Raw genomic sequence first — 72089 nt, 5'->3', positions numbered from 1 at the left:
GAAGATAGAGAGAGAATGAAAGTCATTCCCTATGCCTCAGCCATAGGTTCTATAAAGTATGCCATGTTGTGTACCAGACTTGTAGTGTGCCTTGCCATGAGTTTGGCAAGGGGGTACAATAGTGATCCAAGAGTGGATCACTGGACAACGGTCAAAATTATCCTTAGGTACCTAAAGAGGACTAAGGAAATGTTTCTCGGTTATGGAGGTGATAAAGGGTTCAACGTAAAGGGTTACGTCGATACAAGCTTTAACACTGACCCAGATGAATCTGAGTCTCAATCCGGATACATATTGAACGTGGGAATAGTTAGCTAGAGTAGCTATATGCAGAGCATTGTAGACATAGACATTTGCAAAGTACACACAGATATGAATGTTGCAGACCCGTTGACTAAAACCTCTCTCACACAAAAAACATGATCACACTCTAGTAAAATCTTTGGGTATTAATCACATGGCGATGTGAACTAGATTATTGACTCTAGTAAACTCTTTGGGTGTTAATCACATGGTGATGTGAACTATGGGTGTTAATCACATGACGATGTGAACTAGATTATTGACGCAAGAGGGATACTGGTGGAAATATGCCCTAGAGTCAATAATAAAATGGTTATTATTATATTTCCTTAATCATGATAAAGGTTTATTATTAATGCTAGAATTGTATTGGTCGGAAACATAAATACATGTGTGGATACATAAACAAATATTGTGTCCCTAGTGAGCCTCTACTAGATTAGCTCGTTGATCAAAAGATGGTTAGGGTTTCCTAACCATAGATATGAGTTGTCACTTGATAACGGGATCACATCATTAGGAGAATGATGTGATGGATAAGACCCATCCGTTAGCTTAGCATATGATCGTTCAGTTTATTGCTAATGCTTTCTTGAATGTCAAATACATGTTCCTTCGACCATGAGACCATGCAACTCCCGGATACCGGAGGAATACCTTGTGTGCTATCAAACGTCACAACGTAACTGGGTGATCATAAACATGCTCTACAGGTATCTCCGAGGTTGTTTGTTGAGTTGGCATGGATCAAGATTGGGATTTGTCACTCCGAGTATCGAAGAGGTATCTCTGGGCCCTCTCGGTAATACACATCAAAAGAATCTTGGAAGTAAACTGACTAAGGAGTTAGTTACGAGATGATGTATTACGGAACGAGTAAAGAGATTTGCCAGTAACGAGATTGAACTAGGTATGAAGGTACCGACGATCGAATCTCGGGCAAGTAACATACTGACAAACAAAGGGAATTACGTATGTTGTCATTACGGTTCGACCGATAAAGATCTTTGTAGAATATGTAGGAACCAATATAGGCATCCAGGTTCCGCTATGGTTATTGAACGAAGAGGTGTCTCGGTCATGTCTACATAGTTCTCGAACCCGTAGGGTCCGTACGCTTAACGTTCGTTGACGATATAGTGTTATAGGAGTTATATGATTTGGTGACTGAATGTTGTTTGGAGTCCCGGATGAGATCACAGACATGGCGAGGAGCTCTGGAATGGTACGAAGGTAAATATTGATATATAGGACTATGATATTCGGACACTGGAAGAGTTTCGGAGTGCACCGGGTAGTCATCGAGTCACCGGAAGGGGTTCCGGACACCCCTGGGAGGCCTATGGGCCTAATGGACCAAGGCGAGAGACACACCAGCCCACAAGGGGGCTGGCACGCCCCTCTCCCTGGCTGCCGGCCCTAGGGAAGGAAAGGTGGAGGGATAGCCCCTCCTGCCTTCCCCTCCACATGGGAGAAAGGAAAGGGGGGCGCCACCCTCCCTTGCCTTTCCCCGCGCGCCTAGAAAGGCAAGGGGGCGCGGCAAAGGGGCAGGACCCCAAGTGGGATTCGTCCCCACTTGGGGCGCCTCCTTGGCTGCTCCTCCCTCCCCCCACCTATATATATGTGGGAGGGGACGCCACACAAGGCCACGACAATCTGTTAGCCATGTGCGGCACCCCTATCCACAGTTTCGTCCCTCGGTCATATTTTCGTAGTGCTTAGGCGAAGCCCTATGGAGATAGCATCACCATCACTGTCACCATGCCGTCGTGCTGCCGGAACTCATCCACTACCTTGCGGTCTTGCTGGATCAAGAAGGCGTGGACGTCACGGAGCTGAACGTGTGCTGAACGCGGAGGTGCCGAACGTTCGATACTTGTAACGCCCACGATGCGGCTATATCTCCCACGTGTCGAGGCACGACTTAGAGGCATAACCGCATTGTGGTTTAGTCGCAAGAAGAGTCATCTTCACACAATCCCATGTAATGAACAAAAATGGGATAAAGAGTTGGCTTACAATCGCCACTTCACACAATACATAAATAAAACATACATCAATCAGAGTACACACATAGGTCCGACTACGGAACCAAAATAAAAGAAGACAACCCCAAATACTAGATCCCTGATCGTCCCAACTGGGCTCCACTACTAATCTTCAGGAAACGAAACAACACAACGAACAAGATCTTCATCGAGCTCCCACTTGAGCTCAGTTGCGTCACCTTCACTGGTATCGTCGGCACCTGCAACTATTTGGAAGAATCTGTGAGTCACGAGGACTCAGCAATCTCACACCCGTGAGATCAAGACTATTCAAGCTAATAGGAAGGATGGGGTAATGGGGTGGAGCTGCAGCAAGCACTAAGCATATATGGTGGCTAACATACGCAAATAAGAGCGAGAAGGGAAAGCAACGGAACGGTCGTCAACTAGTAATGATCAAGAAGTGATCCTGAACTCCTACTTACGTCAAACATAACCCAAAAGCCGTGTTCACTTCCCGGACTCCGCCGAAAAGAGACCATCACGGCTACACACGCGGTTGATGTGTTTTAATTACGGTCAAGTGTCAAGTTCTCTACAACCGGATATTAACAAATTCCCATCTGCCACATAACCGCGGGCACGGCTTTCGAAAGATAATACCCTGCAGGGGTGTCCCAACTTAGCCCATTATAAGCTCTCACGGTCAACGAAGGATATTCCTTCTCCCGGGAAGACCCGATCAGTCTCGGAATCCCGGTTTACAAGACATTTCGACAATGGTAAATCATGACCAGCACAGCCGCCCGATGTGCCGACAAATCCCGATAGGAGCTGCACATATCTCGTTCTCAGGGCACATCGGATGAGCAAGCCGTCGGGTTGGCATAGACCCTGGTTGCCCAGGGGGCGCCGGACATCGCTCGGTTTGGACCAGCACTCGAAGGAGAACTGGCCGGGGGGGTAAATCAAGATGACCCTTGAGTCTGCAGAACCCAAGGGAAAAAGGCTTAGGTAGGCAAATGGTAAAACCAAGGTTGGGCCTTGCTGGAGGAGTTTTATTCAAAGCGAACTGTCAAGGGGGTCCCATAAATCACCCGACCGCGTAAGGAACGCAAAATCAAGGAACATAACACCGGTATGACGGAAACTAGGGAGGCAAGATTGGAACAAAACACCAGGCATAAGGCCGAGCCTTCCACCCTTTACCAAGTATATAGATGCATTAATTAAATAAGAGATATTGTGATATCCCAACATATGCATGTTCCAACAAGGAACAACCTTCACCTGCAACTAGCAACGCTATACGAGGGGCTGAGCAAAAGCGGTAACATAGCCAAACAATGGTTTGCTGGGAAAGGTGGGTTAGAGGCTTGACATGGCAATATGGGAGGCATGATATAGCAAGTGGTAGGTAGCGTGGCATAGCAATAGAGCGAACAACTAGCAAGCAAAGATAGAAGTGATTTCGAGGGTAGGGTCATCTTGCCTAAAATCCCGCTAGGAAGAAGAACGAGTCCATGAAGAAGACAAACGGACGAAGTCGAACAAATCCTCACAACTCCGGAACGAAACCGAAGCTAACGAGAGAAGCAAACCGGAAAGAAGCAAACAACATAGTAAACAACCACCGCATACACATGGCATGATGCGCAAACAAGTATGATTCATGTCCGGTTTAAAGAGGCATGGCATGGCAAAGTGCAAGAAACAACACTACAAATTAAGTGGAGCTCAATATGCAACGAGTTGCATATTGACGAAACACCACATCAGTTATTTAGTTCTCTCTCGGTTATGAACCCAACAATATTAAATGTTGATTAACATGGCAAGAGGTGAAGCCTAAGTAAACTATCTATTTAGGCAAGTTTAAATGAGGCCGGAAATAACATACAACAATTCCGAAAAATCCCCATATGCATATTTTAGATTTGGTACAGTTCTGCCATAAACATAATTTTAATGTTGTTAAACAGCAAAATAAACTGCACCAAGTTAATCTATGCATTTTTCCACCCCATTTGCATATGAAGTTTATTTAAATCCGAGCTACGGTTATTTAGTTAAGAAATAAGTCATTTTAGCATGTTATTTATGCAAAATTAAACAAACAGCAAGTTTAAACATATTAAACATGGAGGAGAGCAGCATATTGTGAAACTAGATGAAATTCTGAGCATTTTTTATATATAAAGTTTTAACATATGATGCACTGTTAAAGAGTTATTATATGCATGATGTTTGAGGGTTTTTCTGTAAAACAGGTAAATCACTGGATAATAGACAAATTCGTCCCGAGCAGGAAAAAACCATATCGGGCCGAAACTGAGGGAACTGGGCTGCTCACCATGGGCTGAGGCCCAGGTCAGCGGAGAGGGAGGCCGGCAGGGGGATCTAGCAGCGGGTGGCTGGGCCGTGGCGCGGCCCATGAGCGCGTGGGAGGCTGGCCAGTTGCACGACGAGGAGGAGCGCGGTCAACGCGCACGGTCGCGCGGGGCTCGAGCAGTTTGAGCTAGCGGCGGCACGAAGCAGAGGAGTCCATGGCGCGGCTGTGGACTTGCGGCAAGCGTCAGATCCGGACAAGGAGAGGCATGGGGACGCGGATCCGCATGGGGCGACGAGGCAGGTTGGGGCGCCGGTGTCCCGTGGCGGCGATGAAGCGGCGGAACGGCGCCATGGCGCGGCGAAGGGAGCTCATGTTCCTCCTGTACAAGGAGAGGCACTAGACTGAGAGAGAGAGGAGGAGAAATCGAGAGGAAGGAGGGGACCAAGGCAAGGGTCAGCGGAGCACGGGCCTGGGCTGCCGTAGTCGACCTCCGGCGAGGCAGGAGGCCTGCTGGTTCTTCCGACGAGCGGCGCGGGGACGAGGCCGGCTGGATCGAGGGCTCGAGGAGCTCCTCTCCTTTGCTGCCGGACACGCACGGGAGCCGGGAGGGGAGGCGGCTGCGAGCAGTGGGGAGCGGCTGGTGCTGCTCCGGTAGGGAGGTGGAGGTGCACGGGAGGCTCGGGGTCGAGCCTTTGCTCTCCCGAGCAAGGAGGCGGCGGGATCGAGGGGAAACTGCGGGATGGATGGATTGGATCGATGGGGAAAACAAGGAAGGTGGCGGCGGCATGGAGATTGATGGATGGGACAGCTCCCCTAGATTTTACGATTAGGCTAGATTAGGTATGGGGTTGTTGTTTAAATAGGCAGGGCAGAAAACAGAGGGGGGTTTAGGGGCGTCCGATTATAATCGGGCGGTCGAGAATAAGTAGGCTAGAGCGTCCAATTAAGAAAACGGAGATGTTTTGTAGATGTTTGGGGATGATCCGAATGCAACGGTAACAACAAACCGGGTCGGGTACGGGACAACTTTCGGACGCGCGGGAGGGGATCGCGGGCTGACGAGAGAGGTTAGTTGGTTTGACAAGAGGGAACCGAAAACACGGTTGGTCTTGGAACGGTCAACGAACGCAACGGAGGGAAGCGAGGAGCGGCAACTACGAGCGGATGCAAGCTTTAAAAAAATGACGGCAACGAGGTGCCGATGCAATGCGGATGATGCCATGATGAAATGCAACCAACAAATAAATACACACAACGATCACAAAGAACATGGAAGGCATCTGCAGCGTCGGTCTTGGGGCGTTACAACACTCCACCACTACAAGAGGATCTCGTCCCGAGATCTAGGATTGCACCGGAGAGAAAACGAATAGGGCAGAGGTAAAACAAAGTTGCTTCTTTGACAAACAAGTGAAACCAAAGAACCTTGAGAGGTTGAAAACTTGAAAGAAGAATACGACAGAGTTGAACAAAATTGAGAAGACTCCGGTAGAAAAGAGAAACAAGGAACACCATGTGAACTTTGGAGTTTGCAAAGCTATGAATGACGAGAACAATGGACGAGAAGTACATGCAAGCACTCCGGTTGAAACGAGATGTACAAGGAACGATAATGATCAATTACGATAACGCTCCGGTTGGAAAATGGAAGGGGTAGAATATGGACTTGGCAAAATGAAAGCACTTGGATTAGACTCCGGTTAAAACTAGATAGAGAAGGAATCAGATTGATATAATTTGGACATCACTCCGACTGTAAATGGAAGGAATTGAACATGATCTTGACAAGATGAGAGGATACTCGATGAAATTAACAACACATTGCCTCCGGAACTAATGAAAGAATGGCACAAGGGGTAAGAAAGATTTCAGACAGCACTCCGGTTGAGAAGGGAGGCAAAACTTGACAGAATGGGAAGAACTTGAAAAGAGGGCACGACACTCCGGCTAAATGGATAAGAAAGGAAAAATTACATGATCTTGACAAAACAAGATGATTGGTTGAAGAGAGCGATATCACAATGCCTCCGGGACGAACGAATAGAAGATAGATCGTCGGAATAAAGAATGGAGAAGAAAATGCCAACTTCTTCCACCAATGATCTTGGAAAGCACCCTTCCAAGAAGGTTAGAACAGAGTTGTTGGAAAAAAACCAACAACGAAACGAATAAGCTTGTAGTGGGCTTATAGAAAACTTCTCAAGATAGAGGTGAAATTCTGCCACTACGGAAACAGTTGATTGGATTGAGATCAACAAGGAGAAGAAAACTTCTTCACCAAGATGAGAAGGAGAAAATTTGATCATTGATAAACACCACAAATAGCTACATTCCTTAGGGAAGGCTATAGGTGAAATATAACCCAATATAACTCCAACAAAAAGATTGATTGGTTGAAAAGATCTCTTGAACGAAGATAAAATGATGGATTTAAATATGTCACTCTTGAAAACTTTGTGAATCATGAACCCGAAGGGAAATTATCCAGAATGACATAGCACCACCTCAAAAGATAAGGTAGAAAGAATTGCACTTCGGAATGCGAGATGAAGAATGCTTGTACTCCACAAAACAAAACATGTGTTGAGCACCATGTTTATTTTGGAGTAAGCTTGACGGATCATAACTTCGAGAGAAATCTTGAAGAACAATTGAAGAACGAAAAAAAATCCTTGATGAACCACCATGTAGAGCCTCCATGAAGAACTCCGGTAATAAAAGAATGATCAAACGAAAGGGAAAGTTGAAAAGAACTCCGGGAGAAGCCTTGCAATGATTAGTTGAAGCTTTGAAATGATATAACCAAGAAAAACTTGGAACTCCAGAAAGAAAAATGAACAAATGAGATCAAGAATTTTGATGAATCTCCAGAATAAGGAATTAATCACTTGGATGAAACAAGAATAAGAATTACATTATGCTTAGCCTTCACCAATTTAGATTGATGACAAGCAACGGATTTTGCATACTACTTATTCTCGTAGAAAGGATTAAGATAGATATTGCTCAAACTTGAGAAAAGTCTTCAACAAACCACTGGTAGGATTGAAACAACGGATAAATTTATATGATAACCAAGGAAGAGAACTCTTGAACGAACCACCGTAAGAATTGGAAATGAAAGTAGCAAAGGCGCAATTCATCGGGAAGAATTAGAAAACGAATAAAGATACTTGACAAAATTTAGACACATGAGAACGAAAAGATCATGAACTGATTAGAGGATATTTGAACGATGCACCGGAAGAATATGGAGATGAACGAAGAGACATCAATTTAGAATAATTGGAGAACAAGGCTGAAAACTTAGAACGAAGAAATCTTCTGAAATGATGGCCTTCGGAGAATCAAACTGAAAAGACTCCTGAAATGCTCCGGATGGGTGAAAAGAATTCTCACAATCAAAAACAATTATGAGAGGATGGCATCAAGCTAGAACCATGAATCTTGAAGAGAATGGAGCAAGATTTAAGAGAAACTCTTCTTCGGTCTTCAAATGTTGAGAATGACGATGAGAAACACCACCATGAATTATTGAGACACTCCGGAACAATGGATAATAGAAATGATGAACCAACGATGAAAGAATTTGAAAGATCTTGGAGAAAGACATATGACTGATGAAAATTCATTCTTACGTCAAACTTTTAAATAAATTTGAGAATAGCTCCGGGAAAAGTTAGAAGAGTCAGGTAAGATCCTGGGAAAAGACCTGTGGGTTAGGGCCCACTCAAAAGATACACCGTTGAATGATTAAAAGAAAGATTGCGCCGGTTGAATTAAATGGCTCAAAAGAGATAACAACCTCGAGATAGCTTGAACGGATTGGGAATGGAATGCGAATCTTCTGAGATATCTTCAGCACTCCAGATAACATGAATAGCAAGAGGTGGATGATTAAGTGATGCACCGACATGAGAAAGCATTTGAAATGAGGAAAAGAAAAAGATCAACACTGAAAGCTTGACTTGAGTCCACCGGAGAAGAAAAAGAACGAAGAATAATAAACTTGAAACTCCGTTAGTATCTTCATGGGAAATCACCGGATAAGAACATTGATGGAAAAGAATGGAGAAACTTCACCTCCATAAGATGGATACATGAATAAGAAATCTGAGTCCTTGAAGAAAGAGGGTGGGAGGGTGGGAAAACAAAGGCAACTTGGGTCGGATGAAATGAACACCGTTGAGAAAAAGCTTAGAACTGATCTTGCGAATGTTGGAATGACTGGATGCACTTGAAGAGAAACACGCCGGTTGGAAAGAATTGGGATGACAATCTCGATGATCGAAAGGATTAGTATTCACATAGAAATATGAGAACACCGTTTAGGAAAGGTATGGAATCAACACTTGTCATTGAAGCAACTCGAATACCACAAAACAAAACAAAAAACAAAGGATTTGGCTTGCAAAATAAGCCGGAACAAACATATGATAGAGATTTCGTCCGAAGTTTTTGTGGTGGGGCCCACACGGGCTCAATCGTACAGCACCATCATGTACAAGGCAGTGCACATGACATACGAAGCGTCCCCGAGTCGGCATAGCCAAGGACTCTTTAAGACACTACGAGACCACTGTAAAACCAACCGTGGAAAGGCGGACCACTAGACGTCGAACCCCAATCTCATATCATGCATCTGTCGGAAAGATATCCTAGGAGCTACTTGAATTCCCACTTATAAACTCCCGAAACTTTCTGGTTATGCAATCAGGTGTTGGGGATACAGGGGACACAAAATATATCACCCAAACTAACAATACCTAGATCCAGCTGTATCCATCCTTCAACACATAACCAAGAAACCTTCGGAAATCATTTACCTCAACCTTCGAAAAGCATCCGTTATAAGAGTTATGGCAATACTCCCGAACTCCCGCCCCATTACTGGGTGGCGTCGAGGTGATCTCACCAACAACTGCATAAAAGAGATTTTCGATGTCGGCGAAACTCAGGTATTCCAGAACTGCAACGATAAAATTGTGATGACAACACCTCGGAGCTCAACTCCCCGGGACACTGCCACAACCCCTAAATGTCAGGAGGCACCAAGAACAATGTTCTCATCAAAAAACCATCGGAACGATTCCAAGATACCCGCGTGATCCTAAAATTTTTTTTTGTGAAATTTGAGGAGAGAAGAATCAAAACTTCTACGTCAGGAGTCCTCACCAGAGCGACGAAGGGACTGAGGAGTAAAAAGAATCCTACTCTCCGATATATATAATCCTAAGACTCAAAACATTTTTGTTCTAGACTCAACAACGTCAGCGATTCGATCAAGCAGGGGGCTCCTAAGTCGGGGATGGCTCTGATTACCAACTTGTAACGCCCACGATGCGGCTATATCTCCCACGTGTCGAGGCACGACTTAGAGGCATAACCGCATTATGGTTTAGTCACAAGAAGAGTCATCTTCACACAATCCCATGTAATGAACAAGAATGGTATAAAGAGTTGGCTTACAATCGCCACTTCACACAATACATAAATAAAACATACATCAATCAGAGTACACACATAGGTCCGACTACGGAACCAAAATAAAAGAAGACAACCCCAAATGCTAGATCCCTGATCGTCCCAACTGGGCTCCACTACTGATCTTCAGGAAACGAAACAACACAACGAACAAGATCTTCATCAAGCTCCCACTTGAGCTCAGTTTCGAACCAACTGTTTGGAAGAATCTTTGAGTCACGAGGACTCAGCAATCTCACACCCGCGAGATCAAGACTATTCAAGCTAATAGGAAGGATGGGGTAATGGGGTGGAGCTGCAGCAAGCACTAAGCATATATGGTGGCTAACATACGCAAATAAGAGCGAGAAGAGAAAGCAACGGAATGGTCGTCAACTAGTAATGATCAAGAAGTGATCCTGAACTCCTACTTACGTCAAACATAACCCAAAAGCCGTGTTCACTTCCCTGACTCCGCCGAAAAGAGACCATCACGGCTACACACGCGGTTGATGCATTTTAATTATGGTCAAGTGTCAAGTTCTCTACAACCGGATATTAACAAATTCCCATTTGCCACATAACCGCGGGCACGGCTTTCGAAAGATAATACCCTGCAGGGGTGTCCCAAATTATCCCATTATAAGCTCTCACGGTCAACGAAGGATATTCCTTCTCCCGGGAAGACCCAATCAGTCTCGGAATCCCGGTTTACAAGACATTTCGACAATGGTAAAACAAGACCAGCAAAGCTGCCCGATGTGCCGACAAATCCCGATAGGAGCTGCACATATCTCGTTCTCAGGGCACACCGGATGAGCAAGACGTCGGGTTGGCACAGACCCTGGTTGCCCAGGGGGCGCCGGACATCGCTCGGTTTGGACCAGCACTCGAAGGAGAACTGGCCGGGGGGGATAAATCAAGATGACCCTTGAGTCTGCAGAACCCAAGGGAAAAAGGCTTAGGTAGGCAAATGGTAAAACCAAGGTTGGGCCTTGCTGGAGGAGTTTTATTCAAAGCGAACTGTCAAGGGGGTCCCATAAATCACCCGACCGCATAAGGAACGCAAAATCAAGGAACATAACACCGGTATGACGGAAACTAGGGAGGCAAGAGTGGAACAAAACACCAGGCATAAGGCCGAGCCTTCCACCCTTTACCAAGTATATAGATGCATTAATTAAATAAGAGATATTGTGATATCCCAACATATCCATGTTCCAACAAGGAACAACCTTCATCTGCAACTAGCAACGCTATACGAGGGGCTGAGCAAAAGCGGTAACATAGCCAAACAACGGTTTGCTGGGAAAGGTGGGTTAGAGGCTTGACATGGCAATATGGGAGGCATGATATAGCAAGTGGTAGGTAGCGCGGCATAGCAATAGAGCGAACAAATAGCAAACAAAGATAGAAGTGATTTCGAGGGTAGGGTCATCTTGCCTGAAATCCCGCTAGGAAGAAGAACGAGTCCATGAAGAAGACAAAAGGACAAAGTCGAACAAATCCTCACAACTCCGGAACGAAACCGAAGCTAACGAGAGAAGCAAACCGTAAAGAAGCAAACAACATAGTAAACAACCACCGCATACACATGGCATGATGCGCAAACAAGTATGATGCATGTCCGGTTTAAAGAGGCATGGCATGGCAAAGTGCAACAAACAACACTACAAATTAAGTGGAGCTCAATATGCAACGAGTTGCATATTGACGAAACACCACATCAATTATTTAGTTCTCTCTCGGTTATGAACCCGACAATATTAAATGTTGATTAACATGGCAAGAGGTGAAGCATAAGTAAACTATCTATTTAGGCAAGTTTAAATGAGGCCGGAAATAACATACAACAATTCCGAAAAATCCCCATATGCATATTTTAGATTTGCTACTGTGCTGCCATAAACACAATTTTAATCTTGTTAAACAGCAAAATAAAATGCACCAAGTTAATCTATGCATTTTTCCACCCCATTTGTATATGAAGTTTATTTAAATCCGAGCTACGGTTATTTAGTTAAGAAATAAATCATTTTAGCATGTTATTTATGCAAAATTAAACAAACAGCAAGTTTAAACATTTTAAACATGGATGAGAGCAGCATATTGTGAAACTAGATGAAATTCTGAGCATTTTTCATATATAAAGTTTTAACATATGATGCACTGTTAAAGAGTTATTATATGCATGATGTTTGAGGGTTTTTCTGTAAAACAGGTAAATCACTAGATAATAGACAAATTCGTCCCGAGCAGGGAAAAAAACATATCGGGCCGAAACTGAGGGAACTGGGCTGCTCACCACGGGCTGAGGCCCAGGTCGGCGGAGAGGGAGGCCGGCAGGGGGATCTAGCAGCGGGTGGCTGGGCCGTGGCGCGGCCCATGAGTGCGTGGGAGGCTGGCCAGTTGCACGACGAGGAGGAGCGCGGTCAACGCGCACGGCCGCGCGGGGCTCGAGCAGTTTGACCAGGCGGCGGTGCGAAGCAGAGGAGTCCATGGCGCGGCTGTGGACTTGCGGCAAGCGTCAGATCCGGACAAGGAGAGGCATGGGGACGCAGATCCGCATGGGGCGACGAGGCAGGTTGGGGCGCCGGTGTCCCGTGGCGGCGATGAAGCGGCGGAACGGCGCCGTGGCGCGACGAAGGGAGCTCATGTTCCTCCTGTACAAGGAGAGGCACTAGACTGAGAGAGAGAGGAGGAGAAATTGAGAGGAAGGAGGGGACTAAGGCAAGGGTCAGCGGAGCACGGGCCTGGGCGGCCGTAGTCGACCTCCGGCGAGGCAGGAGGCCTGCTGGTTCTTCCGACGAGCGGCACAGGGACGAGGCCAGCTGGATCGAGGGCTCGAGGAGCTCCTCTCCTTTGGAGCCGGGAGGGGAGGCGGCTGCGAGCAGTGGGGAGCGGCGGGTGCTGCTCCGGCAGGGAGGTGGAGGCGCACGGGAGGCTCGGGGTCGAGCCTTTGCTCTCCCGAGCAAGGAGGCAGCGGGATCGAGGGGAAACTGCGGGATGGATGGATTGGATCGATGGGGAAAACGAGGAAGGTGGCGGCGGCATGGAGATTGATGGATGGGACAGCTCCCCTAGGTTTTAGGATTAGGCTAGATTAGGTATGGGGTTGTTGTTTAAATAGGCAGGGCAGAAAACAGAGGGGGGTTTAGGGGCGTCCGATTATAATCGGGCGGTCGAGAATAAGTAGGCTAGAGCGTCCAATTAAGAAAACGGAGATGTTTTGTAGATGTTTGGGGATGATCCGAATCCAACGGTAACAACAAACCGGGTCAGGTACGGGACAACTTTCGGACGCGCGGGAGGGGATCGCGGGCTGACGAGAGAGGTTAGTTGGTTTGACAAGAGGGAACCGAAAACACGGTTGGTCTCGGAACGGTCAACGAACGCAACGGAGGGAAGCGAGGAGCGGCAACTACGAGCGGATGCAAGCTTTAAAAACAATGACGGCAACGAGGTGCCGATGCAATGCGGATGATGCCATGATGAAATGCAACCAACAAATAAATACACACAACGATCACAAAGAACATGGAAGGCGTCTGGAGCGTTGGTCTTGGGGCGTTACAGTACTTGATCGGTTGGATCGCGAAGAAGTTCGACTACATCAACCGCATTACTAAAAGCTTCCGCTTACGGTCTACGAGTGTACGTAGACACACTCTCCCCCTCGTTGCTATGCATCTCCATGGATAGATCTTGCGTGTGCGTAATTTTTTTTGTTTTCCATGCCATGCTTCCCAACACAGTGACTGGCGGGACGTCCGGTAACTATTGGTTGTCTAGTGAACTAGAGACAAAACAGAACAAGCCCTAGGAGAAAAATGACAGTATGGTGGAGAGTCTAGGGCAGTATTGTGTGTGTAAGAGCGGAGTATCTGTGGGTTTTGAGCAAGTCATTCACGAGTACCGATGATGTCCTCTTAATAGTGCGGGATCCCTATACTCAAGAGCAAATAGGAAAAATCCTAAGCTATTTGTCTTGTATCTTCGTTCTTGAGCAATACACACTTGGTAGTCATGATCCACACATCATTCCTTGAGGAATAAAACGTGAGATATACTTGACAAACGTGATTAGTCCCCTATATGTATATTATCATCAACATTCAAATATAATTAAGGGCATGATTGCACTTTCATCACCTACCCTCTGGTTTATATAGATATAGGGGAGGTCTATCATTACAGTAAGGTCGGCTACATATAAGGTAACTGTGTTATAGACGACATCTAAGTCTTGGAGTATGCGCCAAGTCTTCAAAAATATTATTTCTATGCGCCATAGGCTGCCTTGATGTGGCCCACTAGTGAACCGTCATGGGGTCCTAGGCCTGGCCCACCTGGCCGGGAGACGGCTTGGTGAGTTACCCCTAATCTGGGACACCATCGGTAGCCCCTAAACCAGTCTTCAAGTTGGAGACGCTCCTTGGATCTTCCGCATTGTTCTTTGTCTTGGGTCGTCGTTCTTGAAAGCTGGTTCAACGAATCCGTGACAGCCTGACTTATTAGGGATGATAGACTACTCATATCAATAAGGAATTCCTTCTTTTCCGAGAACTCATTCAAAAAGAACTCTCAAGTTAAGCATGCTTGGCTTGGAGTAATTCTACGATGGGTGACTGTCACGTCCCTAGCCTTGCTATGCACTTGGACTAGCTTGGTTGCTGCATCATGTCTAAATTTCATTTAAAGTTGAATTGGGGATTGTTAAACCCTAGCACCAAATGAATTCAACTAGGTTCAAAATAAAAATATTTTCAATGAACCCAAAATGCCTTTCAAAAATGTTCATTATTTATGGAAAAAGGTTAAAACCTTTACCAGAGGTCATGCACATTTTTCCAAGCCATTTATGGTCTTTGAATTAATCCATATTGTATTTGAATTGGGGCATTTAAATACTATCAATATTTTCTAATGCTCCAACAATTCTGAAAATAGTTAAGGGCCTCTGTAATAATTCATTTAAATGCCCACAATTATTTTCAGGATTTATTAAAATGATTTGGGCTATAAACTAAATCAAAACAAAATAACAGAAATAGAAAACAGAAACAAATGAGAGAAAAGAGAGAGAAAGGAGTCTTACCTGGCCTGGCCCAGCACGGCCCAGCCCACTGGCCTGGTGCCAGTCATCGCCTACCTCTGCCAGTAGGCAGAGGAGGGACACCGCGACGCCGCCGCGCGCGCCACGGCGTCACCTGCTTGCCGCCCGCGCCTCTGGAGGATCCGGACGACGCCCACGTCGCCCGCTCGACCCCCTCGCTCTCTCCCTGGACCCCCTCCCCCTCCTCTGCTCCCTCTCGCGCGCACTCACCCGAGCACAGCCGCAGCCGCCGCTCGCCGTAGCCATGGCCACCGGCCACCCCTCGCCCTGCCGATGAGTCCACAAGCTCTGCCTCGATGCCTTGAAGTTCCCCCTCAACGCGAGCATCGCCGGACGCCCTGTCGCCTCTCCATCGACTCGTCGTCCCCGCGCACGGCCGTGCATCCCCGCCGTCAAATTCCGACGCCGTCAAGCCTCCCCCGAGCACGCTGAGATCACCGTCGACCCCGCCGTGAGCTCCTCTACCGAACCCCTCTCTCCCCGCCGTCGATTCCCTGCTCTAGCCCCGCTAACCATCAGAGCCGTCAGCTCCTCGCCGCCGGCCATGTCGCCACCGCGGCTACGGCCCTGCAAGCACGCGTTCAAGCTTACCACTGAACTCACTGCACCCCCACGGGTCTAACGCGCCCACCCGCGGCTCTTGCCATGCCCTGCACCGTCGATTCGTTCGACGCCCGAACGCCGGCCGCCACGCTTGCCATCGCCGCCGTCGTTCTGGGCCATCTCCGGCGAAGCTGAGAGCACCACTCGACGCACGCGAGCTCCAGCTACTCGTAGATGGGCTCCGCCGTTGATTTGGTCGCCGGAGGAAGATTTTCGAGCCTCGCCGCCGTGTCTGGCCTCGCCGGCGTCGAGTCGCCGGCGAGTTTGACCTGTTCGACCCGGGGTTTGACCTCCCCTAGCTCACTAACATGCGGGCCCAGCCCGCCTAATTAACCCAGGTTAGCTTAAGCTAAATGCTAATTAACGCAGCTAGTTAGGTTAGTCACTGACACGCGGGGCCCACAGGTCAGTTTGACCTGGGTCGCCCGTTGACCTGCTGACGTCATGCTGACGCAGTAAACTCTTTTCTGGAATTAGTTTAGTTCTAAAATAGCCAGGAAATTCCAGAAAATGCCCAAAACTTCTAAAATTCATAGAAATTCAACCGTAGCTCCAAATCAAATAATTTATATATGAAAAATTATCAGAAAAATCCAATCTATCCATTTATGCTACTTTCATGCATGAAAAACCAACTTATACCTGCTGTATAAGTGAAAACATTCAAATGGCATTTTAAATGCTCAAACTAGAGTTTGCATTTGAACCTTTGGTTCAAATGGACTCCTTTGCACTTGTTGCTAGCTGCATTAGCTCAATTCACAGCATATTGCCATGTCACATTCATGCATCATATTGTTGCATTGCATTGATTGGTTTTCCTTGTTTGCCGGTAATTGTCCCCTCTCGGTCGACGCTGCTCCGACGCTGTGATCGTTGACACTAATGAAGACTCAATGTTATCTTCAGAAGTGCCAGGCAAGCAAAACCCCCCTTGTTCATTCCGATACAATCCCACTCTCTCGCTCCTGCTCTCTTTTACTGCATTAGGAATACAACGTTTCAACTGTTACATGCTGCGGTAGCTGAACCCCTTTATCCTCTGCATGACCTGTCATTGCCACAGTAAATAGATGAAACCCACTAGCATGAGTAGGAGTTGTTTGAGCCCTGATGTGCCTACTCATTCATGCTTGTTTGTCATGCCTGCTATTGCTTAGAGTTGTGTCAGGTCTGATTCATCGGGAATGAATTGGAAAGTTGTGAACATGTCCTACTGTGTGAGAGCTAAGTGTGTGAAACGGATTTGGTAAAGGTTGCGGTGAGAGGCCATGTAGGAGTACATGGTGGGTTGTCTCATTGAAACCGTCCTCGGGAACTGAGTTCTGTGTTTGTGATCCATGAACAGTTACTACCACACATTGGGCTCCGGGCGCTCCAAGCTCTCTCGACTTATTAATCAACCTGATCTCTGTCCAGGAGTTGCAACTAGTTTCTGGTGTTTGTAGGTAGTGTTAGTAGTCTACCAAGTGGCACCCGGTACAGGTGGGCTTGGGACAGACTAGGCACACGTGGCCTGGTGTACCGAGTGGCACCCGTATGGTGGGCTCGGGAACCCTGCACACATCGTTTGGGGCCGTGAGCGACACCCCGGCTGGATCTCCTTGCGGATGGAACCCGAATAGGCGATAAACCTGGACTAGAGACTTGTGTGGTTAGTCAGGTCGTGGTCGACTCCCTCGCCAGGCTTCCGCTTGAAGGTTGCCGAGGTACATGACGTGTACATGGTGGTATGTGGCGAGAGCGTGTGTGACGAAGTACACCCCTGCAGGGTTAATATGATCTATTCGAATAGCCGTGTCTGCGGTAAAGGACTTCTGGGTTGCCTATAACAGTTCATAGACAAGTGAAAGTGGATACTCTAAAATGCGCAAGATAAGCGTGAGTGCTATGGATGGCGTCCTCGTAGGGAGACGGGAGCGGATCCATAGTGGTGTATTGATATGGTGAATATGTGGACTCGTGTGCGCCACCTCAAAAGAGTTGCTTGCAGTCGTAGTTCAGGTTAGCCACTGAGTCAAAGCTGGCTTGCTGCAGTTAAACTCCACCACCCCTTTTGTTGATACCGATGCATATGTAGATAGTTCTGATGTAAGTCTTGCTGGGTACATTTGTACTCACGTTTGCTTATTTTATGTTTTGCAGAGAGACGTCAGTCTCGCTAGTAGTCCCGTGTGGACTTCGACGGATACCTTAGCTACGATCTTGTGCCCTCGGCAGGATCTAGTAAATAGTCAGGCTTCTCAGCCTTTTTCATTTGTAGATGTCTGTACTCAGACATTTTAAGCTTCCGCATGTGCTTTGACTTGTATGCTCTGAATGTTGGGTCATGAGACCCATGCTTGTAATATCTGGCTCTTCGGAGCCTAATGAATAAATACTCTGAGTCGTAGAGTCTTGTTGTGATGCCATGTTGTATTTGCACATATCGAGCATATTGTGTGTATGATTGAAATGCTTGGTATGTGTGGGATCCGACAATCTAGTTGTCTATCCTTAGCAGCCTCTCTTATGGGGAAATGTAGTCTAGTGCCTCCTTGAGCCATAGTAGTCCGCTACAGCCCGGATCACCGGAGTCCTGCTAGCCCAGCACTACTGCTCTGGACACTTGACTGGCCGGCATGTGTTTCATATCGTTCCTGTGTCTGTCCCTTCGGGGAAATGTCACGCGGTGACATCCGGAGTCCTGCCTAGCCTGCTACAGCCCGGGTTCCCGGAGTCCTGTTAGCCCAGTGCTACAGCCCGGATTCGCACGCTGCTGACCGACACGTTCGACGTTGATTCATGTATGCCTGTCCCCATACGTTAGTGCCGCTTTGGGTTCACGACTAGCCATGTCGGCCCGGGTTCTCTGTCATATGGATGCTAGCGACATTGTCATATACGCGAGCCAAAAGGCGCAAACGGTCCCGGGCCATGGTAAGGCGACACCCGTGGGAGTACCGTGCATGAGGCCGCAAAGTGATATGAGGTGTTACAGGCTAGATCGGTGTGACTTGGAATCGGGGTCCCGACAGCTTTGGTATCAGAACCTGACTGCCTGTAGGTTTACGAAGCCAAACTGGTCGAAGTTGAGTCTAGAAATGCTTTAGTTATATAAGGGAATTGATTGTGGATGGGAACGTAAGGCTCTTTTTACTCCTTTACCTTATAGCCTTCTGATCTGAGTCACCCTCTTCTCTTCTACGGGGATTAAGAACTAGGATCCTTGTCTTTCTATCAGGATCACGTGTTACTAATCCGTAGAATCTTAGGATTGATGGATTCAAGCCCCAGTTCAGTTTCTACTACTTCCATGTGTAGACCGTTGATCTCGGAACCTTGATATTGTGATTCTGAGTGGTTATGCCACCATTTTGCAGGATGTCTCAAACCCTTTTTGAGCATTTACAGCCGTTATGTTGTTCGAGTCATCCCAGGTTCCTAAATAGTCTGATGCATTTGCAAATCCTTTCCGTCCGTTCTCGATGTTCCTTTGGGCCAGATTAACCACACTAATCGGTCTGTTGAGGTACTCCATTGCCTCGACATATATGTTGGAGCTATTATTATGACCCTAGGTGTCCTAGAGGATCACCTAGTAATCTAGCCATGTTTTGTGTTCCCGGTGTGATGATTCTGGCCACCATTCTCGAAAGCATCTCGTGGTGCTATTTAGTAGTAGGCATTCTATTTCTGGGTTCTTGAGCCCAAGATTCACTCCACTTACCTCCTGTTGATAGTGTTTGCTCTTTCCTTTAGGTTATTAGTAACCTTTGCGATAGTCCTCGAGGTCCGTGGTATATCCTTCTTCCAAATACCATGAACTGCTTACGGCAGAAGTTCTTGAACCAAAAGATCACAATAAGAGTGCTCTTGATGAGTCCTCCATTCTGAATTGTGAATCTGCCAGTCCTACCTTTCTGCATGGATTATCCGAAAGAAATATGTTGAACTTGTTGACATACTAAATCTATGCATCCGCAACTCAGAAAACCATATGTCCCTTTGAGTTGTCTCTCTTTAGTTGTATTCTGACCTCTGTCTATCAATTGATAGTCAAGACTAGTTGTACATCCGTGTTATCGATGTGTACTACCCTTGTGGTCCGTCAAGCCGTTCTATTCCAGAATGACTCGGAGAAACAAACTCCGGTACCTTGTCCATATCTAGGATTGGGTGAAAGCAATTGTATTCCGCAGACCAAAATGCCAATCCAGCTTTTGCTCTACTCTACCTTGGAGCGTTACCATCCTTATGTCAAGAGTGTCATGAGAATTGCACCACCTCTTATGGATTCTTGATTTAGTGATACTCCTCGCCATCATCGTTCATTCCTCGGTCCCCGTGTTATTACAACCGGAATACCAACAAGTGAACCGTGATGTGTGAAATCAATACTCTGAGCAACTCGTTGGTTGGTAGTTAATGGCAATACTCTCATTCTTAGCGTGCTGGTTATTGAATCATCATTCTAAGGTTGATCGTGCTACCTAGTCCTTATTCCCGGTGCACCTTTCGATCAATGAGTTAGGATGGTGTCAGTCCTTGCTTATTCGGTCATATCGTCTTGCCCTGAAAAGCAAGATTGTTCTCGAGCTTAGTAACATATCGGTGGTTCGTGATTTTCCGAATATCTTCTCAGAGGTATCACCAGGTTGCCACCTGACCGCTATGTTGAGCTCGTGGTTAAATGGTTTTCCTATAAACCACTCTTTCTCCAAGAATCTGTGTTGGATACCTTGAGCTAGTTGGTTAAGCTAAACAACAACTTGGAGAGTTGGAAGATAAAAGCTTGCCTGACTTAGTTCTTTCCAAAGGATATCTCTTGTATGTGTGTTGAAGAAAGATGTTATATTCTTTGATTGATCCTCGTGATTAATTGTTGGATCTATTGTCTTGTCCAAACTTTGATTTGAGTATGGGCTATCGTCAAATCAAATCAGAACCAACGATGTTCATAATGTTGTCTTACTCGTGGTTGATCCCTCAAGCATGCACCATTATACCTTTTGGTTCTGACCAATGCTATCACTTGTTCACATAATTATGGAATTCCATCTCCATGGAAACCTGGATGAATTGTTGTTGAGCCCATCAGCAACACTGCTACCTTCTCCATGACTCGTGTTGAACATCCAGCTAGTATTGGAAACTTTATAAGCAGTATCTTCGTGTTCCGTTCACGAAGCATATGTTAGGTGTAAAAGTGACTTCCTCTATTCACATGTATCTGAAGTAAGTTGCCACCGTGAATTTGAGAAGGTTTGTTTTGCTTCCTATGGAATCATCCCAAGTCAGTCATGCAGATGCGAAGTATACCATGGCATGAGAGATTAGCTACCTCCATCCCATCGGTATTTCCTAGCACACCAAGCCACTGATTGATTTGTTCAAAGAAAGGAGTTCATGCGCTACTCCTGAAGGGCCCGGACGGACATGCACAAGACTTCGTTATCTTAATGATGGTTCCCAACCAGAGCTCGGCAGTGTTTTCTTGTAAGACTACTATGTGGTCATGCTTGTCTGGGACAGCGTGTTCACATGTTGTAGCAGAACCAGCTCATGTTTTGGAGCTTGCTATCGTAGTTCATCCCCTGAGAATCTCGCAACGTCATCTCGTCAATTTGTGTTGCAAACCTTCATTTTTCTTCCTAGACTCGATGAGTCTGGAATATCCTACCACCAACCAGATCTGAATCTCGGGCAGATGTGATGGTTGGAACGTTTCCCAAGAGCTATAATATTGGTCTCTCGGTAACCGGTAGAGTGGATGTCGTGGCCAACACACCCAACCGGAAGACCTATTATCATAGTATCTTGATTGAGGAAGTTGGCCACCTCTCCATAAGGATTTCATAAGATTCTACTTAAGTAGATATTCCTTATGGACTCTTGTGCTCCCGAAGTCCGACCTTTTACTTGATGTTCTACGTACCAAACCATTTTAATAAATGGGTTGCACTAGCACATCAAGGAGAACATTAGAAGCGGAGTGCTAAATGTCTCTCGGTCGATCATCCAGATTCTGTTTCCTTAGCCTCGCTAAGGGGAAGTCTGAGAAGGTGTTATCTTCCTTTGTATCCACATTGTCCATCACTATTCATCATGGAAGTAAGATATGATGCCAGGATCCTCGGCACGGATATTGGTAAAACTTGAAGAATATGGAAATGCTCAAGTTCTTGAGAGCACGCGCAAGCATTAGGTGTCATCGTCAGCACTAACTGGGATTGGCCCCAATTTCCTCGGTTATGTTATAACCTTTCCAATAGTGGAATCACTCTCTACTGTTGGGTTTCTCCCCAGTTACTAGAATCACTCCCATCATTTGCATTTTGTTCCCAGCTTGCACCGCCATTGTGCCATCCTTCGTACTCCGCCAAACGATTGTTGTGTTTTGCCTTGGGCTGGTATAAAGAGTTTCAATGATCTCTGAATCAAAAGTAATTCTTTTTGCCACTTAAGGGAAGAATTCTACGAGTCACCTTTCCTAAGGTGCCCCGTTATGGAGTCATGGCAATTAACTCCTCGCTGCTTTGGAACCCATGCACCATATTATCTAAGCGTGGGATTGTTGCCCACCAAATCAAACCTCATCGTTTGTTCTTCCATCCCTCTCGATGTGTTTCGTGTCTCAACTCGAGATGTTTCAACATCTCATTCTGCAAGTTGATCTTGTATAGCTCGATCTTCGAGAAGATCAATCCTGTAGAGTTTCCCTCTTTTCCGTCATCATAGTTGGATGAAGCTCTCGAAAGAAATGATGTCAAGATCAAAATGATGCAATGAATCAACATCTCCGAGAAGAACAATTGGATCGTGAAGATTATGTTAGTTTGCGTTCCCCTTTCACCTTACCCTACGCTTGAATCTCGGGACGAGATTCTTGTTTTAGTGGGGGTGAGTTGTCACGTCCCTAGCCTTGCTATGCACTTGGACTAGCTTGGTTGCTGCATCATGTCTAAATTTCATTTAAAGTTGAATTGGGGATTGTTAAACCCTAGCACCAAATGAATTCAACTAGGTTCAAAATAAAAATATTTTCAATGAACCCAAAATGCCTTTCAAAAATGTTCATTATTTATGGAAAAAGGTTAAAACCTTTACCAGAGGTCATGCACATTTTTCCAAGCCATTTATGGTCTTTGAATTAATCCATATTGTATTTGAATTGGGGCATTTAAATACTATCAATATTTTCTAATGCTCCAACAATTCTGAAAATAGTTAAGGGCCTCTGTAATAATTCATTTAAATGCCCACAATTATTTTCAGGATTTATTAAAATGATTTGGGCTATAAACTAAATCAAAAAAAATAACAGAAATAGAAAACAGAAACAAATGAGAGAAAAGAGAGAGAAAGGAGTCTTACCTGGCCTGGCCTGGTGCCAGTCATCGCCTACCTCTGCCAGTAGGCAGAGGAGGGACACCGCGACGCCGCCGCGCGCGCCACGGCGTCACCTGCTTGCCGCCCGCGCCTCTGGAGGATCCGGACGACGCCCACGTCGCCCGCTCGACCCCCTCGCTCTCTCCCTGGACCCCCTCCCCCTCCTCTGCTCCCTCTCGCGCGCACTCACCCGAGCACAGCCGCAGCCGCCGCTCGCCGTAGCCATGGCCACCGGCCACCCCTCGCCCTGCCGATGAGTCCACAAGCTCCGCCTCGACGCCTTGAAGTTTCCCCTCAACGCGAGCATCGCCGGACGCCCTGTCGCCTCGCCATCGACCCGTCGTCCCCGCGCACGGCCGTGCATCGCCGCCGTCAAATTCCGACGCCGTCAAGCCTCCCCCGAGCACGCTGAGATCACCGTCGACCCCGCCGTGAGCTCCTCTACCGAACCCCTCTCTCCCCGCCGTCGATTCCCTGCTCTAGCCCCGCTAACCATCAGAGCCGACAGCTCCTCGCCGCCGGCCATGTCGCCACCGCGGCTACGGCCCTGCAAGCACGTGTTCAAGCTTACCACTGAACTCACTGCACCCCCATGGGTCTAACGCGCCCACCCGCGGCTCCTGCCATGCCCTGCACCGTCGATTCCTTCGACGCCCGAACGCCGGCCGCCACGCTTGCCATCGCCGCCGTCGTTCTGGGCCATCTCCGGCGAAGCTGAGAGCACCAATCGACGCGCGCGAGCTCCAGCTACTCGTAGATGGGCTCCGCCGTTGATTTGGTCGCCGGAGGAAGATTTTCGAGCCTCGCCGCCGTGTCTGGCCTCGCCGGCGAGTTTGACCTGTTCGACCCGGGGTTTGACCTCCCCTGGCTCACTAACATGCGGGCCCAGCCCGCCTAATTAACCCAGGTTAGCTTAAGCTAAATGCTAATTAACGCAGCTAGTTAGGTTAGTCACTGACACGCGGGGCCCACAGGCCAGTTTGACCTGGGTCGCCCGTTGACCTGCTGACGTCATGCTGACGCAGTAAACTCTTTTCTGGAATTAGTTTAGTTCTAAAATAGCCAGGAAATTCCAGAAAATGCCCAAAACTTCTAAAATTCATAGAAATTCAACCGTAGCTCCAAATCAAATAATTTATATATGAAAAATTATCAGAAAAATCCAATCTATCCATGTATGCTACTTTCATGCATGAAAAACCAACTTATACCTGCTGTATAAGTGAAAACATTCAAATGGCATTTTAAATGCTCAAACTAGAGTTTGCATTTGAACCTTTGGTTCAAATGGACTCCCTTGCACTTGTTGCTAGCTGCATTAGCTCAATTCACAGCATATTTCCATGTCACATTCATGCATCATATTGTTGCATTGCATTGATTGGTTTTCCTTGTTTGCCGGTAATTGTCCCCTCTCGGTAGACGTTGCTCCGACGCTGTGATCGTTGACACTAATGAAGACTCAATGTTATCTTCAGAAGTGCCAGGCAAGCAAAACCCCCCTTGTTCATTCCGATACAATCCCACTCTCTCGCTCCTGCTCTCTTTTACTGCATTAGGACAACAACGTTTCAACTGTTACATGCTGCGGTAGCTGAACCCCTTTATCCTCTGCATGACCTGTCATTGCCACAGTAGATAGATGAAACTCACTAGCATGAGTAGGAGTTGTTTGAGCCCTGATGTGCCTACTCATTCATGCTTGTTTGTTATGCCTGCTATTGCTTAGAGTTGTGTCAGGTCTGATTCATCGGGAATGAATTGGAAAGTTGTGAACATGTCCTACTGTGTGAGAGCTAAGTGTGTGAACACGATTTGGTAAAGGTAGCGGTGAGAGGCCATGTAGGAGTACATGGTGGGTTGTCTCATTGAAACCGTCCTCAGGAACTGAGTTCTGTGTTTGTGATCCATGAACAGTTACTACCACACATTGGGCTCCGGGCGCTCCAAGCTCTCTCGACTTATTAATCAACCTGATCTCTGTCCAGGAGTTGCAACTAGTTTTTGGTGTTTGTAGGTAGTGTTAGTAGTTTACCAAGTGGCACCCGGTACAGGTGGGCTTGGGACAGACTAGGCACACGTGGCCTGGTGTACCGAGTGGCACCCGGATGGTGGGCTCGGGAACCCTGCACACATCGTTTGGGGCCGTGAGCGACACCCCGGCCGGATCTCCTTGCGGATGGAACCCGAATAGGCGATAAACCTGGACTAGAGACTTGTGTGGTTAGTCAGGTCGTGGCCGAATCCCTCGCCAGGCTTCCTCTTGAAGGTTGCCGAGGTACACGACGTGTACATGGTGGTATGTGGCGAGAGCGTGTGTGACGAAGTACACCCCTGCAGGGTTAATATGATCTATTTGAATAGCCGTGTCCGCGGTAAAGGACTTCTGGGTTGCCTATAACAGTTCATAGACAAGTGAAATTGGATACTCTAAAATGCGCAAGATAAGCGTGAGTGCTATGGATGGCGTCCTCGTAGGGAGACGGGAGCGGATCCATAGTGGTGTATTGATATGGTGAATATGTGGACTCGTGTGCGCCACCTCAAAAGAGTTGCTTGCAGTCGTAGTTCAGGTTAGCCACTGAGTCAAAGCTGGCTTGCTGCAGTTAAACTCCACCACCCCTTTTGTTGATACCGATGCATATGTAGATAGTTCTGATGTAAGTCTTGCTAGGTACATTTGTACTCACGTTTGCTTATTTTATGTTTTGCAGAGAGACGTCAGTCTCGCTAGTAGTCCCGTGTGGACTTCGACGTTTAGCTTGATACCTCAGCTACGATCTTGTGCCCTCGGCAGGATCTAGTAAATAGTCAGGCTTCTCAGCCTTTTTCATTTGTAGATGTCTGTACTCAGACATGTTAAGCTTCCGCATGTGCTTTGACTTGTATGCTCTGAATGTTGGGTCATGAGACCCATGCTTGTAATATCTGGCTCTTCGGAGCCTAATGAATAAATACTCTGAGTCGTAGAGCCTTGTTGTGATGCCATGTTGTATTTGCACATATCGAGCATATTGTGTGTATGATTGAAATGCTTGGTATGTGTGGGATCCGACAATCTAGTTGTCTATCCTTAGCAGCCTCTCTTATGGGGAAATGTAGTCTAGTGCCTCCTTGAGCCATAGTAGTCCGCTACAGCCCGGATCATCGGAGTCCTGCTAGCCCAGCACTACTGCTCTGGACACTTGACTGGCCGGCATGTGTTTCATATCGTTCCTGTGTCTGTCCCTTCGGGAAAATGTCACGCGGTGACATCCGGAGTCCTGCCTAGCCTGCTACAGCCCGGGTTCCCGGAGTCCTGTTAGCCCAGTGCTACAGCCCGGATTCGCACGCTGCTGACCGACACGTTCGATGTTGATTCATGTATGCCTGTCCCCATACGTTAGTGCCGCTTTGGGTTCACGACTAGCCATGTCGGCCCGGGTTCTCTGTCATATGGATGCTAGCGACATTGTCATATACGCGAGCCAAAAGGCGCAAACGGTCCCGGGCCATGGTAAGGCGACACCCGTGGGAGTACCGTGCGTGAGGCCGCAAAGTGATATGAGGTGTTACAGGCTAGATCGGTGTGACTTGGAATCGGGGTCCCGACAGTGACCAACAGGGAAGTTGGTCCCGGGTGCGCATGAGTGAGGACAAAGTGCGCAGGAAAGACTAGTATTGATCTGTGGGACCAGTCTGGATCCCGCCAGGAGTAACGACCACCGGTGGTTGCCCGACGAGGACATCTGCTCCTTTGAGTGGGAGGTGTATGTGATAGGCTGACTTATTAGGGATGATAGACTACTCATATCAATAAGGAATTATTTTCTTTCTGGGAGCTCATTCAAAACGGGAAAAACTAGTATTGATCTATAATGCCAGTCTAGATCCCGCCAGGAGTAACGACTGTCGGGTATTTTCCTGCGCAACCTTGACTCAACCCCGCGCTTAGCCGGTGATGATATCCTAGCCTAGCTATGACAGCACATGCCGGTCTCCATCCCCTTGTCGTTGGGGCATCATGTTTGGCTTGTAAATCCACTGGGTGGCATCTAAGTAAGAAATGAGAAAGTTTGGCAGAAAATGTGAAATTTGATTTTAGAATATATTATTTCAATTTTGTGTATATAATTACAAAAGGTGAAAAATAACATTGGTGCAACAAAACAATTCATGACAGTCGTTCAATTTTCAAAGTGTTCATGCATTTTAGAAATGTTCATGCAACTTTAACAAATGTTCACATATTTTCAGTAAATGTTCATAAAGTGTTCACATATATTCCAAAAATATTCATATAAAAAGTTCCATACAGTTTTAAACATGTTCATGCAATTTGGAGAAAGTGTTCACGACTTTAGAAAAAAAATATAGATATACTTGTAAAATGTGTCAAGTTATTTTTGCAAAATATTCATGTAATTTTTAAAAAGTTTTCATGCATGTTAAAATGTACGTCTAATTTTGAAAAGGCATTCACGTGTTTCTAGAAATACCCATATAGTTTTAAAAGGTGTTGATGCATATAAAATGCTTATGTACTTGTCAAAGTCAAGAATATAGAAAAAATGAATAAAAGCACAAAGCAAAAAAAGAATAAGAAACAATAACAATATGAAAATAGAGAAATGGGAAATGAAAAAATAAATTGAAATATAGAAATGATTACTCTTTAAAAATAGGCAAAAAAAGAATAGAGAGAGAGAGAGGAAAAGCTAGCAGAAATAAACAACCACTATGACTGGAGAAAACTGGTACAACCCAAAAATGGAGAAAGAAAAAACAACCATTATGACCCGAGAAAACCGGTACAACCAAAAAAAGATGATGCACCGTGACAAAACCAAATACTGCCACCATAAAACCAAAGCTGACCTGATGGAAAAATAAAACCAAGGCCAAGTTGGGCCGGCCCACTAAGCATGCATCATAGGCGTTGGATGACAAAAAAAATCTGGGCAGTCTGGTCCGAATTTTAGAGTTGGTTTGGTGAACCGCGTTGGAGTTGCCCTTGTCTCCAAAGAGCGTGACTATGTCTCGCTTGATGCGAGACAGTAGAACGTCTCGCGTCAAGCAGTCACCATAATGAGCCCCTAGCGCGGATCACAGGCCTTCAATGGTCTCTTTTTTCATCCTTTTTCATGTTTCTGCATTCGTTGTTTATTTTTTTACTTTTCCTTATATTTTGAAATATTCCAAATATATCTACTATAAAAAAATACTTTGTGTACTATTTTAAAAAACGTTAATCGCGCATTTGAAAATTGTTAAACGTGTCTATCATATCTTACCACAAAACTTGTTAAGGCTTCCTAAGCTTTTAATGGTTTAAAAGTTATCAAAGAAATGAATAAATAGTAGAGCATCACTCCAATGTAATAAGATGATAAAATAGAGTGATTGTCAAATATACATTTATGTGTTATCGGCAAAAAACACAATCATTTCAGCACACTGCGACATAAATATATATTGAACTATTTTTTTGTCCAGGACACACATACTCTTATTTTTTTCAGTCGCTCCATTGGATCATGTTATATTATAGGTGTGTTGTTTTAGTATTTTTTTGTTAGGATTTTTGGGAACTTGTACACCATCGAAAACCTTAACTAGTTATGTGGTGAGCTATGATAGAAAATCCGACAAATTTTAGCTACCACCAGTGATAGTTACCATCACTTGAGTTTTTGTATGTTGTATGTACTATCTATCAAATCGAAGAGTATGTACGTGTAGTATGTAGTATATAACGATGTTTAGGTCGTATATATACTACCTTTTAGGTAGTATGCATCATATTTTAAGTATGCTCTTTTTTACATACAAATATATCCGTATTTTGCAAATATAATAAAAAGCATGGGCTAACTTACAATTTTTTCATGTAACTCACTTTGAAATATGTTATATATAATATATGAACATATTTATAATGATAAAGTAGTATATATAATACTATATTGTAGTATATGAGACATATGGATTTTCCCTATATATGTATATATATATTAATACTATTCATCACCCAGGATTCATAATAAGTTATTCTTCACCTGAGGTAATCTTACGATCGCTTCATAAATAAATTACGTTTGGAATACAAATAGTTACATTCATATTGATTCACTACGTAAAATTTGGTATAGGAAAACAAAAAAAATAGGTTATAAGACCAGAAATATCACATTTTATGTATGTTTTACACTATGTGTTTACGTTCGTAATTTTACATAACATAAAATATTTTTTATGTCGAGTATATATTTTTTTACGTTCTCTTTTTACGTATGAAATAAGATAAAATTTACTAAACCTAAAAATACGGTGCATTGACGTCAAAATAGAGAGGGCATGAAGAATAACTATTTCTTATCCAGGGTGACGAATAACGATGTACTTATTCTGCATCCTGATATATGAAAAATGTACAATGTGTGTGAAAAACAGTAGACATAAAAAGAAATACTCCATTCGTCCCATAATGTAAGACGCTTTTTGACACTATGCGTCTTACATTATGGGATGGAGTAGTATGTTTAAAAAAATGTTCTTAAAGTATATACAAAATGTACAATGTGTATGAAAAATAGACATAAAAAATATATGTTTTCAAAATATTTAATCATATATTTGAAAAATGTTAAACTTTTATGTAAAAACTCTTCCCAGTGTATATGACAAATGTAGAATGCATATGAAAAAAATGGCATCAAAATACATGTTTAAAAAGCTGTTAATAATATATTTGATAAATAGTTCATCATGTACCTAGTTTTTTCATACAATATAAAAAATTGTTTGCATAAGTTAAAGAAAATGTTTATTGCCATTCAAAAAAATGTATGTTGCATTTAAATAAATATTCACGTGTTTCCAAAATATGTCTGTGAAATTTTGGAAAAATATTTATAAAATGTCTCTGTAGTGTTAAAAAATGTTTATTTCCATTGAAAATTTCAATGTGTAGTTGAAAATGTTGACCATGTATTATAAAAAAGTGTTCAAGACCATATGTTAAAATAAAAATGTACATTGTGTATTTAAAAAATGTTCAATGTGTATCAAAACAATGTTGCATGAGTATATTAAAAATGTATATTGTGTACTGAAAAAATTTGACATATGTTTAAAAAAACTATGAAAACTGACAAAAGAAACAAATAAAAGGAAAACTGAAGAAAAAATAAAAGAAAAAACCAATGAAAACCGAGAAAGAAACAAAGAAAATATGTGAAAAAAGAAAGAAAAAAAGAACCAGTGAAAACTGAGAAGGAGACGAACAAAATATGTGAAAAAGGAAGAAAAAAAGAAAGAAAAAAGAACCAACGAAAACTGAGAACAAGATAAAGCAACCAGGTGAAAAACAAAGAAAACCGGAAACCGGAAAAAATGAGTGAAGAAACATAGAAAAGAACAGAAAAGGAGAAAATCTACAAAATACAGAGCCAAAGCCAGCGACAGAACAGAACCACTAGTGTCTCGATTGAAACCCAGTAAATGAATAAAATACGAAAAATGGGTCAGCTCTGTAGCTACACGCGGGCGGAATACTTCAGGGGAGACGCACGCCTCACGTTCTCCAAGTGGCATATAGCACCTTGGAAGAATAAGAGGTCCCGTTGCAAACTACAACAATCTTCCTACAATTGGGCTTAAAGCAAGACAATTTGTAGTCTTCCCTTGTAGGGATGAGCACAACCATTTTCTTGGTGTATCTATTATGGTGATTGAAGAACTGCTTGATCCGGTCAGTTTAGAGGTGATGACATGCAATGAGGCAATTGCTCCAGCTCAAGATCTTAATAGCACGACTGTTCGCGCATTTCATAGGCTGTTCGCGCATTCCATATGCTGGACGCTCGCGGCATTGCGGTCGGCAGCTGTCCGTCTGTCAATGTGATGTTGCGCGACTACTTGTGTCACAACGATGGCGGCTTCGGGCGGAGTTGGATGGCTGCTAAGCTTTGGTAGTCGGTCTCATCCGGCGTGTTCGAGGGGTCGCCGTGCCTCACTTGTCTTCCTGAAGTCGGAGCTGCAGAGGGGGTGTCTCCGCATCGACGATGACACGAGACGGGTGGTCGGTTCCGGTGCCGGCTCGGTGCAGGCCTAGTGCTTTTCCCTTGCTTTGCTCGTCGACAGAGTCGGAGCTGCTTGGTCCTCGGCGCGTGCGGTAGACTGTTTGGCATCGACCGACGCAGGCCTCGGCGGTTGCTTGCGGTGAGGGCTACTTCGATGGTCGTTGATGGTGGAGTCGCAGTCGCCCACGCGGAGGTGTGATGACGATGACGCCACATTGCAACCTCGACGGCGTGTGTGCGTTCTTGTGTGGGTTGTCATGTCGCCTTGTGTGCCTTGTTTTTATGGGCATGTTGTGACGATTTTCGCCCGGTTTTCCGTTAATTAACTGGGCAATTCTCTTCGACCTTTTTTAATGAATCAGGCCCTAAGAGACTGCGTTTCAGAAAAATAAAAATAGCACGACTATTCTAGTTGCTTCAAACTATCTCGAAATGGTTACCAATCTTCATAACAAGGCCCCATGTGCGTATGTGATGATTTTAAGGGAGATCGATCATCATTTTAGGGCACTTCATGAGGTGTCAATTGTCCATGAGAATGATTCAAATGATTCAAATGATAATAGTAAAAAAATGATTCAAATGATGAGGCTCATAGCCTAGTTATGACAGCAACTGCCCTCAATTCAGGCTGTCATATTTGGCTTGGCATACTGAATGAATAAAAGCCCATTTTCCACTCAAAAAAATTTATGTTAAATCTTCAAGAGAAAAACCATTGTAGGAAAAGAAACTTTGTAGGAATACATTTTGCTTGACTAGTCGAAACTTCGGATATGAAACATAAGAATATGAAAATAATGTTCTATTTTTGGCCCTTGATTTATGCAGTTTTTTTTTATTCACCTAATTGACTCCGGGCTTCCGTCCAAAGATTGGATTCTACAACTAACTACTTTCTGATTTAAAAGTCCCACCTGTATCCTTGGATCGGTAATTTGACCAACGTAACACAAGTTATATATTACAACAAATATACTATTAGAAACATTTAATGTTATATTTTCTATTGGTTAACTTTTGCGACATATAATTTATATTATATTGGTGGAATTGTGATCTGGGATAGGCATGGGCCTTTGAAACTGGAAAGGAGGAAATTGATTTAAGGATTTTAAAATTTCTAGCAGAATCCCTGCAAACCAAATGGCCCCTCAAAATAAAATTTTCGTACTCACAAGACACTTCTACTTTTCTATACAACAAAAGTTTATTGAGTTTTTGAAGAACAGCTCACTATGAGTAGCCACTTCGTGTGGAGGACAGATGACCCATGGATTTTGGTTGCAACCTAGTGTGGATGTTTCTTTAACCGGGCTCGATGATGATCCAATGATAGAATATGTGATTGCATCATTTTATCTTGTTAGTTCATGGTTATTTTGAGCTCTGTGCTCCTTTTACTGTTAATTTGTTTAATACTCTAACTTAATCAATATGGTTGTATGCATCATTTCATGGAGAGGCTAGGGTAGACCCTCCTTTAGAAAACATATGTATGCATAATAACCAGAAAACATTTAGACATATGAAATGACATCACAAAGTACCAAAATATATTATAGTACTGGCAAAGTAGCTCACAACCAAAGTCATAGCAGATCATACAATACAATACACAGTCGAGCACTACGGCGTTAATTACACATTGAACTGACTCATGTGCACGAGACCGAGATAAGGCATCATCGATCACAGCATTTCACAAATACAAACACACAGAATTTTTTTCTTATTGTGGTAACTTGATCGATCACTTGATATATAAGCTAGTAGGAGCGATCGAAGTGATCGATTAGCCGAGGCGCAGGTCGTGGGAGCCGCCGTAGGCCATGCCGTGCAGGTTGGGCTGGCTGGGCACCACGCGGAAGGCGTACATGTCCGCCGCCGAGCCGCCGCCCATCGCCACCGCTGCCACGCCGTCCCACCCGCCCGCAGCCGGGTTGTCCACGAACCCGTACGCCGGGTCCTCGCGCATACCCTGCATACACATGCGTGCACAGTCATCATGGTCAGCTCGGATTCATGCATGACCGTGGTTACATAGCTGTACTAGCTAGCTAGGGAGCGAGAGAGCACACCAGCTCCTGCTGCAGATTCTTGTATGCCTCCTGGGAGTGCTTCACCTGAATATATGCAATGGATTCGGAGAGAAGCATGAATTAGTACACGAATGCAACAAGCTGCAGGGTAAATACATGCGTATATTTATCGTACAACAGGAGGCACCGAATGACAAAAGCCAGAGTCTATATCTACATATAGAAGATATTACAGTCTTAGACATGTCGCGGATACACACAATTTGACATGGGTTTGTTGCCTGACTAACTGCATTGTCACTGAGAAACCTCTCAAGTAAAAAGACGTGTTCAGAATGAGTAGGAAAACTTGGCCAGTTTATATGAAGGACCATGGCATGCAAGCAAACTAAGGGCTGGGGGTTTATCCTATAGGTTGTGCTCTTAGTTTTGTCCCTCTAGCTATAGGTTCCTCCATATACCCATGTAGAATATAATGGTGCTACCACATATGCATGCATGCCATGTGTCCATGCTGACGAGATGTATAGTTCCAACTAAGCATTGTTTCGAGGGGAATTGTCGAAAATCCCTATGGATAAGTAGGTAACTTCAATTACAATAATCTTTACGTCACGCAATTATTTCTTCAAAAAGGAGGTTAAACCTCTGGCCTTTGCATTATTGTGAAGCACACAACCATATATATTAATTATTAACCAGAGTAAAAAAAAGGGGCAACTACGGCTAAACCACTAGCTACAAGATAAATCACGCAAATAAAAGCTACAAAAAGGAAAACTGTAAGTCACAGGCAGTATAAACTAAAAATAAAGAACAGATTCCGCACCCAACAGGTAAGTTTGTACCTCTACTTCCCACCAAAATTAGTTAGACTTAATTGCTAGGTCCAGATGCAATTTCAAGGAAAAAGAAGATAAGTTGAGATACAATTGAACCTACAAAATAAAGTTCAAATACAATCATCACTCAACAAAAACCTTCCATATACATTCACGACTTGTACAAGGTTTTTTTGTATTTAATCCATACTTAGCCAAAAAAAAAGGACTTTGTTGGAAAAGGGGAAGTTTAGGGGTGTATTATCTACTCATACATACTCTATGTACACATATCAAGATCAAAACACACATGAAATTCCACAAAGAAAGAACAAACAAAAAGCGGTGTCAAAATAAGAAGGATGGAAAATAAGATTGTAGTTTATCTTTTTTTTCTTGAGAACAAAAAAAAAATGTTTTGAATATTTTCACATATGTGCATGCATGGTGTGAAGTAATGCAGCAGTATTAAAATTCACCTGGAGGAATCTTGCATGCACATAAAATTACGAGTCGTTTCACGATGAAATAACACCTTAATCTATATATCTTCACATATATCTATTGCCTCTGCTCAATAATACATGATGTTTTGGATCTTGCATGGTGTAAAAGTGCAAGTATTACTGTTACATTGCTATCAACATGTTATTAAAAATTCCATGAAATTTCTAATGATAGTATTTCCAGTTGGTCAAGATGATTCATATTCTATATATTCATGATCGAAGTTAAAGAAGTTTGAGTACACCCATTCTGGGTTGTCATCTATTTCGAATGGAGGCCACCAGTTTTAACTACCAAGTGTGGCTAGCTTGTTTGTTTGGCTACTAGTTCCCTGCTGCAAATCGATTGTTGTGGATATACTCCTTGTCAATCACGCTCAATTTACATGAACTTGCAGAAGTTAAACTTATATTTAAACTATGGTAGTCAGTTCATATCATATTAACTTAAGTGTTGGTCTTTACTATGGCTTTAGGAGTAGGCGGTGACTAGAACATGTAGGCTGGATCTCCTTTTTTGGTTATTGATGGTACTGGAACCCGGTCTAGAACTGTTGCACAAGAAAAAATGTCAACAAAAAGAAAAGGCAAGAGAAACCATCTTTCTCAAATACGGAGTACATTATACTCGCTGCAGTCTTAAGTATACAGCATTCTGTACATAGGAATGAGGAATGATATTTAAACTTTGACTGCCATCATTACATGAATATATAAAGACCTATTTTAATTATTTTATTTTTACATGACTAACATTTTTCTAGCTTAGTCACAGTGAATGTTGCAGAAACTTAACTGACTAAAACATTGTGCATATTTATATCACCTAACGATGGTACCCCCTCAGTTTCTAAATATAAGTCTTTTTAGAGATTTTCATATGAACTACATGCGGATGTATATAGACGTATTTTAGAATGTATATTCACTCATTTTGCTCCGTATGTAGTCCATATTGGAATCTCTAAAAATACTTATATTTAGAAACGGAGGGAGTAGTACTAATCAAGTACATGCATGTATATTTGATGGGACAACATGTATTTAATTTAATTTAATTAGGTTGGATGATTGAAGAAAAGAACTATATATGCACTCATCAAATACTCCCTCCGTTTTTATTTACTCCCCATATTAGTTTTGACCTAAGTCAAACTTTATAAGTATGACCAAGTTTATCGAAAACAATCTGAACTTTCACAATAAAAAATTTATATGGTATGAAAATAGTTTGTTTGATGATTCTAATGGTATTGACTTGGTATTTTGGATGTTAATTTTTTATATAAACTTGATCAAAGTTTAAAAAGGTTGACCCGAGACAAAACTAATATGTGAAGTAAATAAAAACGGAGGGAGTACCCATCATGTAAGACTAGTGTCATCTAGTGCGAGGACCAATTGTTTTATCGTTTAGATTAACATTGTAGATCTCATATGTCTAAGCAATTGTTCATCCAACACCACTACAAAAGCATCCAGCCATATAATCCCAATGGCTATAAAAGAAACTAATGTAGTTGAGATAAGTTTAACATTGTTAGAGTTCCAATTTTTTTGCCAATTACCCGCAGGGCTACTGACTAATATATGTGTATATGGTCCTTACTTCAGTAGCAGAAGTACGCTCCGGGGCAACTATATGGAGATGACTGCGGGCTTTGTTCAACAGGTTTGAATGGCAGTCTAGTCATGGGATCATTAAAACATAGGAGTATGTGCTTTATTTGTTCGATGTGGTTGTTTCCTTGTCATATCATCTTTATAATAAAATTTAAAAACTTTGCAATAAGGATTTGTGCATCACTCAATCTAGAGGCCGGGGGTTTAACCTCCTTTTAAAAAGGAAAAACACACACACAATCCTTTCCCTAAGCGCCTATATTAATGCCACACGGACCTAGAACATGAACGGATCATGAAACCAATTTTAGCTTCACATTGACGACTGGTATAAAGCATTACACCCAGGACTACGCAAAGCTGAAGACCGGATCATATGTCAGTACGTACGCAAAACAAAAGAAAGGCGAAAGTTTTCTACCATTCATTCAGATTGAAAAGCCAGCAGGCCGTATAACTAAAGGCTTCGTTTCCATAGTTCCGCAAACCATAAAGCCTCGTCGCCGGTCCTCATCTACAAGGGGTATCATGGCACTGTGCAATCTCATAAAAATCCGTGTTTGACATGCTACCCCCAGATAGCCGGGGGACCGAACAAAGCAGCCATGCACGCTCATGCACCCATGCATCTCTAGGCAGCCAGCTACTGATCGATCATCTAGCTAGGCTTAGCAGGAGATACGTGTAGTGCATGAGAGATATAGCCCCAAGATTATTGTCCTTCGCTCTTTCTCAATTCCAGCTTATGTGTTTCTGTCAAAAGGAGACAGATCACTGCATCTATTGCTGTTCGTCTACGTGTGTGTGCATGCATGTAAGCACATGACATGCATATATATACTCTACACCGAGATTTCTCCAAAGGCTCTATAGCTAATTAGCTACGCCAAGATTTGGATCTAGAATTGTAGAGTGTAGAATCTAGAGTTGTCGAAGTGAGGGGGTTGAGTGTGTAAAGTGCAGACACGCATGGCAGTGCACCGTGTACATTGGCATGCAATGTGTTTGTTTGAGGCGTGGAGGTGTCTGTCAGATCTTTGCTTCCATCGGTCACTAGCTAGGTTGAATGTTCAACCATATAAGGGTTGGGAGATGGATGTATGTTTGGGGCTCTAATCTAGCTAGCTAGCTAGGTTATGAGAGTGGTTAATATGTAACGCCATGCATATGATGCAGCTCATTAAGTGCAATAATGGTCATACATATCTAGCTAGACGGACTTTCTCAAACAAAGTTAATGTGGCCGAATGATTGTACAATACAGAGATCTGGTGAACACATGGTGTTCGAACAGTGGCATGGAGAACTAGCTAAATAAAGAAACTGTAACAAGTGGCAGCTGACACAAGGCAAGGTAAACGAATTGGGGAAAGATCTAGTTTTGTGGAGATATGTGTGCGCCAGAACAGTCATGTACACCAAATTGGGCAACGTACTCCTGAATTTTTCGAGCTACGAAAAAACTACTTAATTCACATAGAACAGTTTACAATAATTGTTTAGAAAATGTCTCACCTTCTTCTTGTAGGTTTCAGTCTGCGTGGTGATCACATGATACTGCAAAATTAAAACGAAAATAACAGACAAAAGAACAGAAGATTAATTAAGATGCTATATAAGTTGTTAAAGGAAGCAATATAATACATGAGATGAAATTAAACAAGAAAAACGCAACCAATTCTTTGGAAATAAGAAAAACAATCTCTTGTTAATTAGTATATCCTAGAGATCGAGAACTGTATAGATCTACCACTTGTTAATTCTATCCTAGAGATAGAGAACTCGTGTAGATCTAGGACCACAAGGAGCTAGCTACTCAACATGAAATATGCACGGATTGGACAGCAGATGAGCGAGCAGAAACAGACAGATCCAGCTAGGAATCGAAGGCTAAATCAGTTAATCTGATAGCTAGGGTTTGTACGTGCATGCCTTCCTCTGGCGAACCTCCTTGAGAGCGGCATCGACATTTTGCTCAAGGTCGCGCAGCTCCTCGAACTCCAGCGCGTCCAGATCTTCACCCATCCTTTGCCTGCCATCGACATACGAGCAAACAGTATGTTAATTCAAGTCGATCTCGGCATCAAATCAATCTAAATTGCCGGTGCTGGAGAATCCCCATGAAAGAAGTAAAGAAGGAAAGAGGAAAGTGATTGACCTGATCTCGGTGCGCAGGTTCCGATTGATGTCCTTGAGATGGCTCAGCGTGCGCTGCATATTCTGCGATGAAATCAAATCAAACCAAAACGAATCAGCCAAAGCAAAAGAGCAGTGAAGCACCGGAAGATGGAGCCTGGACTCGATTAGATCTCATGTCAAATCACAAGAAAACAGCGAATGAGTAGCTATCTAGCAATTAAAAGGGAAAGGAGAAAGCGTTGCAGCTAAAGAAAAAGATGGATTGAGGCAAGAAAGAGGAGCAGCAACCTCATACTGCTCGATCCACAGGCTGGTCCCGATGGCCTGCTGGTAGCGGTCAAAGATCCCCTTGATGCTGCAAGTACGTACATACATGGAGAAGAACAAGACCAAGCTGGCTTATGTTAGAGATGATTAAGCAGGCAGCTAGCGATGGAATGGAATTGATAATTAACTAAGCAAGAGAGACATGGATGGAAGCAGTGAGTTGGTAGTTCTTACTCGGTGCCGGTGCTGCAGAACTCGTGGTACTTGCCGGTGGAGGAGAACATGATGATGGCGACCTGGGCGTCGCAGAGCACGGTGAGCTCCCGCGCCTTCTTCATGATCCCCGACCGGCGCTTGGAGTAGGTCACCTGCCTGTTTGTGGCGTTCTCGATCCGCTTTATCTCGATCTTCCCCCGCCCCATCTCCGCCGCCCGATCCACCTCCTCCGACCCCGCAATCGCGCGCGCCACCGCGAGCGAGCGAGCTGGCTAGCTAGGTCGGCCGACGCAGCGACGGGTGGAGAAGAAAGAGTATGGGGGGAAGGAGGGGAGATCGGCTAGCTGCTGCTGCTGCTGCTTCTCGAGCTGCTGGTTTGGTTTAGTAAAAGAGGTGGGATGGAGGTGGTGCCGAGTGTGCGTGTGCATTTCGGGGTGGCGAGGACGGTGGTGGGTGGCGCCGATGGACGGGGACGGTTGCCGAATCCGTGAAAGGCGTGGGGAGCCGCGCCGTGCCTGCCCTGCCCTACCCTACCCCGCCCGCGCGCACGGGCCGTACGACCACCACGTAGCCCCGTAACGCGCCGTATGGTTTTGAGCGCCGTTGCGTGCGTGCGGGGCGGCCGGCCGTGGTTTTGAGTGCCGGACGGATGCGGGCGCGGGCGTATGCCCGGGGGGTATGCTGCTGTGGCATGGCCGTGGCCGGGCAGCGCTCGGCACAACGGTTAGCACGGTTCGGGCTCTACGGCCATCATTGCTTCGCTGCTTGGCCTAGCTTGCCGGTCTCTCGACTTGAGGCATGCGCATGCAGAAAAGAGGCCCTATGGCTAGATACCATTCTCTCCTGCATTTTCGGCTTAAGGAATAAAGTATTTTCACCCTCTTTTCTTCTTTTGTGTGGATAGAAGGGGCATTGTCTCATCTTAATTCTTAGTTAACATTTCTCTGTTTTCAGGTTATTAGGTTAACATTTCTATCATTTTGTACATAAAGCTAAAATTTCTCTTTTCGCAAAAAAAAGGCTAACATTTCTCTTAGTATCCTCTCATGCACAAAAAGTATTTGTTGAATTGCCAGAAAGAGATAGGAGGAGGAAGAAGGAGGTTGTTGTTGGCCCCACATGTCATAACGGTCAACTTAATGATTAAAATAAGCGAAGTTGACTTTCATGCCACGTCAGCCCTGACAAACGGGCCCCGCTTGTCATAAACACGTTTAAAGTATCTAAACTGTCCACTTCCAAAAGAGGTAGTTGTTAGTAAAAAAAATAAGAAATTTTGATAGTTTTCTGTCACTTTTTAAAGGTGTTAGCTCTATGGGATGCATACCGCTAAAGTGGTAGTGTTTTGTCTAACACTCGAAAAGAGGCCCTATGGCTTAGCTAGCGTTCTCTCTTGCATTTTCAGTTTAAGAAAAAGTATTTTCCCTCTCTTCTGTTCTTTTTGGTAAGAAGAAGAAGGGGCATTCTCTCATTTTAATTCGTAGTTAACATTTCTTTGTTTTTCAGGTCAGGTTAACATTTCTATCATTTTGTACATGAAGCTAATAAAATTTCTCTTTTTGCAAAAAAGGTTCACATTTCTCTTAGTATTGCTCATGGCAGATCTAGAAATTCAAGAAAGATGGATCCGGTGGGATGGTGTACCTCGTCGGTTCTGTAATATGTGTCACGTCGGGTCGCGGATTCAATCTGCCAAGTCCCGGGTAACTTTACCATTGGATTGAAAATGGACGGTAGCACCGTGTAACACATGACACTGTAGAAAATATCGTGCAGCACATATAACTATCCATGTTAATCAAACCACTAATTCTAAACGATAGGTGGCTAAGTCGCTATACATAATCCAAGTCACCGTTTCATCATTGGTCGTGCAGGGTAGGTGCCCGGCCAAATCATGTGCCAGGTTGGTGGATTGGCACTAGTTCTTTGTTGGTGTGCGACGTTGGCTACGTATGCTTCTTCTCTGCATCCTCGTGGCGCGGCGGCTGCCTTCAATTTGTGGATGGGGCTTCAGTGAAAGCCTTGCATGGCAGTGGCCATTGTTATGCCTTGGAGTGTTGTTATCCTTCTTGGAGATCCAGTATCGTCCCGATTTGGGTCCGCCTCCCCTTTTTTAACTACAATTCCCAATGATCTTGTCGTGTCATCGGTCGATGTGTGATGGTTGCTGGTAGCAAGGTCGATTTAGCTTTGCGGCGTTCCTCTCCTTGGAAGCATTTCTTGACACCCCCCCACCACCACCACCACTGCAAGACCCATGAACCTACTAGGTTTTTTGGCCATGCGTCGGGTCACTATTCATGTTTTTGTTGATGCGTTTGGGGATCGATGGTTTGTACAGTTTCCGTGTCACTGGTGTGCAATTGGAATCTTAGCTCAGTCGATGGGATCAAGTGAACGTAGGTTCTCATAGTTCTTATACTACATTTGCTTGTTTCGTGCATATTTTGAGGTTCTTTCCCTTTTTCAATGCATGCAATTTTGGAAACTTCTCGTCGCTGGTTATGGTATTATTATTTCAAAATCAAGGCTCATTTGAGCATTCCATCTGAAGGGTCAAACAATATGTAGTGAAGACCAAACAATAACTAATTTTCTTGGGAATTTAGAGGATAAGCATATGCATACATGCACTTGTGTGATCATGTTGGGTGGGTGGCGGGGGGGGGGGGGGGGGGGTGTGGCTTGCGAGTCCTTAGTCCCTCTGGCCTCTACCACTGGTGTTGCTTGTAAATACCAACTTAGAAACAATGCATTTCTCAAATACAAAATTGCAGGAACTGCATTTCTCAAATTGATTGCTTTAATAAGTGGATAACTAATTTTCTTGGGAATTTAGAGGATAAGCATATGCATACATGCACTTGTGTGATCATGTTGGGTGGGTGGGGGGGGGGGGCGGGGGTTGTGGCTTGCGAGTCCTTAGTCCCTCTGGCCTCTACCACTGGTGTTGCTTGTAAATACCAACTTAGAAACAATGAATTTCTCAAATACAAAATTGCAGGAACTGCATTTCTCAAATTGATTGCTTTAATCAGTCATTTCTTGTCTGACAATTTTTTTCCAAGTTTCATATCAATTTCTTTTGGAACGAAAAGATCTTACGGTTGTTTTGTATATACCTATCACCAACTATGGAGGCGAACTCGCGATCCCTGTGTGCAATCTTGTGCAACTTAGACCCCTCCGCCTAGACTGCCGCCGGCCTCCCGGCCGCGGCGGACCACGATCCTCGCCGCGCCGTACTCCACTCCGGACGCGGCGGCCACCATAGACAGTCTGATGGCTCTTGCAGACCTGAACTTCGACAAAGGACAAGATTTTGCGGCTGAGGAATGGAGGAAATGGGGTGTACCCATTAACTATGAAGAAGGTAAAGACATGCAAGAATTCATTCTAGTTGCTGAGTTCACCCGCTCAAGGATCAGACTCACGGTGGAATCTGTAGCCACCATCCTCCTCTCATGTTTTGGAGGCCGTGCTTTTCTATTCAAGGTCCAGTTGCTGCAAAATTGGTCTTTCTGATTTTCGATCTCATCTAAAGAAGTGGGTTTCTCAATGCTAAAAGGAGGTAACATCTCTCTACCTGATCTCAATGTTAACTTTCTCCTTTGGGGCTCAGGAGGTCCCAATTCTCGCTGGGAACTCGACCAATATCTCCAAGAAAAAGAGGATGAATGGACTCATGTCTTTCGCAATCACCCTAGGAAATCTTACCTACAAGCTCTTAGATCACCCACCACATTCGTTCCACATGCATCAGCCCCAATTTGCCGACACGATCACTCACAGGATCCTCGAAGATCTCAATCTTCGGACCATGATCGTCGCCCGGAGTCATTTCAGGGCAATAATGCGGGAGCGGGTAATTCGCCCATTCAAACCGCTATTAATGGGCTTTATTGCGTCCGGTGTTTGTTGCATGGCCATCTTCGGCCCAACTGCACTAACCGAATCAAGTGTAGATGAAAGGATCGAGAAGAGGTGTCTAGAGGGGGGGGTGAATAGACTCTAATCAAGAAAAGTTGCAGTTTTTAATTTTTCTTAAGTTGATGTGGAGTTTTAGCACAAGTTTAAACATTTACAATACATATCAAGCAAGCATGCAAGCATACAAAGAGTATATGAGCAGCAGAAAGTAAAGCATGCAAGTTGCAAGAATGTAAGAGAAGGGATTGGAGTGTGCAAACGCAATTTGGAGACACGGAGATTTTTTTTATCCGTGGTTCCGATTGGTGGTGCTATCGTACATCCACGTTGATGGAGATTTCAACCCACGAAGGGTAACGGTTGCGCGAGTCCACGGAGGGCTCCACCCACGAAGGGTCCACGAAGAGGCAACCTTGTCTATCCCACCATGGCCGTCGCCCACGAAGGACTTGCCTTACTAGGGTAGATCTTCACGAAGTAGGCGATCTCCTTGCCCTTCCAAACTCCTTGGTTCAACTCCACAATCTTGACGGAGGCTCCCAAGTGACACGTAGCCAATCTAGGAGACACCACTCTCCAAGAAGTAACAAATGGTGTGTTGATGATGAACTCCTTGCTCTTGTGCTTCAAATGATAGTCTCCCCAACACTCAACTCTCTCTCGTAGGATTGGATTTGGTGGAAAGAAGATTTGAGTGGAAAGCAACTTGGGGAAGGCTAGAGATCAAGATTTATGTGGTTGGAATGGAATATCTTGACCTCAACACAAGTGTAGGTGGTTCTCTCTCAGAAAATATGTATTGGAAGTGTAGGCATGTTCTGATGGCTCTCTTCACGAATGAAGAGTGGGTGGAGAGGTATTTATAGCCTCCACACAAAATCTAACCGTTACACACAAATCACCAAACTCGGTGGGACCGATTCAGAGAACTCGGTCAGACCGATTTGGTTCATAATGTGACCGTTAGGCATTTCGGTGGGACCGACTGGATTAACTCGGTGGGACCGATGTGCTAGGGTTAGGGTAAATCCAAATCTCGGTTTGACCGATTACTCAAACTCGGTGGGACCGATTTGGGTAATAAGCGAAACAGAGTGTTGGCCAAGCAAACTCGGTGGGGCCGATTGCATATCTCGGTGGGACCGAAATTATTGCAACGGGCAGCAGAGTGTTTGCAAGCCCATCTCGGTGAGACCGAGATCCCATCAGTGAGACCGAATTGATTAGGGTTTCCGGCAGTGGCTATGTCAACTGAACTCGGTGGCGCCGGATAGAAAGAATCGGTGGGTCCGAGTTTGACTTTAAGGTTTGGGACAACTATGGACATGAGAAAGTGGTTGAGGGCTTTGGAGCATATCACTAAGCACTTTGATCAAGCAAGCCATTAAGCAACACCTCATCCCCTCTTAATAGTATTGGCTTTGCTATGGACTCAATGTGATCTTGGACCACTAAAATAGAAATGTAGAGTCCTGAGCTTTGAGCTTGAGCCAATCCTTTGTCCTCACAATCTTGAAGGGGTTCCACATCCTCTAGTCCATGCCACTCCATTTTTGAACTCATCTGAAACATACTAGATAGAAGCATTAGTCCAACAAGAGATATGTTGACATTAATTACCAAAATCACCCAGGGAGCACTTGTGCTTTCAATCTCCCCCTTTTTGGTAATTGATGACAACATACATCAAAGCTTTAGATAAAGATATAGAGAACAACAAGTAAAGCTTTGGAAAGACATGTAACATGCATAGGCTCCCCCTATATGTATGCACTCATGTAAATATGGAACATAGGAGCATGTGAATGCATAAGCATGACGGAGTAAGCAATGTGTTACATGTATCTTTGTTATATGCATCAGAGCAAATGATGTGAATGTGAGAAATGTGCCTTCATGCTCATGAGTCCTTCTTGCAAACAATATGTACATCAGCAAGAAATCCTCATGCACATGACTGTGATGCATATACTTACCTTGTGATCTTGAGTTGGCTTAGGAAGAAATGAACCTGGGTAAACAAGGTTAGATAACACAGATACATCTACTAGCCAAAGCAAACAAAAGAAATCACAAGAGTACCAAGACTGGGATGACATGTAGAGAGTGAGTACTGAGTACTCTGTTGATATAAACATGTCCCCAAAAGTAAAGATGTGCAATAAAATCAGAGATTTCCTTCCCTTAGATGTATTGCTCCCCCTGAATCTTGCATGGGATATTGGGAGAAGATAGGGAACAGAAAATCAGAGCAAAGAAAAGAAACAGAGCTAATGCAAACAATCAAATATGAACATGTCTTGCCCCTCTTAAAGACATGTGACTTCTCTCCTCTTGAACACCAGGCATCTGGGGTTTCTTACACTCCCCCCTGAGTATTCTCTCCTGCTTTGATGTGATCTCTCTTTAAGCTTTGATGTGATCTCTCTCTCCCCCTTTGACATCAATTTCCAAGAAGGGCTCTTCTGGATTTTTATTACAAAAGGGTTTGGTCCTTGAGTCACAAAGCAAGTCGAATGTGATGCTGGTAGAGGACAAGAGTCATTGAGTGGAGCTGGAGAAAAAGTATGCAGGAACAAGTGGCAAGCTGTCTTTCCTGTAGTGAAATCGGTAGCACCGAGTTGTGTGCTTCGGTGGCACCGAGAGAATTTGGTTGGACCGAAAGAAACAAACTGGTGTGACCGAGTCCATCACAGAGAAAACACTTGTCACCTCAGCTCACTAGGCACTTAAGATCTCGCAAGGATTTGCAAGGAATTTGCTGAAAGATTTGCAAAGAATTGGATGCAAAAAATGCAGAACAAGAAGAAATAAAAAGATCTAGATGAAGTTTTTTTTGAGAAAGGGGAAACACATATGCATGAGACCAATGCAAGAGGAAACACAGGAGAACTTCATCTAGAATTGGGCGGTGATAAATTCACCTATGTTAGAGTATATTGACATAAGAGTCAAGTGAGGTCACTTGATCTTTGGTCATACTCATCGTTTAAGCTCAAAATGGGGTTACCATTTTTTGTTTAAGCATCTTGATGTATTCACATCTTGTTGAGTTGCTTTTCCCCATGATTTGGAGTAAAGCTTCTCTAAGATGGAATAATGTACCTTGGGTGATGGTGTTGATCTTGATCATGTAGTTGAACTTGTGTGGGTTGCTCAAGGTTGATGTAGATCATCAAGAGTTGGGAGCACCACTTGGAATTTGAGTTCATCTTCCTACATGGGTTAGCTTTGCAAGGAAGAGCACTTGTGTATCCAAAATGACAATCATAAATCTTAATGTAGAATTTGTCAAAGGATATGTTTGAAGAGTTTTGTGTTTCCTTGTCTTCAACCACCATTGTGTAGAGACTTGATGATGTAGAGATTGCTCAAGATGTGAGTGAGTTGCAATCTCATGGATTTAGGTTCATCCAAGCACCTACAAGGTTTAGATAGCATGCAAGGGTGCATAAATATCCAAGACATATAGATAGCATCATGAAAGAAGTATCAAGGATTAGTCAAAGGCTCATGCCTTGCATGTATCCAAATGGAGTTCCTACTCCAAGTTTGAAGCATCAATAATGTGCAATTCACCTCTCAAACGGCAAAAGACTTTCTCATCAAGCGGTTTGGTAAATATATCCGCTAATTGCTTATCGGTACGAACATGCTTAAGATCAATGTCCCCTTTGGCAACATGATCTCGAATGAAATGATGACGAACTTCAATATGCTTAGTTCGAGAATGTTGCACGGGATTGTGAGCAATCTTAATAGCACTTTCATTATCACAAAGCAATGGAACATGTTTCACATATATCCCATAATCTTTAAGAGTTTGGGTCATCCAAAGTAATTGGGCACAACATGATCCAGCGGCAATGTATTCCGCTTCGGTGGTGGATAAGGATACCGAGTTTTGTTTCTTGGAGGACCAAGACACAAGAGATCTACCAAGAAATTGACAAGTACCCGAAGTGGACTTTCTATCAACCTTGTCTCCGGCATAGTCCGAATCGGAGTAACCAACAAGATCAAAAGAAGACTACTTAGGATACCAAATGCCAAAATTTGGTGTGTATATTAAGTATCTCACTATCCTTTTCACAGCCTTAAGATGACACTCTTTAGGGGCCGCTTGATATCGTGCACACATGCACACACTTAGCATAATGTCAGGACGGGAGGCACATAGATATAACAATGAACCAATCATAGAGCGGTAAACCTTTTGATCAACCGGTTCACCATCCTTAGTCAAGTCAAGATGTCCACTAGTAGGCATGGGTGTAGACATACCTTTGCATTCTTGCATATTGAACTTCTTGAATAAGTCCTTGGTGTACTTTGTTTGAGAAACAAAGGTACCTTCCTTAGTTTGCTTGATTTGCAAACCAAGAAAGAAGGTGAGTTCACTCATCATAGACATCTCAAACTTCTCCGACATTAGCTTTGCAAACTTCTCACTAAAATGAGGGTTAGTTGAACCAAATATAATATCATCAACATAAATTTTGCACACAAATAGTTCTCCATTAACCCTTTTAGTAAAAAGAGTAGAATCAATTTTACCAATTTCAAAGCCTTTTTCAATAAGGAACTTGGTCAAGCATTTATACCACGCTCTAGGAGCTTGTTTAAGACCATAAAGGGCTTTGTGAAGTTTGTTAACATGATTAGGTTTCTTAGGATTGACAAAGCTGCGAGGTTGCTTAACATAAACTTCCTCCTCAATTTCACCATTTAGAAAAGCACTTTTAATGTCCATTTGGTACAAGGTGATATCATGGTGATTAGCATAATCAAGTAAGATGCGAATGCACTCAAGTCTAGCAACGGGAGCATATGTCTCACCATAGTCCATACCTTCGGCTTGAGTGTAGCCTTGGGAGACTAGGCGTACTTTGTTGCGGACGACTTGACCATCTTCATCTTGCTTGTTGCGAAACACCCATTTGGTACCAATGATGTTGTGGTTTTGTCGGGCTTCTCGACCAATGTCCATACTTGATTTCTCTCAAAGTTGTGTAGCTCTTCATGCATAGCATTTATCCAATCCGGATCTTCCAATGCTTCTTCAACCTACATAGGTTCAATGCTAGAGATGAATGAGTAATGTTCACAAAAATTAGCCAAACGAGTTTTAGAGCGAGTGATTCTCCCGGTTTGGATATCATTGTAGATTTGCTCGACGGGATGATCTTTGGCGATTCTTGCTCGAACTCGTGGGAGCTTTGGCTTGGCTCGGGGTGGAACATCTTCTTCATCTTGTTCTTCTTCTTGGCCTTCTTCATTGTTGATGTTGTCATTCTCTTGTCGTGGTGGAGAAGGAGGTTGTTGATGTTCATCTTGGTGTACTTCCTCGTTTTCTTCGTCTTGGTGTGTCCCACTTGTGGATGCTTCCGTATCAATTCTTGGTTCACCTTGTCGTGAGGTAGAAGCTTCCACTTGGACGGACGAGGTACTCTCCTTCACCTCCGTTGGACGAATCTTGCCAATAGACAAGTCTTGGATTGCTTCCGAAGGGTCTTTGTCTCCTACATCAATTGCCAATTGCTCTACTTGCGAGCCGTTAGATTCATCAAACTTCACATCTACCGTCTCTTCAACCTTTCGGGTGAAATTGTTGTAGACACGGTAAGTGTGAGAGTTTGAGCCATAACCAAGTAGGAAACCTTCATGAGATTTATGAGCAAATTTAGAACGACGATGCTTATCAAGAATGTAGCACTTTCAGCCAAATACTCGAAAGTATCCAACTTGGGGTTTGTTACCAGTGAGGAGCTCGTATGCCGTCTTGCCGAGTATCTTGTGAAGATACAAGGGATTTGTTGCATGACAAGTTGTCTCAACCGCTTCCGCCCAAAAGTGTTTTGGAGTCTTGTACTCATCAAGCATCGTTCTTGCCATCTCAATAAGAGTCCGGTTCTTTCTCTCAACAACTCCATTTTGTTGAGGTGTGTACGTAGCCGAGAACTCGTGTGAAATCCCCTCTTCGTCAACAAAGGTATCCACATTTGCGTTCTTGAACTCCGTTCCGTTGTCGCTCCGAACCTTTTTGATCTTCACGTCAAATTGATTTTGGGCCTTCCTAGCGAAGTTTTTGAAGATCTTTTGGACCTGTGATTTGTCATCAAGAAAGAACACCCACGTAAATCTTGAAAAATCATCAACTATGACTAGACCAAATGAGTTACCACCGAGACTCTTGTAGGCATTTGGACCAAAGAGATCCATGTGAAGTAGCTCGAGTGGTCTTCTCGTGGTCATGGTGTTCTTCGCACGATGACTTCCTCCAACCTGTTTCCCTGTCTGACAAGCACTACAAAGTCTATCCTTGTCAAATATGACATCTTTTACTCCAAGGATATGATCACCTTTAATAAGCTTATCAAGATTTCGCATGCCCACATGACCTAGTCTTCTATGCCACAACCAGCCATTAGAAGATTTAGCAATTAAGCAAGTTCTAGGTTGAGCCTTTTTAGTGAAATCAACAATGTAAAGATCACCTCTACGTATGCCGGTAAAGACCATTTTACGATTGTCTCTACGAAACACTTGGCAATCTACCTCAGTAAATAGAACATTGAAACCGAAATCAGCAAGTCTAGATACTGAAAGTAAATTGTACCCAAGAGATACAACGAGCATGACATTTTGTATGGAGCTATCATGTGAGATGGCCACCTTACCGAGGCCAACTACCTTACCCTTTGATTTATCACCAAAGGTGACATACTTTCGAGGGCCGTCGTTTTCAGCAAGCTCATGGAACATATCTTTATCTCCGGTAATATGATAAGTACATCCACTATCAAGGACCCATTCCTTTCCTCTAGCCGTGTAGCCGCGAAGATTTGCCATAAGACCAAAGTGTCTCATTGCATCATCAAGATCATAGTCACTATCATCATCATCCTCATCATAGTATCCATGTTCAACATCATCTTGTGATTGATCAACTCCTAGAGAGGGTAATTCATTAGATAAATGATCATTCCTATGGTTATCTTTATGAATTCTAATAGCTTCGGAAATGATATTGCTAATGATTCCAACATCTCCTTTGGCACGCATGAGATTGGTAAGCTCAAATAGACAATCACCAAAGCTAGGATCAGTAGAATTCATCTTACTCAAGGAGATAGATTTATGAAGGATTTCGTCCAAATTTTTCAAGGAATAATCTGGAAATCGTTCCTCAAGAAATCTCCATATAGTATAGGCACAATCAAGAGTAGGTAAATTAGTAATCAAATTTTTGGGCAATCCCCTAATGATAAGATTGATGGTTCTAAGATTGCGAATCATGTCAAGAACCTCTTCGGGTGTAGGATGCAAAGGATCAATATGAGGTGCACAAGGGCTAGTAATGTACTTGTTCAAATGATATTCATTGAAAATCTCAAGCATTTCATTTTTCCACTCATAGAAAAACTCTCCATCGAGAATAGGCACTCTACGTCTAAGACTCCCCAAAGTAGACACATCCATCTTCCTCTAAAGGTGTTTAAACCAAGGCAATGGAGACCAAAGCTCTGATACCAATTGAAAGGATCGAGAATAGGTGTCTAGAGGGGGGTGAATAGACTCTATTAAAGAAAAGTTGCAGTTTTTTATTTTTCTTAAGTTGATGTGGAGTTTTAGCACAAGTTTAAACATTCACAATACATATCAAGCAAGCATGCAAGCATACAAAGAGTATATGAGCAGCGGAAAATAAAGCATGCAAGTTGCAAGAATGTAAGAGAAGGGATTGGAGTGAGCAAACGCAATTTGGAGACATGGAGATTTTTTTATCCGTGGTTCCGATAGGTGGTGCTATCGTACATCCACGTTGATGGAGACTTCAACCCACGAAGGGTAACGGTTGCGCGAGTCCACGGAGGGCTCCACCCACGAAGGGTCCATGAAGAAGCAACCTTGTCTATCCCACCATGGCCGTCGCCCACGAAGGATTTGCCTCACTAGGGTAGATCTTCACGAAGTAGGCGATCTCCTTGCCCTTACAAACTCCTTGGTTCAACTCCACAATCTTGACGGAGGCTCCCTAGTGACACGTAGCCAATCTAGGAGACACCACCCTCCAAGAAGTAACAAATGGTGTGTTGATGATGAACTCCTTGCTCTTGTGCTTCAAATGATAGTCTCCCCAACACTCAACTCTCTCTCATAGGATTGGATTTGGTGGAAAGAAGTTTTGAGTGGAAAGCAACTTGGGGAAGGCTAGAGAACAAGATTTATGTGGTTGGAATGGAATATCTTGACCTCAACACAAGTGTAGGTGGTTCTCTCTCAGAAAATATGTATTGGAAGTGTAGGCATGTTCTGATGGCTCTCTTCACGAATGAAGAGTGGGTGGAGAGGTATTTATAGCCTCCACACAAAATCTAACCGTTACACACAAATCACCAAACTCGGTGGGACCGATTCAGAGAACTCGGTCAGACCGATTTGGTTCATAATGTGACCGTCAGGCATTTCGGTGGGACCGACTGGATCAACTCGGTGGGACCGATGTGCTAGGGTTAGGGTAAATCCAAATCTCGGTTTGACCGATTACTCAAACTCGGTGGGACCGATTTGGGTAATAAGCGAAACAGAGTGTTGGCCAAGCAAACTCGGTGGGGCCGATTGCATATCTCGGTGGGACCAAAATTATTGCAACGGGCAGCAGAGAGTTTGCAAGCCCATCTCGGTGAGACCGAGATCCCATCGGTGAGACCGAATTGATTAGGGTTTCTGGCAGTGGCTATGTCAACTGAACTCGGTGGCGCCGGATAGAAAGAATCGGTGGGTCCGAGTTTGACTTTTAGGTTTGGGACAACTATGGATATGAGAAAGTGGTTGAGGGCTTTGGAGCATATCACTAAGCACTTTGAGCAAGCAAGCCATTAAGCAACACCTCATCCCCTCTTAATAGTATTGGCTTTCCTATGGACTCAATGTGATCTTGGACCACTAAAATAGAAATGTAGAGTCCTGAGCTTTGAGCTTGAGCCAATCCTTTGTCCTCAGCATCTTGAAGGGGTTCCACATCCTCTAGTCCATGCCACTCCATTTTTGAACTCATGTGAAACATACTAGATAGAAGCATTAGTCCAACAAGAGATATGTTGACATTAATTACCAAAATCACCCAGGGAGCACTTGTGGTTTTAGTAGAGCATGCAAGAGATGGGGCCATATTGCTCGGGACTGTTTCTCCTCTAAGCAGCCCAACCCAAGCCCTGTCATCCGGCCCACAGCCCAATCGACACCGAATCAAGTGATTCCGAGGCAAATCTGCACTGTTGCCGCGAATGTGACTAATCAGCCGGTCAGAGGGGTGGTCATTGCCTCTACCAACCAAGGAAACAGAGGGGACGCCTCGATATCCGCCGGAGTGGGTATCCGCCATTACAACCCCTCCTCTATTTCCATACCTCAAAGATTGAGATAATCAATTATCGGAGATAGAGCTCAATCCCCTTCACTCCGCCTCGCCATTCACCCTCCCTCATCCTCAATGACTCAATCCATGGCCTCCTCCCCATTCGACCCAAGCCCCTTCATCCCAGCTGGCCACCACAGCGTCGACGTTGCGGGCAGACCAGCCCGCATTTGTATCCTTGCAGGTGCGGTCCCGACGGCGCATGAAGAATGGGCCATCACAACCATCGTCCCGATGCCCAATCTGCCGGTTCAATTCTCTACTATTCGTGAGGTACTTGCTGAGTTTCTTACTGATGTCAAGCACCTGGGGCTTTCTGAGATCTCGCCCTGCCCTTTTGGCCAAGCTTATGTCAAGCTCAATAGTGTTTTTGATCGAGATGAACTAGTCAACAATAGTCCACATCCATTTACGGATGTGCATGTTATTTTTGAAAAGCACAATCAAGGTCTGAACTGGCGTAAACTGAATCTTAGCAAAGAAGTTTGGATTTTACTGTGCGGATTTCCTTTGGACCACCGCAGTATTCATGAGATCAACAATGCAGTCTGCAAATTTGGCAAATTTGTGATGTGGGACAGGAATAAAAGCTACAGAGCTAATCTCATGGTTAAATTCATAATGGAAGAACTTAGAGACATTCCTGCTAGCATTGTTATTGGGGAAGGAGATGATTCTGCTACCCTCTCTGTTCCTGTGGTGATTTTACAAGACACTGCTTTGGGCAGGGAGGCACCTGATGAGGACCCAATTCCCCCTTATGGAAATCCCCACCCTGTCCCAGCCCAGACTCATTTCCACCAAAACCAACACAACCACTTCATTGGTCCCCTTCAATTCCATGAAAAAGAAGCAGTTCAGGCACCTGTTCAGAATCCACTCTTAGATAACCAGTTGGGCATACAGGTTGAAGATGACGACGACATGGATGACCTACCTAGTTGGGGTCACTTGGCCATGCAAGTAGATCAGGAACTTATAGACCAGGAATTGCATGCAGGGGAGTTTATGAATTTGAATGAGTTGGTGGAGCCTTTGGAAGAAGATCTAGAGCATCTAGGTGAGGAGCAACAAGTGGCTAATAGCAATTGTCACTGACTCTATAGAACCACCTGATCACAGTGTTGAGACCGCTACTTCTGTTGTTGGGCCTTTGGCGCCAATCCTTCCTATCATTCCTGATGTAAATGCTGATATTGGGCCAGTTGGGCCATTGGAGCTTGTAGAGCCCATTTTGGCCCAGGAGGCCCATATAGTGGTCTTACAGGCTGAGAGAAGGCTGGTGGAACCAGCACTGGAAGATCTAAATCTAATAGCTATTCCGAATGTCACTCCAGAGGATCACGCTCTCCATTCAGTGGACCCAATGCAGTGTGAATGCTCACTGACCCCCAGACTCAAGACTGTTTTTGGTATTGACAGCACAAATGGACGGATCAAATCCTCAGTAGCTCCTGACACTTTGGAGGCACCACAACTTGAGTCCACTCTTCAGGTTTTACTAGCTCAGTCTGATCCAATTCTCAGTAGGGACAAGTTTGTCCCCCTAGAACAAGCAGCATGTGAACCCCCTCCTACCGTAATGCAACAGAATGAGGTTCAAGATCCTGATCTGATTTCTAATGCTGTTGATCCCATGATTTTTACTGAAGGTGAAGGTGAATCCTCCTCCTCTGATGACACTGCTCCACCAGGTTTCCCTGTTCCTATATTCATGCCTGATAATCTTAATGACACAGGGAAGAGACAGATCTCATCTGATGAACAAGGGGTTGAAATCAAGGATGAGGAGAAATACCTTGGCAAAGAAGGAGCTATTGTTGGGGAACATAGCAGAAATTCAAAATTTTCTACGCATCACCAAGATCAATCTATGGATTAACTAGTAACGAGAGAGAGGGGAGTGCATCTTCATACCCTTGAAGATCGCGAGCGGAAGCGTTCAAGAGAACGGGGTTGATGGAGTCGTACTCGTCGTGATCCAAATCACCGATGATCCTAGCGCCGAACGGACGGCACCTCCGCGTTCAACACACGTACGGAGCAGCGAGGTCTCCTCCTTCTTGATCCAGGAAGGGGGGAGGAGAGGTTGATGGAGATCCAGCAGCACGACGGCGTGGTGGTGGAAGTAGCGGGATTCCAACAGGGCTTCGCCAAGCGCTGCGGGAGGAGGGAGATGTGTCACGGGAGGGAGAGGGAGGCGCCAGGGCTTAGGATATTGCTGCCCTCCCCTTCCCTACATATATATAGGGGCAAGGGAGAGGGGGGCGCAGCCTTGGCCCTTCCTCCAAGGAAGGGTGCGGCCAGGGAGGAGTCCATCCTCCCCAAGGCACCTAGGAGGTGCCTTCCCCCTTTAGGACTCTCCCTTTCCCTTATCTCTTGGCGCATGGGCCTCTTGGGGCTGGTTCCCTTGGCCCATATAGGCCAAGGCGCACACCCCTACAGCCCATGTGGCCCCCGGGGCAGGTGGACCCCCGGACCCCTTTCGGCACTCCCGGTACAATACCGATAATGCGCGGAACTTTTCCGGCGACCAAAACAAGACTTCCCATATATAAATCTTTACCTCCGGACCATTCCGGAACTCCTCGTGACGTCCGGGATCTCATCCGGGACTCCGAGATTCAATCGTCGGTATCCCAATACCTCGTTCAATCTCGTTACCAGCAAGTCTCTTTACTCGTTCCGTAACACATGATCCTGTGGCTAACTCCTTAGTCACATTGAGCTCATTATGATGATGCATTACCGAGTGGGCCCAGAGATACCTCTCCGTCATACGGAGTGACAAATCCCAGTCTCGATTCGTACCAACGCAACAGACACTTTCGGAGATACCTGTAGTGCACCTTTATAGGCACCCAGTTACGTTGTGACGTTTGGTACACCCAAAGCATTCCTACGGTATCCGGGAGTTGCACAATCTCATGGTCTAAGGAAACGATACTTGACATTAGAAAAGCTCTTAGCAAACGAACTACACGATCTTGTGCTATGCTTAGGATTGGGTCTTGTCCATCACATCATTCTCCTAATGATGTGATCCCGTTATCAATGACATCCAATGTCCATGGTCAGGAAACCATAACCATCTATTGATCAACGAACTAGTCAACTAGAGGCTTACTAGGGACATGTTGTGGTCTATGTATTCACACATGTATTACGGTTTCCAGTTAATACAATTATAGCATGAACAATAGACAATTATCATGAACAAGGAAATACAATAATAACCATTTCATTATTGCCTCTAGGGCATATTTCCAACAGATAGATCTTGCGTGATCGTAAGAATTTTTTTGAAATTGCATGCTACGTTCCCAACAATAACATGAAAAGTATATCACTATCTTCCATTTTATGGCATTAATCAATCTTGAATGTAATGAATTTCTTTTTAGGTTTTTCCTCTAGGGCATATTTCCAACAGTCTCCCACTTGCACTAGAGTCAATAATCTAGTTCACATCACTATGTGATTGTAATGAATCCAACACCCATGGGGTTTGTTCATATCTCGCTTGTGAGAGAGGTTATTAGTCAACGGGTCTGAACCTTTTAGATCCGTGTGTGCTTTACAAATCTCTATGTCATCTTGTAGATGCAGCTACCACGCGCTACTTGGAGCTATTCCAAATAACTGCTCTACTATACGAATCCGGTTTACTACTCAGAGTCATCCGGATTAGTGTCAAAGTTTGCATCGACGTAACCCTTTACGATGAACTCCTTTTACCACCTCCATAATCGAGAAAATTCCTTAGTCCACTAGTTACTAAGGATAAGTTCGACCGTTGTCATGTGATCCATTCCTGGATCACTCTTGTACCCCTTGACCAACTCATGGCAAGGCACACTTTAGGTGCGGTACACAGCATAGCATACTGTAGAGCCTACGTCTAAAGCATAGGGGACGACCTTCGTCCTTTCTCTCTCTTCTGCCGTGGTCAGGTCTTGAGTCTTACTCAATACTCACACCTTGCAACACAGCCAAGAACTCCTTCTTTGCTGATCTATTTTGAACTCCTTCAAAATCTTGTCACGGTATGTATTCATTTGAAAGTACTATTAAGCGTTTTTGATCTATCCTTATAGATCTTGATGCTCAATGTTCAAGTAGCTTAATCCAGGTTTTCCATTGAAAAACACTTTTCAAATAACCCTGGATGCTTTCCAGAAATTCTACATCATTTCTGATCAACAATATGTTAACAACATATACTCATCAAAAATTCTATAGTGCTCCCACTCACTTCTTTCGAAATACAAGTTTCTCTTAAACTTTGTATAAACCCAAAATCTTTGATCATCTCATCAAAGCGTACATTCCAACTCCGAGATTCTTACTCCAGTCCATAGAAGGATTGCTGGAGCTTTGCATACTTGTTAGCATCTTTCAGGATTGACAAAATCTTCTGGTTGTATCACATACAACCTTTCCTCAAGAAAATCGTCGAGGAAACAATGTTTTGACATCCTATCTGCAAGATTTCATAAATAATGCAGTAACTGCTAATATAATTCTAACAGACTCTTAGCATCGCTACGAGTGAGAAAGTGTCATTGCAGTCAACTCCTTGAACTTGCCGGAAAACATCTTAACGACAAGTCGAGCTTTCTTAATGGTGACACTTACCATCATTGTCTGTCTTCCCTTTAAAATCCATCTGTACCCAACAGCCTTACGACCATCAAGTAGTTCTTTCAAAGTCTATACTTTGTTTTCATACATGGATCCTCTCGGATTTTATGGCCTCGAGCCATTCATCGGAATCCGGGCCCACCATCGCTTCTCCATAGCTCGTAGGTTCATTGTTGTCTAGCAACATGACTTCCAAGAGAGGATTACGTACCACTCAGAAGTAGTACGCATCCTTGTCGTCCTGCGAGGTTTGGTAGTGACTTGATCCGAAGTTTCATGATCACTATCATAAGCTTCCACTTCAATTGGTGTAGGTGCCACAGGAACAACTTCCTGTGCCCTGCTACACATTAGTTGAAGTGACGGTTCAATGACCTCATCAAGTCTCCACCATCCTCCCACTCAATTCTTTCCAGAGAAACTTTTCCTCGAGAAAGGACCCGTTTCTAGAAACAATCACTTTTGCTTCCAGATCTGAAATAGGAGGTATACCCAACTGTTTTGGGTATTCTATGAAGATGCATTTATCCTCTTTGGGTTCGAGCTTATCAGCCTGAAACTTTTTCACATAAGCGTCGCAGCCCCAAACTTTTAAGAAATGATAGCTTAGGTTTCTCTAAACCATAGTTCATACGGTGTCGTCTCAACGGAATTGCGTGGTGCCCTATTTAAAGTGAATGCGGTTGTCTCTAATGCCTAACCCATAAACAATAGTGTAATTCGATAAGAGACATCATGGTATGCACTATATCCAATAGGGTGCAGTTATGATGTTCGGACACACCATCACGCTATGGTGTTCCAGGCGGTATTAGTCGCGAAACAATTTCCACAATTTCTTAATTGTGTGCCAAACTCGCAACTAAGATATTCATCTCTATGATCATATCATAGACATTTTCATCCTCTTGTCACGACGATCTTCAACTTCACTCTGAAATTACTTGAACCTTTCAATAATTCAGACTTGTGTTTCATCAAGTAAATACACTCAGCATCTACTCAAATCATCTGTGAAGTAAGAACATAACGATATCCACTGCGTGCCTCAGCACTCATTGGGCTGCACACATCAAAATGTATTACCTCCAACAAGTTGCTCTCTTGTTCCATCTCACTGAAAACAAGGCCTTTCAGTCATCTTGCCCATGTGGTATGATTTACATGTCTCAAGTGATTCAAAATCAAGTGAGTCCAAATGATCCATCTGCGTGGAGTTTCTTCATGCATATATATCAATAGACATGGTTCGCATGTCTCAATCTTTTAAAAAACGAGTGAGTCCAAAGATCCATCTACATGGAGCTTCTTCATGCGTTTTATCCCAATATGACTCAAATAGTAGTGCCACAAGTATGTGGTACTATCATTACTATCTTATATCTTTTGGCATGAACATGTGTATCACTACGATCGAGATTCAATAAACCATTCATTTTAGGTGCAAGACCATTGAAGGTATTATTCAAATAGACAGAGTAACCATTATTCTCCTTAAATGAATAACCGTATTGCGATAAACATAATCCGATCATGTCTATGCTCAACGCAAACACCAAATAACAATTATTTAGGTTTAACACCAATCTTGATGGTAGAGGGAGCATGCTATGCTTGATCACATCAACCTTGGAAACACTTCCAACACATATCGTCATCTCACCTTTAGCTAGTCTCCGTTTATTTTGTAGCCTTTTATTTCGAGTTACCAATACTTAGCAACCGAACCGGTATCTAATACCCTGGTGCTACTAGGAGTACTAGTAAACTACACATTAATATAATGTATATCCAATATACTTCTGTCGACCTTGCCTACCTTCTCATCTACCAAGTATCTAGGGTAGTTCTGCTTCAGTGACCGTTCCCCTCATTACAGAAGCACCTGGTCTCGGGTTTGGGTTCAACCTTGGGTTTCTTCACTAGAGCAGCAACTGATTTGCCGTTTCATGAAGTATCCCTTCTTTCCCTTGCCCTTCTTGAAACTAGTGGTTTTACTAACCATCAACAATTGATGCTCCTTCTTGATTTCTACTTTCGCGGTGTCAAACATCGTGAGTTGCTCAAGGATCATCATGTCTATCCCTGATATGTTATAGTTCATCACGAAGCTCTAATAGCTTGGTGGCAGTGACTATGGAGAACCATCACTATCTCATCTGGAAGATTAACTCCCACTCGATTCAAGTGATTGTAGTACTCAGACAATCTGAGCACATGCTCAACGATTGAGCTTTTCTCCCTTAGTTTGCAGGCTTAAGAAACTTGTCAGAGGTCTCATACCTCTTGACGTGGGCATTAGTCTGAAATCCCAATTTCAGTCTTTGGAACATTTCATATGTTCTGCGACGTTTCAAAACCGTCTTTGGTGCCACAATTTTAAACCGTTAGCATCACACACTGAACTATCACGTAGTCATCAAAACGTGTATGTCAGATGTTTCGTAACATCTACAGATGACGCTCGAGGTTCAGCACACGGAGCGGTGCATTAAGGACATAAGCCTTCTGTGCAGCAATGAGGACAATCCTCAGTTTACGGACCTAGTCCGCATAATTGCTACTATCAACTTTCAACTAAATTTTCTCTAGGAACATATCTTAGTAGAACTAAAGCGTAAGCTACGACATTATTTGCAAAGACCTTTTGACTATGTTCATGATAATTAAGTTCATCTGATTATTTAATGAACTCCCACTTAGATAGACATCCCTCTAGTCATCTAAGTGATACATGATCCGAATCGACTAGGCCGTGTCCGATCATCACGTGAGACGGACTAGTCGTCATCGGTGAACATCTCCATGTTGATCGTATCTACTATACGACTCATGTTCGACCTTTCGGTCTCTTGTGTTCTGAGGCCATGTCTGTACATGCTAGGCTCGTCAAGTCAACCTAAGTGTTTTGCTTGTGTTCCGAGGCCATGTCTGTACATGCTAGGCTCGTCAGCACCCGTTGTATGCGAACGTTAGAATCTATCACACCCGATCATCACGTGGTGCTTCGAAACAACGAACCTTCGCAACGGTGCACAGTTAGGGGGAACACATCTCTTGAAATTTTAGTGAGGGATCATCTTATTTATGCTACCGTCATTCTAAGCAAATAAGATGTAAACATGACAAACATCACATGCAAATCATAAAGTGACATGATATGGCCAATATCATCTTGCGCCTTTTGATCTCCATCTTCGAGGCGCGGCATGATCACCTTCGTCACCGGCATGACACCATGATCTCCATCATCGTGTCTTCATGAAGTTGTCTCACCAACTATTACTTCTACTACTATGGCTAACGGTTAGCAATAAAGTAAAGTAATTACATGGCGTTTTTCATTGACACGCAGGTCATACAATAAATTAAGACAACTCCTATGGCTCCTGCCGGTTGTCATACTCATCGACATGCAAGTCGTGATTCCTATTACAAGAACATGATCAATCTCATACATCACATATATCATTCATCACATCCTTTTGGCCATATCACATCACATAGCATACCCTGCAAAAACAAGTTAGACGTCCTCTAATTGTTGTTGCATGTTTTACGTGGCTGCTATGGGTTTCTAGCAAGAACGTTTCTTACCTACGCAAAAGCCACAACGGTGATATGCCAATTGCTATTTACCCTTCATAAGGACCCTTTTCATCGAATCCGATCCGACTAAAGTTGGAGAGACAGACACCCGCTAGCCACCTTATGCATCAAGTGCATGTCAGTCGGTGGAACCTGTCTCACGTAAGAGTACGTGTAAGGTCGGTCTGGGCCGCTTCATCCCACAATGCCGCCGAATCAAGATAAGACTAGTAACGGTAAGCAAATTGAACAAATCGTCGCCCACAACTACTTTGTGTTCTACTCGTGCATAGAATCTACGCATAGACCTGGCTCATGATGCCACTGTTGGGGAACGTAGCAGAAATTCAAAATTTTCTACGCATCACCAAGATCAATCTATGGATTAACTAGTAACGAGAGAGAGGGGAGTGCATCTTCATACCCTTGAAGATCGCGAGCGGAAGCGTTCAAGAGAACAGGGTTGATGGAGTCGTACTCGTCGTGATCCAAACCACCGATGATCCTAGCGCCGAACGGACGGCACCTCCGCGTTCAACACACGTACGGAGCAGCGACGTCTCCTCCTTCTTGATCCAGCAAGGGGGGAGGAGAGGTTGATGGAGATCCAGCAGCACGACGGCGTGGTGGTGGAAGTAGCGGGATCCAACAGGGCTTCGCCAAGCGCTGCGGGAGGAGGGAGATGTGTCACGGGAGGGAGAGGGAGGCGCCAGGGCTTAGGATATTGCTGCCCTCCCCTTCCCCACATATATATAGGGGCAAGGGAGAGGGGGGGCGCAGCCTTGGCCCTTCCTCCAAGGAAGGGTGCGGCCAGGGAGGAGTCCATCCTCCCCAAGGCACCTAGGAGGTGCCTTCCCCCTTTAGGACTCTCCCTTTCCCTTATCTCTTGGCGCATGGGCCTCTTGGGGCTGGTTCCCTTGGCCCATATAGGCCAAGGCGCACACCCCTACAGCCCATGTGGCCCCCCGGGGCAGGTGGACCCCCGGACCCCTTTCGGCACTCCCGGTACAATACCGATAATGCGCGAAACTTTTCCGGCGACCAAAACAAGACTTCCCATATATAAATATTTACCTCCGGACCATTCCGGAACTCCTCGTGACGTCCGGGATCTCATCCGGGACTCCGAACAACTTTCGGGTTACCGCATACTAATATCTCTACAACCCTAGCGTCACCGAACCTTAAGTGTGTAGACCCAAAGGGTTCGGGAGACACGCAGACATGACCGAGACGCCTCTCCGGTCAATAACCAACAGCGGGATCTGGATACCCATGTTGGCTCCCACATGCTCCTCGATGATCTCATCAGATGAACCACGATGTCGAGGATTCAATGAATCCCATATTCAATTCCCTTTGTCAATCAGTATGTTACTTGCCCGAGATTCGATCGTCGGTATCCCAATACCTCGTTCAATCTCGTTACCGGCAAGTCTCTTTACTCGTTCCGTAACGCATGATCCCATGGCTAACTCCTTAGTCACATTGAGCTCATTATGATGATGCATTACCGAGTGGGCCCAGAGATACCTCTCCGTCATACGGAGTGACAAATCCCAGTCTCGATTCGTACCAACCCAATAGACACTTTCGGAGATACCTATAGTACACCTTTATAGCCACCCAGTTACGTTGTGACGTTTGGTACACCCAAAGCATTCCTACGGTATCCGGGAGTTGCACAATCTCATGGTCTAAGGAAACGATACTTGACATTAGAAAAGCTCTTAGCAAACGAACTACACGATCTTGTGCTATGCTTAGGATTGGGTCTTGTCCATCACATCATTCTCCTAATGATGTGATCCTGTTATCAATGACATCCAATGTCCATGGTCAGGAAACCATAACCATCTATTGATCAACGAGCTGGTCAACTAGAGGCTTACTAGGGACATGTTGTGGTCTATGTATTCACACATGTATTACGGTTTCCAGTTAATACAGTTATAGCATGAACAATAGACAATTATCATGAACAAGGAAATACAATAATAACCATTTTATTATTTCCTCTAGGGCATATTTCCAACAGCTATGATCTGGACCAGGCACTTTGCTCCTAAAAAAACAGCAAGGACATCATTCAGGTACCTATAGACTAGGTAAATTTTCTGTCTGTTACTCTTCTATCACCTGAAAATTTTGACTGGGCCATAAAATTTGTAACTTCTAAAGTCTAGGAAATTATCTCTCAAAACAAGGATGAGGAGATCTATTTACCTTTTTCCTTGCCAGTATCCTGTCCTGTCAGCTCAAATCTTACTTGTCCCTTGGATAATTCTCACGATCAGGAGAACACCCCTAACTCTATGGGTGGATCACAAGAGATCACTTCCTCCTCCACCTCTGCTATGCATCAGAACAGAAAGAGGAAGGACAAGGGACCACTGGTGGAAATAGAGGTAAGGAGGAGTTGTAGACTCCAAAAGATTAATAAAGGTTACAAAAAATCAGTTTGAATGGATAAAGACTGCATGGCCTGTCATTCTTTCCCTCCACCATTACCTGCTAAGATTATTAAGAATCTGAACACTGCTTATTGCAAGGTCAATGCTCAGGATACTACAGAAGATAAAATTACCACCAAGATCAAAAAGCCCAAGGTATGCCCCAAAACAAAGGATGGTGCGAGCAAAGCTAAGGAGGGGTCCACTGGTGGGAAGAATGCCAAGTAGCAAGCCTTTTCTTCTATCTTCTGTAATAGTACCTGATCTTTTGGTGACATGAGTCCACATGTTTATGTGGTGTATGACTGGGTTCTTTCCCTTATGGATTCTGTGTGGCAGACTTGTTATCCCTTATCTCAGTGTGTTATGAAACTCTGGGTTGATCTGTGCTGTGTTATTCTGCTTGTTATGGTTGCTCTGGTCTGTATGATGTGTTATTGGCTCTCCAAGTATCAGTCTCACCCACTCCTCCCTCTAGTTTACTGTAATCCTTATGAAGAGAAACTGGAATATTCTGAACTAGAACATTAGGGGCATCAATGACCCCAAGAAATGGGATGCTCTATCCAATAAAATTGCTGAATCTGCTTGTTCCACCATCTGCCTCCAAGAGACCAAAAGAGACCATTTCGCCACTGCTTATATTAGGAAATTCTGCCCAAAGAACATCTCAAAATTTGAGTTTCTTCCCTCTAATGGTGCTTCTGGTGGGCTGTTGATTGCCTGGAATGAGCAATTATTCTCTGGGTTGCTGATACATCAGAATGACTACTCCTTGACCATCAATTTTACTTGTAAACTCTCTGGGACTGCATGGAAACTCACCAACATCTATGGACCTTGTCAACAGGATGCAAGAGTTGATTTTCTTGATTGGTTCAAAAACTATCAGGTGGGGGATGATGAAAATTGGCTTGTATTGGGTGATTTTAATTACATAAGATATCATCACAACAGAAACAAAGATGGTGGCAGTATAAATGACATGTTCTTGTTCAATGAAGCAATCAGTAATCAAGCACTTGTTGAAATTCCTCTAAAAGGCAGAAAGTTCACCTGGAGCAATATGCAAGAAGCCCCTCTTCTGGAAAAGCCGGGTTGGTGTTTTACCTCTGAAGCATGGACACTCATGTTTTCTTCTACTCAAGCCATCCCTCTTGCCAAAACCACTTCAGACCACATCCCTATTGTTATCAAAGTGGGCACCTGCATCCCTAGATCCCAAATATTCAGATTTGAGAATTTCTGGCTCAAGCACCCCCAGTTCGAGGAAGTAGTCAAAAATAACTGGGAGCAAGAGGTGCATGAAACTGATAGTGCAAAATGCATTGCTGCTAAATTTAAGAGGCTTAGGAAGGGCCTAAAGATCTGGGCCAAAACTATTTCAAACCTGAAAGATACTATCCAGAACATCAACTTCATGATTCTGTTCTATGATGTCATTGAGGAATATAGGGACTTGTCCGTGGAACAATCTAATGGCAGGAGGATACTCATTGATCATTTGAGTCTTATTAATGAGCATCAGAGGATTTATTGGAAGCGAAGGGCTACCATCAGAAACATCAAGATGGGGGAAGCAAACACCAAATACTTTCAAGCCAAAGCCACCATTAAGCACAGATTTAACCACATTGCTATGCTGAAAGATGAAGAAGACCATGAGCATGCTGACCATAATGCAAAAGCTGCTATTCTTTTCAGAGCTTTCAAGAAGAGATTGGGCTCAGTTTCCAAAACTGAAAACCCACTTCTTCTCCAGTCTCTACTCTTGCAACATGATGACTTGTCAGACCTAGAGATACCTTTTACTAAGAAAGAAATTCATGATGTTATTATGAAGATGCCTGCTGATAAAGCACCTGGACCAGATGGATTTAATGCAACATTTCTTAAAGCCTGTTGGGATATTGTGGCTCCTGATTTCTACAGGCTTATTGAAGATTTTTATTTGGGGACAGTAAATCTATAGAGTATTAATTATTATTTTATTACCTTGATCCCCAAGAAAGATGATGCTGCACAACCCAATGACTTCACACTAATCTCTCTCTTAAATTGTACTTTGAAGATCTTAACCAAGTTACTGGCCAACAGACTGCAAAAGAAGATTCTCAAGTTGATCCACCCCAACCAATATGGGGTTTTATCCAACAGATGTATACAAGATTGTTTGGCCTAGTCTTTTGAATACATACATCAGTGTTACCAGTCAAATCAAGATGTGATTCTCCTGAAATTGGATTTTGAGAAGGCCTTTGATATGCTTAACCATGACACTATTATTGAGATTTTACAAGCCAAAGGTTTTGGCTCTAAGTGGATCAATTGGATTAAGATGATATATGGCACTGGGTTTTCTTCTGTTCTTCTCAATGGGGTACCTGGAAAATAGTTCTTATGTAAATGTGGGTTGAGGCAGGGTGACCCCCTATCACCTCTCATTTTTGTGCTTGCTGCAGATCTGCTACAATCCATGATGAATGAAGCAATGCATAATTCTCTGATACAAGCACCTTTGGTACATCAAACAAGCCCAGACTTTCCTATCATTCAATATGCTGATGATACCATCCTCATTATTAAAGCCGAGGCCTCCCAACTGATGCATATCAAGAACCTACTTCTCCACTTTGCAGCCTTCACTGGTCTGAAAGTCAACTACAACAAGTCAATTATGATACCTATCAACACTTCTGATGAACAGATGCAATACTTGTCTTCTATCTTCGGCTGCCAGACTGGAAAACTTCCTCACACTTATTTGGGTTTACCTCTCAGCCTGCACAAACCTAGAATTGAAGACTACTCGCCTCTGCTGAAGAGAGTAGAAAACAGACTGCTGGGATGTTCAACTCTGCTTTCCATTGGAGACAAATTGACTCTTATTAAATCAGTGTTCTCCAGCTTGCCCATTTTCTTCATGTGCTCCCTCGGGCAGCCGGCAACAGTGGTCAAGCAATTGAACATTTACCTAAAGAACTGTTTTTGGAGGAAATTTGGATCAACTAAGAGAGGAGCAACACTCATAGCATGGGACACATCATGTCAACCTAAAGCCAATGGAGGACTGGGGATATTGGATATTGAGACTCACAACAAGGCTCTTCTCATGAAGCAACTTCATAAATTTTTGAATAAGGTTGATATACCAGGGATCAATATCATTTGGGAATCATACTACTCTAATTCTCTCCCTGGTGAGAGACTGGTGGGATCATTCTGGTGGAAATCATTACTCAAGCTGCTGCCAGTCTATAAACAATTTACAGTCTGCAAGGCACACTCTGGAAATACTACACTATTGTGGTCTGATACCTGGTGGGAGCAACCACTTGTAACCAAATTCCCTGAGCTTCAATCTTTTGCAAGAAATGAATTTGAAACCTCGAGGACAACTATTTGTGGCCAAGACTTATCAGAACTTTTCCACACACCAATGTCACAGCAAGCCTACCATCAGTATAACCTACTTCTTCAACATCTGCAACTCAGACCTGCTTCCAGTAACTCAGATGAATGGTGCATTCTTGGGTCAAACAAAGGCTACTCGTCCATCAAAATGTATCACTACATGAGAGGACCCAGCCTGATACATCCGATCTTCCAACAGATATGGAAAATATCTTGTAGGCCAAGACATAAGATTTTCATCTGGCTACTCCTCCATGACAGGATCAACGCAAGAAATCTTCTCAACAGAAAGAGTATGCATCTTGATGACTATAATTGTGCACTCTGCTCTGACAACACTGAGGAAACTCTCCTCCACCTCTTCTGGAACTTCCCTTTTGCACTCCAATGCTAGGAATCCATCATTCCTTCTAAACTTAGAGGCATCTCGATCTTTGATGATTTCCAGCTGGCTATGACACAACCGCCCCCAGACATTGCACTAGATATTGTCTCTATGGGCTGTTGGGGTATTTGGTCCATCAGAAACGATAATCTTTTAAGCAGCAGCTCCACACATCCAGGGATGGAAGTTTTACCTCCAAGAAGGTCTTTGGGCAGCACAGATCAAAGCAAAGCATTCTAAAGCGGATAAGATTAGGTCCTGGGTCACACAGAACATTTAATTTGTTTCCATGTTTTTTAAAACTGGTATTGGGTGATCACTTTTGTATGAACGTTTGTATGTATATATATATTTAATATAATTTACCGTAGAACTATTGTTCTATGGTTTTCCGGTCAAAAAAACAACAACTATGGAGGCAATATATCCCTAAAAACATATATTATGACGCATATTAGTTAAAATGGGAGGGATCTAGTTAGTGTTCGATCAGTGAGTTGTAAGCCTCATCGCAAATCCCTCCAATTTTGAATGATAAGAATCATAAGATGTTCTAATGTTTTCTGAATCGGATGCATATAGACGCATTTGTGTGTGTTTGTTTCACTCATTTCAGTCCGTATGTTGTAATTCATAATATTGAAATAGTATCCAAAATGTCTTATAATTCGGAACATGGGTGATAGCATTGAGTGGTAGTTTTTTATATAAAAAATCAAGTAGATCTCCCGGCTCTATTATTCAGAAAAGAAGCCTGTAGATCAGGTCGTCAGTTTTGCATGCAGTTGGTAGTGGACTCATAGTCACGGATGAGGAGCAGTGTGCTTGTGATTCACAGCCGATGAGGAGCTTTGTATGTGTCCATGTACTAGTTTTTTTTAAACTGGGCACAAGATTTGTCACTTTCATTGACTAAGAAGACGGTTTAGAGGTTTTTGGCCAATGACCGAATTACACCCTCACGGCACTACATTACTCAAATACCTGGCCCATGCAAGGCAGCATAGCTTTGAAACATCTTTAATTCTAGCAACAAGAATCCCAACCGGCACCGCGGTGTCACAGAAGACGCGTGCATTCCTCTCGTTCCAAATTTCCCACGAGATAAGCATAATAAAAGACATCATCGCCCGTCGAGATTGCGACATGTTGGTGTCAATGAGGTTCCACCATGCCTTCACCGAATGGACCGCCACCCAAGCCGTAGGGTGCACATCAACCAAGCCAAGCCAAGACTTAATCATTTTCCAAACTCGAACCGTGTAGCGGCATTGGAAAAGGAGGTGAGCCGCGTACTCTTCAACTTGCTTGCATAAGGGGCATCGATTGCAAGTTAGGCCAACCCCGGTGTTGAAGCCTGTCGGCTGTCCATATCCTATTATTGATCACAAGCCAAGCAAAGAATTTGCATTTTGGAGGAGCCTAGATCTTCCACACCAACGGTTGCATGTTGGAGTCCACTAAGCCCAGGAAGTGGGCTTTGTAGGCCGAGGACGCAGAGTAAGAGCCATCGGTAGAAAGCTTCCATGAGATAGAATCGGGCACATCAGGGTTGAGGTATACCAAAGATAATTTCTCCCAAAGGTTGACGAACTCGGTCAGATGTGTAGCGGAGGTGATCCCATCGGTATTGACTTGAGAGACCCAGAAGTTATTATTCAATGCCTTTTGGACCATACATCCCCTTCTTTTCGATAGGTCAAAAATCTTCGGCGCGATGTCTTTGGGCCTCATGCCATCTAGCCAAGATGAATCCCAGAAAGAAGCACGAAGACCGTTGCTAAGAAACACCTTGGTGGCAGCTGCATAAATATTTTTATCATTCTCATCGCAAGGGTTATCCAAGCGAACCAACGGTTTCACTGGATCCAACCATTCTGCCCAAAGCCACCGGATATGAAGTGTAGGCACAAACTTCCTCAGATTTAGGATACCCAGACCCCCATGAACCTTGGACTTGTAGACCTGCACCCAGTTGATCTTGCATTTGCCACCAGTGACCTTGTCACAACCCGCCCAGAGGAAAGCACGCCGAAGAGAATCAATCTTTTCCAGAACCTCAATCGGAAGGTTTAATGATGTCATATAATATATGTCAATGTCCGCGATGACAGACTTGACCAAAACAGCCCTTCCCGGAGATGCCATTAGCAAGCCCAACCATGGAGAAAGCTTTGATGCAATCTTGTCCTCCAGGGGCTGGAAGTGGATTGTATTCAACCTCTTGACCAACAAAGGCAATCCGAGGTACTTCATCGGGAAGGAAGATCAGTTGACCAGGAAGGAATGTAGAATATCATCAAGGTCCAAGTGCTCACATCGGATGGGGGCAACCATGCTTTTAGAGCAGTTCGTGGTCAGGCCAGTGACCTCACCGAAACATGAAAGGATTTCCGCGAAGAATTTGAGTTCAGATATTGGCGCAAGAAAGACCGCATCATCATCCGCGTATAAGGAGGAACGGGTCACCATCGCATTTCCATCAAGAGGGAGTAACTCGTCTTGCTCGGTGGCCTTCTGTAGGATATGATGCAGAGGATCTATTGCAAGCACAAAGAGGAGGGGGAGGGAGGGGGGGGGGGGGGGCTGCCTCAAGCCACAACCTGTGGCTATTGGGCATCCAGGGACACCATTGAGAGGAACCCTCGACGAAGCTGTAGATAGGAGGGCCGAGACCCAACCTCGGAAGCGAGGTGGGAAGCCGAGGTGGTTCAACAACTTGAGGAGGAAGTCCCATCTAACCGAGTTGAAGCCCTTTTTGATATCAAGCATAAAGAGCAGAGCCCTTTTTTTTTGTTTTTTGTATTTTTTTTGCGGTGAAAGCGTCGGGTAAGGTTGCGAACGTACATAATGTTATTATGGATACATCTTCTTTTGATGAAGGCGCTTTGAGCTTGGGAAACACGATCATTGATGTGGGGAGCCGGCATGACTTTGGCTATGATCTTCATGATGGCATGAATAAGACTGATGGGGTGAAAATCGGAGTCCATGTATAATGTTAGCCTGTCGACTCTTCACTACATATATGCTGTAGCAACGTGACAGGTACACGTAAATGCGTGATTTCTACCATGGAGCGTTTACATGTATTACTCCGAAAAAAGAAAAGAAAAAAACGTTTACATGTATGTGTACGCACGTAGGAGTACTGTCCCATGTACTACACGTACAAGTCGGTCAGACAAGGCTAGAAAATTTCCTGGTTTGCAATTTTGTACACTATCTAGCAATCTTCTTGGAAACCTTTGCTGAGGAAGGTGTTACCAATCCTCGTTCCTTTGCATGCATCAGGCAATGTCGTCAACTGATCGATCGGGTAGATGCAAGATCGATCGGGCCGGAACTCGCCATCCACCGAGGAGAGACGAATGAATGCTCATGACCGATCACGTCCATCCAATCGCTCACGGTAATATCGATCGATCACCGGACATCCATCCATGCATGCATGATCCATCATCAGTGGCGCAGGCGGAGGCAGAGGCCGAGGCTGGGGATGCGAGAGTTATTCTCGAACTTGACACGAGACGGGGACAGGACGTGATGGGCGCATGATACTGTTGATTTCATTTCATGCGGTCCGCCGATGCGCCCGGGTCAGTCAGTCAGTCGGCCATGGACGCGAGCGGAAACGCTCCGCGCGGCTTTCCTAGTCCAGGCACGCGTTAATGTGTCCGCGGTGCCGTTTCCGGCGCTTGGACGTGACCCATCACTGCACGGACTACAGGGATGTGCGAGCTCGCGCAGAGCGTGAGCCGTGAGGAGAGAAAATTGCCTCGCTTTTTTCCTTTGTTTTGCGTCAGTGGGTACATGGGGGTAGCGCAGGTGCGACTTTTGGCTAGGGTTTTGGCTTGTTGCTCGGAAGGCAGTTAATGGATGTTCCTGGTTGAGATGTCATCGATGGTCAATACGTGGCGAGCTTGTTAAGCTAGGCAACGGTTAGCCAGATCTTACCCTGGATTGTTTGGGGAGATTTGCATTGGTCAACGCCACTTCAGAGGATGGAAGTATGTGTGTAAGGATAACTGGAAGTAAAGTTTAGTAGAACGTCTGATTTTTTTGAAAAGGAATTTTTTTTAGGAGTAGAACGTCTAATAGGAGGAAATGGCACGAGAATGACGTATACTGAGGTGGCGCATATCACCGTTGAGGACATTGGGTAGAGAGATTTAGCTTATAGACCTAGAGGTAACTATACCCATGAGTAATTCGCATGCGGTGCGGTTCCGACATGTCTCCAAACATGTCACTATGTAAACATTCCACCCTTCTTTAATAAAAAGACGACGTTCTTGCCGATTAATAAGAGAAAAGCGGGTCCCCCCTCCCCCTCAAGGTAAGAGTAGAACATGTGTCATCGTGAGCATGCAGAGAGAGAGAGAGAGAGAGAGAGAGAGAGAGAGAGAGAGAGAGAGAGAGAGAGAGAGAGAGAGAGAGCAATGTTGAAGATGCCAACTACAGCAGACGCCACCATCCAAATCCACTAGTGTGGCAACATTACTGCACATTAGAGAGAACGTGTGTCGTGGCACAAAGGCTACAATCGGGGCAACCATAAAAATCTACTAGGGCCACCCTCTCCTTTTATCGCTGCCCAACGGTGTGGCACTCCTCCTCGTTAGAGGTGAGTTAGGTGTCTCCTTTGGACATGCGCTTGAGTTGGCGCATGATTAGGAGTTCCACAGCGATGGTGATTGAAACATCGCTTTTATGTCTAGGGTGAAAACTATTATCTGGCCTTGATAAATTGGACTCAACAGTGTCAAACTTGTGGCATTACCATGTTGAAGATGTTGTCTCCATGTTGATGTTCTGGTCTTGATTGGTTGGTCTCGACATCATGAATGCAAACCCTTGTCCTGGTCGTCTTGGCTGGATGCGGCGACGAGGACAACAATGTGCTATGCCTCTTGAAGGTGTCGACGTCAAAGAAAATGACTTAGTCATAGGTGTTTACTTCATACTTGTAGTGTTTTTCTCTAGTACACTACTAGGAAAAACTCTATAGGCATAGTAGCGCAGGGAAAAACCCAACGCTGTAGGTGAAGATTAGCGGTAGCGTGGGTTCAACACGCCAACGCTAATACTAAGTGGTCCCCACCATGCCCCCCCCGGGGTTGGCCACAGTAGCAGTGCGGGGAATAAAACCTGTGCTACAACTAACTAAATAGCAGTAGCGCCGACTTTATAACCCGCGTTGCTACTGTGGATACACGGGCCCAGCTCCTGGGCCCCGCCTAGTAGCAACGCCTGTTATGTGTCCCACGCTACAGCTAATCGGTTTAGCAGTATCGCAGACCCCGTGCCCCGCGCTACTACTAAGCCACCCTTATCCTCTCCCTGCCGCTCATTGCTCACTCTCCACTCCTCACTCTTTCTCCCTCTCCCACTGTCG

The 72089-nt window shown here is 44.3% G+C and overlaps 2 protein-coding genes across 2 annotated transcripts; one reads left to right on the top strand and one right to left on the bottom strand.

The window, feature by feature from the left end:
- Positions 1-32773: 32773 nt before the first annotated feature.
- LOC109744352 (MADS-box transcription factor 16) lies at positions 32774-39432 on the bottom strand. Its single transcript, XM_020303461.3, has 7 exons — positions 38872-39432; positions 38659-38725; positions 38390-38451; positions 38164-38263; positions 37747-37788; positions 33321-33365; positions 32774-33220 (listed from the first exon to the last, which is right to left on the bottom strand). The coding sequence occupies exons 1-7, from the start codon at positions 39057-39059 to the stop codon at positions 33035-33037; spliced, it is 690 nt and encodes a 229-aa protein (XP_020159050.1). The 5' UTR covers positions 39060-39432; the 3' UTR covers positions 32774-33034.
- A 12862-nt stretch (positions 39433-52294) lies between these two features.
- Positions 52295-64864, top strand: LOC141027302 (uncharacterized). The gene is made up of 6 exons (XM_073504296.1): positions 52295-53267; positions 53314-54026; positions 62737-62847; positions 62992-63048; positions 63253-63312; positions 63416-64864. The coding sequence occupies exons 1-6, from the start codon at positions 52295-52297 to the stop codon at positions 64862-64864; spliced, it is 3363 nt and encodes a 1120-aa protein (XP_073360397.1).
- The last annotated feature ends 7225 nt before the right edge of the window (positions 64865-72089 follow it).

This window comes from Aegilops tauschii, chromosome 7 (assembly GCF_002575655.3).
Source record: "Aegilops tauschii subsp. strangulata cultivar AL8/78 chromosome 7, Aet v6.0, whole genome shotgun sequence".
NCBI lineage: Eukaryota > Viridiplantae > Streptophyta > Magnoliopsida > Poales > Poaceae > Aegilops > Aegilops tauschii.
Note: the sequence above shows the minus strand (reverse complement) of the source record. Positions and strands in the feature narration are given on the sequence as shown.

Bases quoted from the DNA above. Each gene is read 5' to 3' on its own strand.
- LOC109744352 (XM_020303461.3), bottom strand. From the start codon at position 39,059: ATGGGGCGGGGGAAGATCGAGATAAAGCGGATCGAGAACGCCACAAAC. The intron at 38,452-38,658 runs GTTGCTGCTCCT...ATTTCATCGCAG, and splicing joins TGTGGATCGAGCAGTATGAG to AATATGCAGCGCACGCTGAG. The intron at 37,789-38,163 runs GCATGCACGTAC...TTAATTTTGCAG, and splicing joins AGGAGGTTCGCCAGAGGAAG to TATCATGTGATCACCACGCA.
- LOC141027302 (XM_073504296.1), top strand. From the start codon at position 52,295: ATGGCCTCCTCCCCATTCGACCCAAGCCCCTTCATCCCAGCTGGCCAC. The intron at 62,848-62,991 runs GTAAGGAGGAGT...GCTTATTGCAAG, and splicing joins GACCACTGGTGGAAATAGAG to GTCAATGCTCAGGATACTAC. The intron at 63,313-63,415 runs GTCTGTATGATG...ATTCTGAACTAG, and splicing joins TGCTTGTTATGGTTGCTCTG to AACATTAGGGGCATCAATGA.